This window comes from Oryza brachyantha, chromosome 2, assembly GCF_000231095.2.
Source record: "Oryza brachyantha chromosome 2, ObraRS2, whole genome shotgun sequence".
Classification (NCBI taxonomy): Eukaryota; Viridiplantae; Streptophyta; class Magnoliopsida; order Poales; family Poaceae; genus Oryza; species Oryza brachyantha.
Window position 1 is genome coordinate 7,763,242 of NC_023164.2, and position 71,045 is coordinate 7,834,286.

Genomic DNA, 71,045 nt, shown 5'->3' on the forward strand with positions numbered 1-71,045 from the left:
TACATGACTCCATCCAGCAGCAGGTTTGAACCCTGGTGCCCACGAATAATTACACACAAAGTGAATTTTCATCAGAATATAGTGATATTAGGACTGTGTCGCTAGTTTTTTGTCTGTTTGAGCATGTATTAGGGACACATTTGCAGGGCACGTGAATGGTACTGCGTGTATAGTGTTATGCGTGCACGTGTATTTGCCGTATGATAGAATAAAAAGAAGCAGACAGATGGATAGGAAATATACATGTCAATAATGCATGGCCTATTATAACCAAACAACCATTTAACATATAATAGGCTCTTTAGCATATGTCGACCTTTGAAAATGGTAACGGCAACCTCAATGTTCATATATAGTGCAGTACTACTTCTTTTTTATTTGACGTTATTGATTTTTATATCTATATTTGAAAATTCGTCTTATTCAAATAATTATATAATTATTAATTATTTTATTATAATTTGATTTTTTACTATAGAAAATTTAAATATGACTTATAATTTTGCAATATTTGGGTAAAAATTGTGAATAAGATCAACGGTCAAACATAGATATAAAAATCAACGACGGCAAATAAAAAATAAATAAAAAATAAAGAGAGTATAACATTAAGTTGGGACCCATAAACAGTGGACCATTGGTAAAGTAATTCTTGTAATGGTATGGCTAGAATTTGTTCACAAGATGGACCCACATAAGATAAAATAAATGTTTTAGCTCTTGCTTATGAGTTGAATGAGAGAGATTTTTTTACTTGTGGTAGACGTTGGTGCACTCTAAACTAATATTGCTTTCCATAGTATATATGCCTTACTTTATAAGTATAATTAATAATTGTATTAAGATTACTTTTTTTATAAAATGTGGTTGCCTTAATGCCTAGCTAAAACAATGTGAAACATACACACTCGTTACTCGTTAGTCTTACAGAGTGACGCTGAGCCATCCTATCTATTATAGTTGTTACACTACATTAACTTTACCATGTTCACACGAGCCACTTGCTTTCTTTTTTTCTTAATTTGCCACACAACCTAATTAGCCACACGTGGACTTACTCTACTAAAAATATACTACTAGTCTATCAAGCAAATTGGAATCACATAGTCTTCAAATACAATTTTCTCTTAATTTACTCATCTGATCTATGATCCGATTACACAATCGTAACAATTAAATCTTTATAACAAGATCTCACATGATTATATTTTGATGAAAAATTACAAATTACTTTTTTAATATATCCAAATTACTTTTAGATAAGTTACATTTTAGACATATAAAAATAAATTTAATACAACATAAAAGTAATGTATATATGTTATAGAAGTAACTTAAAACAAAAAACAAAGTAACTTGTCATGACATTAGAAGTAAATCCGTTGTAGGATAGTAAATCCGTTGTAGGGTAAGTATGATATATTGATTAAATCTAATTTTTTTAGATAGACTTATGTTTTTACCCTCACAATAGATTTCTTTTAATGCTGTAACAAGTTACTTTACTTTTATTTTAAGTTACTTTTTAAATTTAATACAACATAAAAGTAATATACATATATTATATAAGTAACTTAAAACAAAAAAGAGACTTATGTTTTTACCCTCACAATAGATTTCTTTTATGTCATAACAAGTTACTTTACTTTTATTTTAAGTTAATTCTATAATATATGTAAATTGCTTTCATGCTTTACTAAATTTACTTTTATGACTAACAAGTAATTTAGTGAAATCTAAAAGTAATTTAGATATATTATAAAGGTAATTTGTATTTTTTTCATAAAAACATAATCATGTGAGATCTTGTTATAAGATTTAATTGTTACGAACATAATGATGTAATCGGATCGTAAATTTGATGAGCAATTTAAGAAAAATTTCCATAAGAAGAAAAACATACACTTTTGGGTGTACTAGTAGTAACTAGATATGAGATTGAGATAGTTGTTTATAACACTACATACAACAATTCCGTTCTAGATACATCTGCGGGAAAAATCGTAGTTCTATTTTTGGTAAGCGGAGTTGTCGCCGGTTAAGCCTAACACGCTACCGTGCACTACGTAGCGGCGTCCAAAGTGAAAACCCTATGCTGTCGGGCGAAAAAGTTAGCCCCAAACATATTGGAAAACATTGCTAGGAGTAGGGTAGACAGATTCAGAAATTAGATAAAAGTGGACCGCAACCCGTAGCAAATTTCCAACGACAGATTCAGAAATTAGAATACAAGTGGAAAACATGAAAAATGTTCCTATTGTTATATATGTCAAATTTGTTCACGCACAGCTTCAACACGCTGGCTGTTCGATAAGATGGATTCTACGCCCAAAACCACCCTCGTCCCTCCGGGAAAGAAATTTCATAGGACCGCAGTCCTTCGCTCATGCAAAACACTTTAGTTCCTGCTTAAAACATGTTTAGTTATAGAAAAAATCAAAGCTTTGTCTGTACTTAAATATTATTACGTTTGCTTTTAAGATTTGTAACCTCGCATGTGTCAAGTGGAGGACAGAGTCTTACGGCTTTCATGTACAAGATCTTTTCTGAAATTTGTTGCATTTCATATCGATTGCAAGTGAGATAAAAGAATGATTCCAAAACAATATATTTATAAATAAAAATAATTTATAAATAAAACTTTTATATACATGTGTTTTTAGCGATCTAAAAATCAATATAAAAAATAAACTACGCTAAAAATGTTAAAAATAACTCTTAATTTAAAATTTTAATTTTAATAATTTATAAGCATAAGTGAAAATGAGAACGCAGGAGGGCAAATCCGACGTCATGTAGACCGGAAAAACAAAAATAAAAAAAAACCGAAATAAAAGCAAGTGTCACTTTCCGATGCGGGGAAGACCGACGCCACCGACTCACCGACGCCTCCCGAGTTTGCATCTCCCAAAATCCGTTCTTTCACGCCAGATCCACCCCGCCCCGGCCTTGCTCCTCCGCGTCCGCGCGCCGCCTCGTCCTACTCAGGGTAAGACCCCGCCAGCCTCCTCCTTTCCCCCTCCACCGCCGCTCGAGTTGGTTGCGCTTGCGCCGGACCGCCGCCCTCTTTTGATCTCATTTCCGCTACTCTAGGTGGTTTTCGATGTTTGGGGGTGGGGGAACTGCGACGGACATGGCAGATCTTGCCGGTCCACATCGACTGTTCGTCTCTCTGGACGCTACTGCTAGTTCGCAGAAGAGGCCCTTGCTGGAAATTTTTTAAGAAATGTTAGAATTTGAGGTCGGTAGGTTATCGCGCCTACGGCTCAATCCCAGTTTTGAAGTAGGAATTGGGCGTTTGTTTAGTACGCAGGTAAACCAAAGGCAACAATTCTGTCTGCATAAACTACTTTAAGATCAAATAGCATGGGCCTGTGGTTCTTGTTGGCGTGTTAGCCATGAGGTGCCATAGTTTCATTCATGCCAGCCATGCTGATGCCGCTAGGCTGCTATTTGCAAGTCAACGTAGTAACGGCCATCTGTTTTCTTTTAAGATTATTTCCTTAGTCTTAAAGGTTATATCGTAGGGTAGTTGATGTAAGCATTTTTTTTGGCAGTATGCCTCTGTTAGGCCTTGTTTAGTTCCAAAATTTTTCTTCAAAAACATCACATCGAATTTTTGGACACTTGAATAAAGCATTAAACATAGATGAACCAAAAACTAATTGCACAGTTATGAAAGAAATCTTGAGACGAATCTTTTGAGCCTAATTAGCCTATGATTAGCCATAAGTGCTATAGTAACCAACATGTGCTAATGACGGATTAATTAGGCTCAAAAGATTCGTATCGCGGTTTCTAGGCTAGCCGTGAAATTCGTTTTTTCATTCGTGTCTGAAAATCCTTTCCAACATCCGGTCAAACATTTAACGTGACACTTCTCCCAAAAATTTTCTCAATCTAAACACCACCTTAGCTTGTGAGAGTCATTGCTTGTTAGCATTACACTGGATCTGTCACCATGTCTATTTTTTTAATCAGATTCTCTCGCTAAATTCACAAAAGTAGTTTTTTTATAACCAACTTTGTGTTTCAGTGGTAGCTACAGTTGGGAGTCTGACGACCAGCTTTCAACATGTGAAAAAACCTCGTCTTTTGCCCTTCCTTTTCATCCTCATGCCCAATTAGCACTGAAATGTTGGAACACAAGTTACCTTGTCCTGGAACTGTCAACTGCTGGACTTGTTATTTAGCTTTATTCTTTTCTCTTTGCTCCTGTAAGTCTCAATGAGTCATTGACTCACTGTCATTGCTTTTTTTGCTTGATATGAAATATGCTGGCTAATGATTATAGGTGAGGTTCTCAGAGTTAGTGTTTTGTTGTGTTTCGCTCATCACATATGGAGCTTGGAAGAGTCTTGTGTTGAGAAATTACTTTCATTTGCCAACCAATCATAGGAACTCCACTGTTTTCCTGTTTCACCTTTGCGCTGAACCAACCAACATTAGATGTTTCCAAAAATTACTACCCCAAGGACTTATTTGCCTACTCTATACTCTGTCTGTGTATTATTTAACTGCTTCTCTCTTGGGCCCAAGTAGATGGTAGTTGTACATGGCTAATTTTCGTCAATATTTCAACACTTCCATTTGTTGTCTTGTTGACATCAATATCATTTTTATTCATTTTTATGTGCTAAATTTTTCTTAATGTAACAGTGTTATGTTTTTCTTCAATACCAAGTCCAATAAACCGAAAACTGGTTCTGTATAGCCAGATGGCTGTGGACAGAGATATCTTTGGTATCGCAGGTCCAACATATCTGATTCCTGTTAATTGGTATGTGCTCCTGTTGCATTACAGTGTTACATGCCTTTCGCTGGGACATTTGTGATTCTTGATTGATTGTAGGGATGCTACATTCAATCAATGTTTTCAGTTTGTATGCACTTGCACACTTAGAACTAAACTCTGTTAAATGTCAGAAGGTTTTAATTGGTTCTTATCTTTCATTTCTATGGTAGATAATATCAAAATCTACTTAGGCATTTTTATTGTTACCAAAGCTTTTAATGTTAATAAAACTTGTCACAGCCATCATTCATTTTTTTAGGGGTGATTAGCCTTAATCCGTAGGTCAATAATTAATTAAAAAAATGTCATGCCTTAAAAGATGATATGTGAAAGCATGCAGGCAATCCTTTGTTGAAGTTTCATTTGTCATTGATTGAGCTTCATTTATATGTGCGTATGTGTTGACAATGAAGCATGAATTTAGAGACTAGTAATCACCTTGATCTTCAGTGATGATCTGCAAAACCATCTGCCTGTTGGAGCAATTGTCACAGAGTGCACATATACAATTATTTTTCTAAGAGTACAGATGTGATGAAGAGTTTCCATAGTGCATTTATTTAGGAAGTAACTTTTCCCTCGTTTATGAACTCTCAAAAGGAACTGTGAGCATAATCGGAGATCTGTGGCTGCATGCTTAGTTCAGGCTGTATATGTTTTGGAGAGAGACCGGCAACTAAATCGTCAATCTGTTGAAGCCTTGGCATCTCCTTGGTGGGAATTCTTCCATTTTGAGTTGATCCGCAAGCTTGTCGATGATGCTGACTTGTCTATTTTTGGTGCAATATTTGAATTCAATCCTCCTTCAAGTAAAGAATCTTCTGCTGATAATGCACCAAGATTTGTTATTGCCTTCAGAGGCACTATAACTGAGAAGGAAACCATCTCAAGAGATGTTGCCCTTGACCTACACCTTGTTCAAAATGGTCTCCATCGGACCTCAAGATTTACAATTGCAATGCAAGCTGTTCAAAACGTAGCCTCAGTTTTCCCTGGCTCAATGATCTGGTTGACTGGGCATTCACTGGGTGCAGGTATGGCCATCCTTACTGGAAGAAACATGGTTAAAAAAGGTGTGCTATTAGAAAGCTATCTCTTTAATCCACCTTTTGTTGCTGCCCCAATCGAGAGGATCAGTGATGAGAGAGTAAAGCATGGTTTCCGAATTGCAAGAAGTGTAATTACTGCTGGATTGGCTATTGCAATGAAAGGAAAAGGCGAGGGGAGCAACGAAAGGTCTGTTGCAGAAGATTCTTTCAACATGTTGTCAGCATGGACGCCATATCTGTTTGTCAATCCAGGAGACCATATCTGTTCAGAGTACATCGGCTACTTCCAGCATCGGAAGAACATGGAGGATCTTGGTGCTGGATTTATTGAGAAGCTCGCCACCCAAAATTCTATAGGAGATCTATTTTACAAGGCATTAGGGTGGGAATCGGAACCACTGCACCTTCTTCCATCTGCAGACTTGATTGTCAACATAAGCCCTTCACCAGACTTCAAATATGCTCATGGCATCAGCCAGTGGTGGCAGCCTGAGATGAACTTGCAATGCAACAAATATCGATACTCGTAGGTGCATGACATTGGAAAAGATATCTTTGGAGATCCTTCATAACTCTTCATTCGTTCATTATGGTTTATTCAATTACTATTGTATCTGTAAAAATACTGTGATAGTTTTTTTTTTTTTTTTGGTAATAGATGTTTCTGACCTACTGATTCTGTGGACAACTTGGAAAAATATCTGCTGATGTTGTGGCTCATGGATAGACATTTTTCAACTTGATTTGGATCGTACTAACTGTTCTGAATATACTTTGTCATTTATCCGGAGCTTGACTGATCTTTCCTTAAAAGCCAAAGCTAATTTGAATTTTATAGTTGATTTTAAGAACAAGCCTAGGTAGAATTTTGTACATGGCTTGTTAACTCTTGATAGAATCATCAATAAAGGGTTAATTGGACCCATGCAATTACAAATTTTGCTATTAGAAAACTTGACAACATTGGCATGGTTAGAATTTTATAAAATTATAATATAAGTTATTTTGGGTTGGTCATAAGTCAAAACTTTTTAAATTTGATTAAATTTAAAGAGTTATGTACTAACATTCAAGACATCTAATTAATTTCATTAAATCTATAATTGAATAAATTTTTATATTGTATTTACTTTGTATTACTTCTCATTTAAGAAGGAGAATATATGGCATTTCTTTTCTCTTGTAAGTTATCTATTAAAAATCTTTAATTTTTTTTACGAAGGGAATAGTTGTTCTAATGATAAATTCAAAATTTAAAATTTCAACAACAAAAGATTTTCTGTTCTAAAAGAAGTACCACTTTCCGTATGATTAATAACATTTGTCGTTCTCCTCTCCACCCAGGTCTGGCATTGGTTCGATAAATTTGATGACCGATACTTTTCTTTATTGACAAATTATGTAAGTTGGCACACGTGAGTATATCATATGAGACTATAAGTCAACGATGGTAGGGCACGATGTCAAATAAACGAACCTTAATTTCTTAATTTCTAAAGGGCAACCAGGTAAGGCCCTCCCGGTCCTGGTCCCGGACGAGGTTTGGCTTCCGTCCTCGATTCGCATTGGCTTGTCTCCTACATAACCTTGATGCAAAAAACGAGAACCCATTGGAGATTAAGGGCTTGTCTGCAACCGAGGTTTGCCTGGGATATGGGAGATCAACACATTTCTGGCTGGATAACTAGACACCTTAAGGTGGCCTATTTATTTCGTTATCAGTGTTGGCTTTCGTTGCCTGTAATCCAGACGGCACAGCTCACCCTCAACTTGTTATAAGTAACTCGTAGATCACCCTTTAACCTAATCTTTCATTCTTCAAGTCTGAAAATTCGCTCCTATAAAGATTTAAACTATGGCTGCGTTTGGCAGCATGGCTTAAATGACTATGGCGGTGTTCGGCAGCATGGCTTAGTTATCTTAACACTCTCTTTTTCCGCGCGCACGCTTTTCGAACCAGTAAACGGTGTATCTTTTGCAAAAATTTTCTATAGGAAAAATCATATTAATCTATTTTATATTTTTTAATAATTAATATTTAATTAATCATGTACTAATCTATTACTATGATTTCCGCGCTAGATAACTAACCCACCCTACCTCCACTCCCGAACACGGCCTATGACTATTATGCTACCTACCAATTTATACTCCTTTTTCAGCTACTACTCACTACTTTCAATCACCAATGCAGGGATGGAATGGGGAGATGTGAGTGGCGGCTGCAGTGACGCTACTCGTCAAAGAAAAATGGATGGTGGCTTGGGTCACACTCTCATAGGTGCTCAGCCCATCCAGATGAAGAGGGGATAGAGGACATACCTCTGGAACTTAACGGGAGGGCCGATGGAATTGGTAAAAATCAAATAAGACTAACGAATAGGTAGTATAAATTGAAAACATATTGTCCCAAGTGATATTTTTAGGTACCAAGATAAAAAACGGTGGTACCAATAGATTTTTTCCTTAGTCTTATGTGGGGATGAGTAGAAAGGGCAAGATAGTTGTTCGGGAGGCATGGTCAGCAGGCCAACCAGGTAGGAAGTACCAACGCACAGAACAAGAAGAAGTGCAGAATGGCCATGGTTTCTCCCTCATCTATGCCTAGAACTCTGGAACTGCTACAATTTGTAGCACCTAGCAAGCATTCTTCCATTGATTATTGGAGTAATAATCCAGTGAGATATTTTTTCTCTTCTACTAGAGTACTGGTCTACTTAGGAATAGTACTAATGAAATTGATGTGAATTGTGAATGTATACAATCTGAATTGGAGGACATCAAATGTGGTATGAATTGAAGTACTGTCAGTATGAAAAATGTGAATTGTGATTGTAATGTCAGTTGGAATAAATGTCTGTTTGGGGAACAAAGAGGATATGTTCTCTTTGTTCTTAATAAAACAATACTTTGAATGTCATATGGTTAAGTATGTTTGGGGAGTACATATTCTGAATGTCAGTTGGAGTATAGGTGAGAACACTTGTGAAGATGGCAAAGTATTGCACTCGTCTGCAAGAGAACACCATATAAAGAGGACTGCTTTCCTTTTCTAATGCATTTTTTTTGCATAATGTGAGTGTCCATTATGTTATCCATTTGCTATTCTGGAACTACTCCACATAAGAACATGAGTTTTTCGTCTGAGCACAATCTTAATGTTTTGAACAATCTGTTTGTTTTTTCTCTCAGAAACAATTACATTCTATATATCAGAGGGGAAATACAACTCCTTTATCAAGAGGAGCTGCTCATTGCAGTCCAACTCTAAAATGATACAGTAACTGCTGTAATTACTCTAATGGAGACCTTCTAAGTCTAATGCAACAAGGGATAAATTACTGAGACTTACTACATCTGATGCATAAAAAAGAGTTTTTTTATCTAAAGAACACATGGATTGCCTCTTAGTGTAGAAAGGAAAGGAAAAAAGTAAAACAAACCTTCGCTTTCACTCTATCAAATGACATAAACAGTAAACTGAGACCTACAACTCATACTTTTAAGTGCTTTCATCCTTCCAGAGCAACATTTATAGAAACATGTGTAATGCTACCAGGTTCCATATTAAGCCTGAAGCAGAATTCAGAAAGAAACTGAACACCAAACATAGGAAAATTACTTGAATACAATCCAAGAATAAAGTACTCCCAAAGAAGTTGTTCAAATACATTATATTGATCACGAATAAATCACTCCCAGAGTACTAATTTTATAGATTTCTCTGTACCCCTTCTCCTGCTGGATCCTGAAGTATCTCCTGCCTTGGCTCCTCCCACTTCTTCCCTCAGCTAACTAACTGCCATTGTCCTAAAATTGATGCACAAGTAACTGATGATCTCATCCAAATGAGGGCATTTCCTATAACCTGCATAAAAGCATATTTGTTTCTTCTAAAAGTTTGAATTTTCAAAGAATATAGTTTGACATGACAATTAATGAAACATGAAGTATTTATAGAGCATATAGAAAAAAAATGAAGTGATTATAGTAACTTGCGGTACCTCCCAAACTACATCATTCATTGATTTGTATCATTGCATCATGTACCAACGAGGGATCACGGTTTAGTTGCGAAAGAAGACGACCTTGTCTTTCAATCATCCCTTTCCTAATATGTGGAAAATTATACGCATTACCACCATGGATTCTGTTGACTTCATGCAAGCATCAAGAGTCAAGAAAATTCGATTTGCCTTGCATACCGAATAATTTTGAAATGCATGTATGTACTATCAAGATGTTAGCTCATAATTAATACTCTAAGTATCGATAATACCAAGATGAGTATATGTAAATACAAGTTTCTAATCAATGGGGAAAGAAATCACACATCACCTGGTCAACGATGGCTATAAGTTATTATGTTTTTGTTGATGTTTTTTAATTGGATGGATTAGATAGAATTAAAGAAACCTAGATTAACGATATTAAAATCAAGTGAGTTTGCTGGTTGGCATTTAATCCTGATATCGAACCCATCTACCTTAGCAGCATCACAAAATAACTTATCATTAGGTGAAATATGAGGTCGTGCATTATCTTGCTGGATATATATTGGTTTCCTGGCATTGTCATGCAACCATTTAGTATGAATACTAGGTAAAACCTTTTCAATCAAGAAATTTCGAATAATATCTTTTCTGATTGAATCAATTGGTTTCCTCTCCATTGTCCCTACAGATTGATTTACACTAGATCTCTTTGCCGGTGTGTATGTTACAAAGGGAAGCAACCGATTTTACCATCAAATATGCAATTTAAACATATTTTGGGGGGATATAGTTCTTATTCTTAGATGTCCTTGTAGGTTGGTATTCATCGCCTTGATATGTATAATATCTCTCAGTTTTTCTCGTGATGTCAAACCATCTCATCGATAAATAAATAATGAAATAGTTCTTTTAAGACAAGATCATTGGGCATACTTCTTGTATTAATCATTAATAAGAACCACTTTGACCGATTCATCTTATTCATTTTATGTCACCTTCCCGCCTCATTGTTTGCACCTTGCTTTTACTGATACCAAAGTGGCAAGCCATATAACCTATCGTTGTGCGGCTCGAGAATGGAAGATCTTGAAGTGTGGACACATCAATCTGAATCTTCGTGAGGCCACACTAACAACTTTCATTGCTAACATCAATTGAAAGACCATTAAGACATGTTTTTCCTTTTTTCAAATTCGTTGTACTGTCCTAATAGGTACCAATAATTCCATAGAACATTCGTTGTCTCGTGACCCTTCAGATTTCCTCTTCTTCAATTTCTAGCAATGCATCAAATATTGCTCTTCATTTTTCATCATCAGGCACGACATACATGTATGCATTGTGTTGAACACTATACTCTAGAACATTATTCTTTGGAGCATTCTTTCCAACTGTATTGTCTAGGACATTCTCTTCAACTCTATTTTTCTTGAGCATCTTCTTGAACCATATCTTGAGAATTCTCTTGATTAAAACCATCCTCAAGAGTTGCTTCTGGTTCCACATAATTTAAATCAATACCACACATTGGTCTTTTGACCTGTTGGAGCATAAGGTAATGTCACATGTCTTGCTGAAGGAGACCTTAGCTATTTTCCAGGTGGTTGCATCGTCCGGGACAACAACATTTTGCTCAACAGAGATTTAAAGAGTGACATGGTTATGAATGGAAACTTCCTCTTTTTGCCACTTCTCCCTTATCTCTTCCTCCTCGAACATTCAACACATATTTTGTAGAATGTCACGGGGCAATGTTACCGAATCTGCGTCCCATTTTGTAACCCTGTAGTGTTAGTCAAAGTGTCAAGCAAAACACTCCAAAAAGATTTTAAATGGGTAAAAAGAGCACATTTAATTAGTTGCAGGATTTTAAATAAAAGAATATTTACAAGTAGGAGTAAACATTGCTAATGAGGAATCAGACTTCAGTGTACTTAGATGTCGTGCTTCTGCAATGCACACCAAGTATGGCAGCTAGTTCCAACTGCCTGGCATGGCTTACATATGAAATACTCCTAGCTAGTTACAAGAGCTCACTGTTACGTAACCATGCTTAAATAGTATCTAGAACACTAAGGTTGTAGACTTGTATAGTGACATGGCAATGCAATCCTCCAAACGCTATTCCAGTTGATAGCCTCTCTTGTTCTCTCACCCATGTGATGTGATATTCAGCATTGACCGCTAGTTGTTGTATATATGTTTGATATTCTTGTTCCTGTTAGTGGCCAGGAGGAGAGAACATTCCATGCTTGTTTCAGCTTTCGGATTAAAAGCATGGTGACAAAATACTCAAAGCTTAATTAACCTGACAAGAGTATATATTTTGATGTTAGCATATAGCACTCAAGTTACATAACTCCATCAATTTCTTTGTTAGTTAATTTCCAAATTTTGGGAGCTGGTTAAGATGTACTCATGTTACCTAAGCAACAATCAACCAATTTTTGAGTATCTGCAAGGCATATAACATTATAACCATGGTATCAGTAGGAGTATCAGTTATTCATTTTGTACTATACTCATTACACATGTTGTTTTACTGACAATGGCATCGACTCTATGTTTCTGAATAAAAACCTTGGTGAGGAATAATATACAAGCAACTCTCTAAATTAGGAGTTTGTGAATGAAAACATGAAGATGCACAAGTCATCCATCGTGTTGTCATATCGCAGGAAATAAAATAATCCGTTGTCCAATTGTTGAGAGATGCAATGTGTAATCATCTACCTAGTAATAGAGTGTTGAATTTGGCCTCACACCTTCTCGCTGAATTTGGTCTAAATTTTTCTATAAATTTAGTCAGAACTGATCTCGAAATTCAGCATGAACTTCTCTCTAAATTTGGTCTAAACTTGACCTATTTTTCTCTTTGAATTTAGTTCTAGCTCGATCATACATCTAGATTCACAGGCCAAGTTCAAACCAAGATTGCGCTCCTAATTTTCTAGTTCAAAACTGCAATTTCTACCAAGGTTAACATATGATAAAAAAGACATGGCCGTGTGTCTGCTTGCTCTCTAAGCCCATCTTGCTACCATTGTTGTCCCACCGTGCAGCCGCTGGGGTAGCAGCTAGGGAGGGTTGATTCCGCTGCCGATGCATGACATGGAAAAACGCAACAACACACATGTGATAGGAACGAAGGTCAAGAGTGTCCATTCACAACTCCCTTTATTTTGTCAATATCGTCTAAAACTTCAAACAAAGATAACTATAGGGAGTACAAATATTTAGCGCTACACTTTTCAAGCATATATATTATTACCAAATAATGTCTCAATTCAACTGGAACTAGCTACAAATATTTGGTCTAGTCGTCTTAATTAAGATGCAGCAAACTAAAGCAAGCAAGCTCTATAGATCATACATCCACTCATGGATCTAATTAACTAGGCAAACACATCTATCTAAACCCATGTTTAGCAAACTATAAACACCTATGACCACGTGGTTATTATTCACCTATGACCACCTGTTAAAGTAGTAACTTGTGATATCGTAGCTTTAGCACAAATCTTAATTAGCTATTTATGCTAAGATTTTGGTAACCTCCTATAGAAACTTTAACATCGTACAAACATTTTTGTGGTCAATTGTTATGATTCTAATTAGGTGCCGTATAATGTCTCTAAACACGTATAGTACACAATTGTAAAAAAAAAATCAATAACTATCTGTTTTCAATCTTGTATGCTCACAAATCAAATTGCAAATAGGTAACCATCGTTAGTAACACATATATATGCTACTTTAGTACTTCCTGTTACACAGTTTCAAGCTCCATAGAGTATGTGTTACAAACATACTGTGTAACACATATTTTGTGCTGCTATGATATTTCTCTGTGAAGCATTTTGTCATGGGTTACAAGTTTGTGTTACTTTATCCCTCTTCTGTAGTAGTGTGTTCAGCAAACTATAAACACCTACGACCACGTGGTTATTATTCACTAAACTTTAGAAAAATCTACCTAATGATTACACAAATCCGTGCTCCCCAATTCCAAGGACTTATTTGATATTAATGATTTGTTTACGGATCCCTATGTAATTTTCAAGTGTCTCGATCCCCCCAATTTAGGGTTACGGGACAGCACATATAAATAGAGAGAGTGCACAGTGTGGCCCCGACCACCTGGCCCCCAAATCGGACACCGGCGGCGGCAGAAATGGAGGGCAGCGCCGTCGAGGGTCAGCGGCGGCGGCGGCGGCTGCCGTCCAGCGTCGACAAGGTGCTCGGCAACGACGACCTCCTCGGCGTGATCCTCCTCCGCACCGGCGGCTGCCCCGTCACCCTCGTCCGCGCCGCCCTCGTCTGCAGGGGCTGGTACCGCCACGCCTCCCTCGCAGCCTTCCTCCGCCGTTTCCGCGAGCGCCACGGCCGGCCCCGCCTCCTCGGCTTCTACGTCCAGCTCGGCCACTGGACCTCGCTCCCGCGGTTCTCCCCGCTCCCTGGCCTGCCGCAGGAGCTCGCCGCCATGGTTCGCCGTGCCAGGCTCGATGTGGAGAGCTACGGCGGAGCCGAGGCCCCCTGGATCTGCACCGACCTGGGCTGCTGGAACGGCCGCCTCCACATCAGCGTGTGCTCCCTCTCCTCCAGTAGCAGCAGCGACAGCACGGTGGTGTGCCACCCTCTCCTGCCCGGGAGAGAATGGGTCGTGCTCCCACCCAGCCCAGACCGCATGAGCTTCTACTGCGATGGCGTCCGCCACAAATTCCTGCAATTCCATGGCTTCGTCCCTAACCTCGGCGGCAGCGTCGAGGACGGCCTCCCGTACATCTTCCTGACCATTGGGACCAAGCAAAACCAAACCATCGCGCACGTGTACGCAGCACGCGATGGTGGCCGTGACGATTCCTCCTGGAGCGTTCTTGCAACGGCCGTGGCTGAAAAGCCCTTCTTCCTCATGAGCAACCAGCAATCCAAGGTCGTTCTCCTCGACGGCGCGGTCTACGCGGTGGCGAAGCACGACGACGGGATCGCGATCCTCAAGCTGTGCATCTCGTCCTCGACCTTCTCGGTCACCGCCGTTCCCGATCATGTGCTGGTGGAGGGGGAATTCAAGGGAGCGTTCATGCTGTCACCGGCCGACGATGATTCTTCCTCCGGGATCTATCTGATCAACTGCATCGGGACTCAGCTGAACATCTGGCTCCACAAGACGAGCAGCAGGAGCAGCAGCAATGGCGAGACGAACGACGACTGGACGATGGTTGATACCATCATGCTGGAAACATTCTGGGGGACGGAGGAGGATGATTATCAGGTTGATCAGGAGGAGGTCGATGTTGACGAACATGTTGTCATACATGCGGTCACGGCTAATGCAGACTTCGTGTTCTTCGAGAGGTACTGTGATGGCATCATCTACCTGCTTGATGTTAGGGCCAGGGCTGCGCAGAAGGTCTATGAGCATGAGGCGAGCCTGCTGCATCATCGGGTGCTCAGGATCCGGCCCTTCACGATGCTCTGGCCGCCGACCTTCCCAGCCCTCAAGGAAGATGATCCTGATGCAACAAGCACAGTTGGGCGCTGCAAGGTATATATGATGATTGGCCATTATGTTAATTACTTGTTCATTTAATTTATCATGCTTAGCTTTTTTTCCCGATGAATTGTGTTTGTTTATTTATTAATCCGAGTCAGTGTAACGATATTCATTTTGGGGAAAAGCTAGCTACCGGTATACCGTCTCCATCATTAGGACGGTATCCCTTGTGTGCGGCTGTGCGCCACCGTACCACGTGCGCAAAAAGCTAATTAGTAGTATGGTAGTTAATGGAAGTTAGCAATTTCACGATAATTTAGGTGTACATAGAAAGTTATATATAGTCATTCTTTTATATTGTTTTAATATATACTTTTTATTGGAACTGAGATATTTTAATGTATCATTTGTATTTTAAAGTATTATGCTTATACCGATGAGTATTGTCGGTACCATCTTGTTATCAGTCGTCACTGATGGGGCATCAGCTGGTGTCACCATAATATCAGTTGGTACAAACCGAGTATCAATTGGCCAGTGCATTCTCAGATTTGATACCAGTAAGATATCATGTTTGGTACCTCGTAAGAATCATCCCATTCTAAACGAGATATCGTGCAATAGCAGCCCCTTTTGATTCTTTTGTTTTATGTCACTTAGATCTATATATACAACCGTGGGATGGTATTGGTCACTTATATTTTGTGGTTGACTTTTGCATGAAAGAATTTCAATTCATATTAGGTTGTGGAATCTTGAGTTGCACAATGGACTTGTTTGGGGGAACTTAAGATTTTGAGAAGTTGTTGGTGAGAAACCTGGTTCTCAAAATCTAAAAGAAAAAAATGGTTTTTCAACTTCTAGCTCATCTAGTTTATTTTTTAATTCTACAACTACAATTTCTCAGAATCAAGGTGAGAATCTAGACTTTTTGAGGGATCTAGTGATTTTGGGAGAGTTAACAAAAGCTCCCTTAAACAGGCCCAATATCATATTTATATCTAAAATATATGTTTTTATTTGCAAATATATTACTCAAGCAACATATTTTGTAACCATGAGATTTAGGATTGGAAAGACATGATAAGTAATTGTTCATATTGAACCATGTACAAGCAATATGAATCGTGATATTTGGATGCATGATAAGATTGTTTGTAGATTATATTATACCTTTTTCCTAAAACCAGTGAAAATGTTTCAAAGGTGATATTGTCCTATGTTCTTTTCATCATGAAAGATACTGATTCAGGTATAGTGGACGGATATCCCAGTCCTAAATACTAGATGTTTTATTAATCCCCATCTTTTATCATCTATGGTACAGAAAAAATCTGTTAAATTATGACAAAATAATTTAACGCTAGGAGTGAGGTCTCTTGTGTCATTTACAGCACATATGAGTATAGGATTGTACTTGAAAAATATCTCAACTCCACAGTAGTGATGGTTCTAGTATAGTTATTGCATATATATATATATACTTGATGATCCAAGAATCGTAACATGGTGGATATATGATAGAACATTGGCCAGTTATAATATATTTATAGAACAAAAAAAAAGGAAATTTAGTTTCTATTTGAGAATAAATATATGCTACTTGAATATATAGTCTTTGGTTTCTGTTCATATTTTCAGATAGAGTAACTTTAATTCATTTGATGCTATATCTTTGCAAGTTAAATTTTCCCAACTATTATGTGTACACATTGCCAGGAGAATGGGGCTTCGAACGGAGGGTTAAACTAAAAATCCTGGACTCTTCAGCAAGCTCTGCGGTTGGCAGTAGTAGTGACTTCGATCAGAACATGGAGGTTGATCGACTTCAGGCATGCAGCTGCTGGATGTTTCTTTCCTTTGTTCCTCTATCAATTAAAAAGTTGTTGCCAAGACAAATGCTGATCAGTTGCAGCGACTTTGTTTTTTCCTTAATTCCTCATAACTTCCTGATCGGAACTCGGATGTTGGATTATGATTTGAAATGTATTAAGGCGCTACATGGATACCGCATGTCTAAATATTGTGCCTTATTAATTTTTTGTGTTGCTTAATTTATCCTCGATATTATATATGTGCTTGCCAGGGACGGTACTAATTCAGTTTATACTGAAACCATATATCATATCATTTGCAGGATTTATTGGGGATTAATTTAGTTGTTGTCAACTAAATATATATTCACATCAAATCAAATGTTGTAACAGCCGGTATTGGTAAGGACGTTGAACTCTTTAAAGATAGATAGACATATAGTTCCTATAATCTAATACTGTAGTAGTCTAACTACCTGCCTTGCCATATATATAATAATATATATATATATACTCTTGTGTGCACACCCGACTGGCAGCATATTAAATACACAAACTCATCTCACTGCTAGATGTTCAACCACACTTTTATACGGTAACAAATAGTCCTGTGAGTACGTAGATCAAATATCAAGATCGCAGCCAATATCAATGGCGAGATCAGCTCGTCCTCCTCCACATCGATCCGCCCAGAACCCACTGTTCAGCCAGCAGATTACAAAGAGCCTTAGCAAACAGAACTGTCCCTTTGGTCTACGCAGGCAGGTTATGACAATCTTGTGGGGCGCACATGAAGAAGGTGATGGCTAAAGAAATTGAGAAGGAAGGTGATGAGATCACATGAGTCTCTCCAATACAGCCTATGAAGAGTTGTTTGCTCATGGATCAGTAGGACCTTAGGTTCCTCTTCTCTAGAAAACTTCACGCAAGTTGCTGGTGTGAAGACAGTGATGCAAGCATGGGAGATGTTCATGTCCAAGTCAAGGGCGGGTGCCATATATAAACGTGTGTCTAACCCTAACAGCTACGCAGAAGGGATAGATTAATGTCACTAAGTATGTCTCCAAGATTCGAGCGCTTGGAGATGAGATGGAAGCTGTGCATGAAAGCCACTTGACAGAGAAAGCTATATATAGTGGCTTACATCATGAATGAATTTGATTCTGACTTTGATCCTATTATAGAGGCTGTGGTGGCTATGGCACAAGTTGTGTCCGTCATTGTATCCTAGATATACTCACAACTTTTGAGTTTTAAAAACATGATTAATTTGGCTTTGACAAACATACGCTGCATCAACTTTAAACGCTAATAATCATGGAGGAAACAATGGTGGCCATGATGGAGCTAGGCAACTACAGTCATGTGGCCGAGGATCTCCAAATTGCGGTTGCAATACCGGTAGCATTACCGGCTAGGTATGGTCGCGGCGATGGCCACGTACGGCAACGCTGGTGGATGAGGACACATCAATGATCATTGGTGGATGCTTCACTACCACAGTGTCAGTTCCCTAGTACTCAACACTGATAGGCCCAAAACCAGACACCCTCGCGCCCAAATAAACACTCGGCACAAGTGACACTAGTGCCTATCTGTGTCGGGTCTTAGTAAATAACCATCACAAAATTTTTGACTGCCTATTTGTGCCGATTATACACAATAATCGGCACAAAGAGCTTCGTTACTTTGTCTTGTAATCTCGTGATTGGTTAGATCGTTGATTTGTTCATTTCAGAACCTCATCTTTAATACTCTTGCTAATTTAATACTACATCTTTATTTTGCAATCTGACTTGTTCTTCTTGTTCATGCTAGTTCTCAATTGATTGCAGAAACAAATAGTCTCACGATTGGGCTGATCGAGCACCCATCCAGACCATGACTGCCTCTAGAGTTGGTGCAATAATTACAAAGGCACAACATCCCTAGACAGTTGTACTCGGGTCACCAATGTCGCTCCACTCAATTGACTTATCATGGAAAGATCGAAACACCTTAACCAGGCTAGGTTTATACTTTTTTCAATCAACAAGGTGTGTCAATATTCTTATGCAGCCACTACAGAGCATTGGACACAATAAGTAGGATTCTCATATATCTAAACTACACGGTAAAACTAGTCTCAATATTAGTAAGTCTAACTCTTTGGTTGTTAGTGCTTTCTCTAATGCCAATTGGCAGTATATCAAGATGATCATCGATCTTCTAGAAGATTTGCAATCTTTATACGGAATAACCTTATCTCTTGGAGTGTGCATAAGCAGGCTACAATGTCAGGACGTGGTGCATAAGAAGAATACAAAGCTTTAGCGAATGCTATGGCTTAAATTATGTGGATACAACTTTACTTCAAGAACTTGGAATACAGACGCTGAAAGTTGCCAAGATGTGGTGTGATAATTGTGGTGCAAAATATTTAACTACTAATCTTGTCTTTCATGAACGACAAAAGCATATAAAAGTATATTATCTTTTGTTCAAGAAAGAGTGGCTAGAAATTTACTTGAAGTTGATTATGTTTCTTCTAAATATCAAGTGGCAAATGGTTTTACCAAGACATTGATAGTGAGACAGATGGAGATGTTGAGAAACAATTTGAACCTTGTCGGTTAGATTGAGGAGTGTTAGATATTCACATGAAATATTGTAACAACCAATATGGGTAAGAATGCTAGACTCTTTAGAGATAGATAGAGATATAGTTCCTGTGATCTAGTCGGAGTCTAACTACCTACCTTGCCACATATACACTATGTATGTGTGCTTGATTGGTGGCATAATAGAAACACGAAATCGCCTCACCGCTAGGTGTTCAACCATGCCTGTGCCATCTATAATATACAAGGTCTACATGTTGAGCATGCAATCCTACATCATTCTTGTGCTCGACCTGGTATCCATGGACACCTGCTTCATCAACCTCCCAAACAAAGTGTGCCATGAGCAGGATGAAGACCTCGACCTATTCTGGTCACATGATTTTGGTGTCAACATCATTCATTTGCCACCCTCAAATGCTATAGCTAGTGACTTTCTAATGATCAATTGGGTCTTGGTTGACGACATATCCTTATATCGGGGCATTATTTGTCACCCGCTAACAGTATCTCATTTAACAATTAATTTGATACTCTGTGTCTATAACATGTGGGCCTTGGACCTAACTGTTATAGACACATAAATTTAATGCGGCTTCTAAGAGTGACGAATCTTTTAAATATTCCCGGCGATGATTGTGAGTTCTTGTTTCTCTGCGTTGATGGCAAGGTGTTCTACGTGGATGTGAGGAGGAACATCGTGGAAGGTGTTCGAGGTGACATCGAAGGAGGTGCTCTGCCTGTGATCCATCAATTGATGATGGTTTGGCCCTGCTATCTTCCCAGTGCTGGAATAGATCAAGGATCCTGACAGTGGTTTGGGTTTTGGTGATTGGTGTGTTATATATGTTCTTGTCTGCTACTAGATCTATCATGTGTTTTTTTCTTTTGTTTTGTGGTAGGTAATGGACTAATGGTACGATCGATGAATAGAGATTATTGTTAATATATAGGTGTCCTTTAGTTACTTATATCAATCTAAGTTAGTTGTCCGCTTGAATGTTGCATTAGAAATTTAACTCTTAATACAATGCCACTAGCAGGCTTAGTTACTCCTATAATAAGAACTAGAGCGTGGCCTGCGCATATTGCGCGGCTAGCATCGTTATAAATTGTATCTATATAGCGTCTATTATCTAGATAATAATTACTTTTAATTATTTAATTCAAATTTAAATTTTCCTAAATTATATTTTTTCATAGAGCCTCATTTACCTGTATTACTTATATATATACATAAATTCCTTTCTGCATAATACTAATTTTTTAATTCAAAATTTAGATACTTCTAAATTATATTTATAAATGGACACTTTCTCTTATTTTTTCAATTTTAGATCTTTTCTAATTATATTTATAGATGGACTTTTTTCTCGATATCAATTATTTTTTTAGTTCGAGATTTGAATTTTTCTAAACTATATTTACACATGGATTCTTTTTATAATTTTTCTTTGTTTCTAATTCTGAAATTGTATTCCTAACCTGATTCTTTTTAATTGAAATTTCAGATATTTCTAAATTATATTTATGGGTGGACTTTTCCCTCAATATCAATTATTTTAAACTTTTAATCCAAGATTTATTTACACATGGGCTTATTATTATTATTATTATTATTATTATTATTATTATTATTATTATTATTATTATTATTATTACTACTACTACTACTATTCATTTTATTTTTAATTCTAAAATTGCATTTCTAATCTAATTCTTTTTAATCAGAATGCTCCTATTCCTATTACTTTGGTTGCCTAGGGTATATATATTACTAATGTGATGATACCGCCATGCATGAATTCGAAAATGACTGGGATTTTTCCTTGTTCTTTTATTTTTATTTCTCTTATAGAAATACTGAGGCCGCGTTTGGCACCATGACTTAGTTAACTAAGCCTCTCTTGTTTTTCGTGCGCACACTTCCTGAACTGCTAGATGGTGTATTTTTTACAAAAATTTTTCTATAGAAAAGTTGTTTTAAAAAATCATATTAATCTATTTTATATTTTTTTAATAATTAATAATTAATTAATCATGTACTAATATATTTTACATTTTCCATGTCAGTGCATAAGTTAACTTATGTCCACGTAACGAACGCGGCGTGAGATGTTTTTATTCTACAAAATCCAAATCTGAGACGTGCACAGAGATCGGCTGATCAGAGAGAGATCGACCAACGCCATGCACGCATGCATGTGTATGACAAAATATAGCACTTGGAGTAACGTTATATAGATAAATAATAATTAAGCTAGGGATTCTTTTGTGCGATTGTAATAATTAAGCTAGGGACGACAGATAGAATATTGCTGTCCGATTAATCTTCTTTTCTTTTCTTTTGTCCGATTGACTTTTTCTTTTTTTCTCTTATTTTTTAATTAATCTCAGAATTTATAGCCCATAAGAGACAACGTGGAGACTACTTTTTCTATTACTTTATATATATAATACATGATGAATTGACCTTGCAGTTTGTAACTGCAACCATGAACTGCAAGAAAAAAACAACTTGTTGATCCTCTGTATATCCTTCTGAGCAGTACAGTACTACTTTCAGTAACCGGGAACTAGAGAATGTGTACCTCAACCATAAGTGGTTTTAGTGTTTCTATTCCCGTACCGGTGATGGATTGATGCATCATTAATTCTGTACCTTTGTGAATTACAAGGAAACTGGAGGATTATTTATATATAGGTTGTGGATGTTCATTGTCCGCAAAGTCTGAAGCATTGTGGTTGCGATGTTAAAATCTGAAGCATTATCCATTTGGCGGTTTCTTTCGGTTGCTCATTGTCTTACTTTCAGTTGAAATCTCAAGGAGGAAGGAATATTGCCCAGAAAATGAAAACTATGTCGAGGTTGTGGCAGCCTTGTTTGGGCAACAACACTTGGTTGATATATTGTTTTAGGCCCCTGACTTAGAGTTTTGTTTTGTGTTCTTTTAGGTGTGTCTTGTTTTCGGTTTGTATGTTCTAGGTGTTTTGCTGTCTGGTATTCAAGGTGTAGTATACTCCTGTTTTTTGGGAAAATTTCGTTATTGCCTTTATTTCAGAGTCTAATATTGATTTTTTTTTAGGATTTTCGAGTTTGCCCCTACTTTTTTAAACCGAACGAAGTGAACTGGTTGCCCCTCCTGATGGAAGTTACGAAGACCATTAGTTGCCAAATATATTCAGTTAAAAAATAAAAGATTTAATTTCCGAAATTATAAATGACAATTTTACCCTGTTGCAACTAGAGAGAGAGGGCGGTATGGAGTGGCAATTTCTCAATCTAAGCACTAAAAATGGGGCTGCGTCGGTGGGTCGGTGGCGGCTGGGCGGGGGGAGTCGGCGGCGGGGCTTGCGGCGGCTAGGAGGGGGCGCGACGTCGGCGGCGGGGCTTGTGGTGGCTAGGCGTCGGCGGCGGGGCTCACGGCTGATTGGAGGGGCACGCGGCGCCGGCGGCAAGAAGGGGCTCGTGGGGCTCGACGGTGCCGGCGGCGGCTGGGAGAGGGGCGTGACGTCAACGGTGGGGCTCGTGGCGGCTGGGAGGAGGCAAGCGGCGCAGGCGGCGGGGCTCACGACGGCTGGGAGGGGCGTGAGTCCGTGCTCCTCGGCTCCCACGAGGACGACGCTGAGGAAGGGCGCGCCAGCACCAGCACCAGCAGTAGCAGCTCCTCCTCCGGCAGCGCCGACGCCGACCTCTGGACGCACAACTCCCATGGCCTCCTCCGCCCCGTCTTCGATCAGGCCCACGCTCGCTCCCGTCCGCTAGCAAAATTCGACATGAACGCCTCTGCTTTACTTGGCAATCGGGGTTGTCCCTCTGTTAGGTTCCTAGAGATTGATCCCAAGGCGTGGTACGACACAGCTCTTTCTGCCCCTCGACACTAGAATTGGCCTTGAGTTTTGGTTAGTGTTGCAGAGATCATTTGAGGTTTAGGTTTTCGCTATGATATTTTGAGTAAACTGAAGATGAATTAACAAATAATATTGTTATTTTGTTGTATATATCTTGCTATGATTTGGAGCTATGATTTGGAACGAAGGGTAACAATACAAATAACTAAAAAACAGAGATAAAAATGAAATTCCTAAGAAAGGGTAAAATAGTTCTCTAGCATTTGAGTTAACACGTTAGTCCTTCCATCCAGGGGAGCAACCTGTTCGTTCAGTTAAAAAATGTAGAGGTAAATACGAAAACCCTAAAAGAAGACGTAAAATCAGTATTAGAACCTGAAATATGGGCAAGAACGAAATTGTCCTTTTTTTACGCAATTGATTTTTGGATGTACATTCGACCTCTCATTTTATTCAAAATTATAAGTCATGATTAAAGTTCATACAGTAATAAATCAAATTATAATAAAATAATTAATAATTACATAATATTTTTTAATAAGATGGAGTCAAATATAGATCCAAAAGTCAACGGTATCAAATAAAAAATAAAAAAATGGAGAAGTAATAGTTTAGTTTGGGGCGTCTTAAGGTGTTGTCTGATGGATTGGTGTTTCGGTGTTTGCCCTTTCTTGGACTGGACTGTGTTGTTTCCCTCTCTATCAGTGAAACAATCAAAGCGTTTGCCTTTGTTTTAAAAAAAAGTTATAAGCATTATCTTGCTCCTTAACTGCTTTAACTATGAACTGGAACCAAATGTAAAACATGCGGCGAATTCTGACGTACGGGATGCTGTACCTACGATCCTTACTTGAACTTGTAATGGTGGGTACAGGTCCAAATGTTACGACAGAATCACATTATTTGTTTGGAATTGATTATAACCCGAGAAAAATATTCTAAAACAATCAGTATTTAGGACTCAAATTAGGACAGAATTGCTATGAAATCAGATGATACTGATTTCAAAACATGCGGCACGTCATACAACACAGAAGGGTATAGGATCTTCAATTTCACTAGATATGTCGTGACTTCGCGTGACTATAATCTCCATATCTATGTTTACATATTATTCATGATTAAGTATATTAAACTTGTAATAGAAATGACACTGTAAATACATGTTTGTACCAAATACTTTCCAAGAAGTGTAACGTGACATTAATAGACTTATCTTGTTTGTAACTAAAAATATTTTACAAAAGGATCATTTATTTACAAATACTAAAAATATTTACTTTACTTTCTATTATTAGAAATGTACTATTCGAACCTATAAAAATAAGACTCCTTTTAGGGTAAGAATGTTAATTTACAATAGTTAAAATTATGGGTTACAACTCTAAATAAATCTAGGAACTTAAATAGAAATAATACATTTAGTATTATTTGTTGGCCTAAAGCTACACTGAGCGTAATTTAATTAGAATATAATATATATAGCATTTTTATGATTTTTGAGTTGGTACTGAGAGGTACCAAAATTTTAGTGTAAAGTACCTAGTTTAATTTTACACTGAAATTTTGGTACCTCCTGTTATCTCTTCAAGAACTGTAAAATTGCTCTAATATATAATATACGGTTGAGATGTTATTCGTATTTATTGGTTTGAAGTAGTGCTAGCCAATTTAGAGCTCTCAGTTCTATAATATTTTTATTATCTTGTATTATAAATTTAGTATATGAGTGTTTTTTAGAGTTTTTTATCATCCTTAAAAAATCATTTTGAGGTACCATATTTTTTATGTAAGCATTTAGTATCTTGAGATATAATGCAATAAAATTAGTATCTTAAGATACTTTTTAAAAGGATAAAAATGCCTCTTTCTATAAGGGAAACAGGCTGGTGTGCCGCTGCTGTATTTCCTCTCGTTTATCCTATAGTAATATCTTTCATCATTCCATTGCCTTAGTTGACATTTAAAATTTTACCATTCCTTTGCCTTAGTTAACATTTAAATTTTACCCCTCACATGTGTGCCTCATTGAACGGCTAAGATTCTTTTTATGCCTTTTATCTATTTCTCAATAGGACGGCCAATAAATTCGAGGTGACGTGCCTCGTTCAGGTTGAGTTTTGAGATTCACCTTTCACTAGTAGAGATATGCACAAAATGAGGAATTTAGATTCAATACAAAAGCTACAAGATGTGGTAGTATGAAGTATGAGCAGAATAAAGTCTGACACGACAAAATGTTTGCAGCATATTAATTGAATCCTAAACCCGCCATAGTTCCAGGTTTCTAGCTTTTGAACTAAAATAAAAACTACAGAAGCAGTGGTTTGCAAATGATAACTTGACCTGTAACAATGACATAATTACAGCAGGCGTGAAGAGAATCTGGGCCTGGTTACCCTGAAGGCCAAAGAAGGTTATTCAAATGACCAGCTTAAAATTCCTCAAAAAGTACGACAAACTCAAACCATTAAAAAATAGAGAAAATTACTGAACCTCATACCTGAACGAGGCCTGAAAATTCTTTACCCCCTAAATATTGCTCGAGATGTCAAGCTCAACTTTTTTTTTGGAAACTCTGTCAAGCTCAACTTGTTAAGCAAAAGAATACCTTTGCAGTATAATAGATGGGGAATGAGTGGTTCACACCCAATTAGGGTTGAAAGTGATTTGAATAATTTCCGTCCGACCGGATCGTTTTCCGGATTCGGATAGTTTCGATCGAATAGTTCCGGAAATTTTTGAATTCAGAATCGAATTCAGAAATTTTTTTCTTCGGAAACGAATACGGTATGGGTGATATTTGTCGGATTCAGAAAACGGTCAGATACTATTCGGATTTCTTTTCGTATTTCCAGACCTATGCATTTTAACCATTCAATCAAATCATCTCGTCCTAAAGAAGTCCATCCCAACGTCCAAACTAGTGTTAACCTTAGCTGGTTCTGACTAACTAGCTTCAAGCAGTCCAGATATCCACGACCACACTCACGGATATTTCTTTTTATGTATTAGTAATCACTTATATTTGAAAACATTGATAACGTACTATCATATTTGTTCCGATTAATATTCATCACTGTATTCGTTTCGATTCATATTCACTATGTATGTGTATTCGATAATATTCGATTCTGTTTTCATATCCGAGTTTCCAATTTCGATTCCAAAAAACAATATGAAAACAAATACGATAGAGCTAGTATTCGATCCGTTTTCATTCCTCCACCCAACCAAAGGAAATAGATTAAGTTGTGTCATACTGAAATCCTATCTTAAAGCATAACAAAGAAACATCACATAAGATTCTCAGTTCTTAATGGACTAATAGCTGCATGCCGAATTGACAAACTCTCAGACATGCATCATCAAGCCACAAGAGAAAAAAATGCTCTAGGATCATTCATACTGATCATGATCATGTTTCAATATTTCTGGGAAGGTGGGAGGCCAGACCATCATCAAAGGGTGTATTTCGAAACGAACATCTTGCTCTGGTGCCATCTCGAACACCTTATGCGCCGTCCTGTCCGCGAGATGCACATGGAAGATCACACGGTCGACGACCAAGAACAGCTCGGCGTTGTCCTCGACCCTGCGAAGCGAAACAAACGCATCCCCAACGGAAGGATTCCCAGACTCCCAGCCGGGCCTCAGAGCTTGGCCGATCCACCGACGCAGGCACAGCGTGTCAACCAGCTCCCAATCCCCACCATTGCCATTGCTGTTGTTGCAATCCGTCACACGGTGCCAGACATGAATCTGTAATCCACTGAGATGAACAAGATGTAACCCAGAATCGCCGCGCCGTATCAGCTTGAGGTTTCCCATACGGTCCAGCTGCTCCACGCCGTCTGGAAGCTTAATCAGGAACGTGTTCGAGGATTTCAGATTGAACACGAGGATGTGCTTCTTGCCGAGCATGTAGAGATCACCGTGGAGAAGCAAACCGCCTCTCATCCTGCTTGGCCAGTGCGTTGGCAGATCGATTGATCTGGAGGTGCGGATCTCGATCGATTCGCCTCTCACGGAGACGGCTGTCGCCAGCAATTGGCAGCCCTTTCGAGTGAAGACGACGAGCGTGTATGAGGTATCGTCGCCGCCGCCGTCCTCCGGGAGGAGCATGCGAGCGTCGCCGTCGCGCGGCACCTCGACGCCCCTCTGGTGCAGCTGCGAGTGGAGGAGCGGGGGGAGGTGAGGCGGGCGCCGCGCGGGGTGGAGCGGCGCGAAGACGCCGAACCGGAGGGCGTCCGGTGGGGGCGGGAGCTCCGCCCTGAGGAGGCGGCCGTTGCGGGAGTCGAAGACGACGGCCGACCCGGACGTGCCGCCGAGCCGGAAGCAGCCGCCGCGGCGGAGCACGGGGGCCAGCTCCGGCGGCTGGTGGGGCAGCGGCACGAACTCTGGCTGCTCGTCCCTGCGCGCCGTGTGGTAGAAGCCGAGGAGGCGGGGCGGGCTGCGGGCGCGGAAGTGGCGGAGGAAGGCCGGGTCGGAGGCGTGGAGCAGCCAGCGCCTGGAGACGAGGGAGGCGCGGACGAGGGTGGTGGGGAAGTCGAGGCGGAGGAGGATCTCGCGGAGGAGGTCGCCGTCGCCGAGCACCGACGACGACGAGTCCATTGCTCGCGATTGCAGCCTTGCAGGTGGTCACTGGTAAAAATGGACATACGTATCTCGTGCTCCCTCCGTTCCTTTGCACTTATATTTTGGGGTTTTCACGGTACCTATTTACTCAAAGACACAGTAGTAGTAAAAGACGTATTAGTGTAGTAATTTTATCCACTACCGTTGATTTAATGGATATTTCTGTCATTTGCTTAAATAAAGAGAGATAAATTAGTTTTTTTATTGCTAACTGGACAGCACGGCCAAAAATAAATAAATAAATACTTAGTTGTGGGAGAAACAAGATCGCACGGGCATGAAGCAGAACGAATCGTTCCCGTCGCCTCTGCCATCCGCTGGCCCCTGCCTCACATCCGTCACCGCCGGCGGTCCTCCGCCGCCGGCCTCACTCACAGATTACAATATTACCACAATAATTTTTACCTAAATACATTGCTACATGATTTAATCACTACACTATTGATCTATTTCAACCATTAGATTATTCTTAATGGATGGCTCACATGCACTTGAGGGTACCTTAAAAGAATTATATATTTTAATACTATCTCCATTTTCGCACCGTAAAATGTTTAACTTTTTTTTTATCATTCGTCTTATTCAAAAATTTAGTATAAGTCATAGGCAAAATAAATGATATTTTCGTAACTTTTTAAATAAGATAAATGATCAAACATTGCAGGCAAAAAATCAAACATCTTACATTTTATAAAATGGTTGAAGTAGTTTTCACCGGTAATTGTTTGTGCACGTGTGTGAGACTCGACTTATTTAAATATTTAATACTAATAGAGAAATAAAGTTATAATTAAAGTATATTTAGATAACAAATTTAATCATCACAAAATAGATGGTATTTACGTAAGTTTTTTTTATAACATAATGATGAAACATGCGTAAAAAAACCGATGTTATTATGTATTCAAATACAAAGAAGGTATTTGTTGCCAAGAAGTCCTCGTAGTTAAACTAGACCATCCGTCCTTTTATTACTATCAAATTGCCCGTGCATTGCAACTAGATTTTATATTTTAAAAATATCATTAAGTGAGAGTGGTAATCCACCGTGATTTATTCTTTAAACACGGGGTACAAATAAAAAGAAGCCATTATAAACTTTGAAACTGATATATGGCCTAGTAAAATAAAAGCCCATGTGACCCTTAAAAAAAAAAGCTCATTTAAGAAATCTAACCCTAACCCTACTCTCACTCCCCTCACTCCCTCCCTCTCTCAAGTTTTAGCGGTTGTGGCGGCGTAGCAGGCGCGGGCGCACGGTGGCCCGCGGCGGGGCCACCAACTGCGTCGGGCAGGCGACAAGATGAGGCCAGCGGCGTCCGGCCTCGCCACCTCGGGTGAACCGGAGTGGGGTTCGGTGACTCGCCGTCAGGCGTTATTAGCACTCGCCGGTGAACATGAGTGGGGTTCGATGTAGGGGGCAGAGAGCGTTGGCGGGCAATGTCGGGGCTCACCACCTTGGGTGAGCCGGAGAGGCGGTCGCCACTCGGCGTCCAGGGGGCGCCGGCTCCTATCTTTCTTGCCCACGCAGGGCCATGTGTCATTGACCCACCACCACTATAATCTTTTTACTACGGTATATATTAAGAGATTTGCTCCAGTTCAATAAAAAATATCTTGAGGTGTCGTTACCTTGAGGTACCAAATTATTTCCTATCATTGAATTTAAATAAGTAGAATGTGCACCGTTAGATCCAACGACCAGAAATGAGTCGGTACCACGAGGTACCGGTACCTCGAGGTACTTTTTGTTGGACTGAAGCAAATCTCATATATTAAAGTATGTTACGTACTTAAACATAAGTATTAAATTCCGGTTTAACACAACATAATCATTTCAAAATAATTACTTGTCAAAGTTACTACTACCTCTGTTTCATATTGTAAGAATTTCTAGTCTTACCTAAATTTATCAATTGATGAATGTATATAATTTATATACATGTCTAGATTAATTAGTATTCATATGAATCTAGACAAGATTAGAAAGCAGTGAAACAGAGCGAGTAAATTATAATTGAAAATCAATGGTCACAACAAAAAATAATAGAGGAGTATTGTTTTTTTATTTATGACTTCATTTTTTATAACTCTTTCAATCCCAATACAGGTTTTTATTTTCTATATATTTTAGAATTAAAGTTATTTTGAAATGAAGAAATATTTATTTAGTAAAGTGACTCTAGAACACAATATTTTTATTTAATTGCACACTGGGTTAGGTCTATCGATTTTGGCCGGTCCAATCACACAAGTAAACGGAATAGCTAAGCCATTTTGTCGGTCTACTCCTCTGGCGACCAAAACTTTGTATCCACAAACTTTGTACTCTGCGCATCCTCAACAGTCAACCCGGACAGCCACCGCCATCACCGACGCTCCAACCTCTCCTCGTCCACAAAACTGGCACCATCGCCGTCGTGGTACCAACATCTTTGGGTTTTGAGATCCAGCCATGTCGTCGCTATTGTCGTCGATGATCTATCTCTCCACTTCTCTCTATCACCGAAACGTCGGACATCACCAAGCTCTTCTTGACATTGATCTGTTCTTCTCCCCGCGCAGAGTTGCGATCGCCTGTGAAAACAGGGCTTATGCACCCTTGCTTGCCTCCGCCATGACCTTCTTCTAGCTCTGGCTCTGTCTCCACTGGCTTCGACTCTTTGTCCCCATCCTGTACTTAGCTGAATTTTTGGTAAGGAAGCAGGCACGCACTTAACCATGGTCAGCTGCAATTTCATCTGATAGATTTGAAACATACGAACAACGTGGACGGGTTACAATCAAATAGTACCATTTCAACAATATTCACCTTTGTTTTGTCAGGGTCTAAGCCTCTGCAACACAGAACCACACATACAATTCGAATTAAGCAAAGATGGATGGCTGTCGCCGTTTAGTTCTGTTAATACCAGACAAAAGTATAACGCCTCCCTAGCAAGCTGACACTGCATGGCTTTGCTACCGGCGGCGAACTGATAAATAATAAGAGGCGAATTACAGGCAATAACCACCACCCTTTGACAATTGTAAAGCTTCATGAGGCATGCACGGGTTGTGCACAAGATCAGCAAATCCAAGGACAATCTCAAATAATTACCAGATTTTTACAGCCATCTCAACACATGGAGATGGATAAGATAACCAGATTTCTACAGCGAGTCCAAAGTAGTCTCGGCTTCAGTTTTGTCAGAGATCTGGGTGTCAGGGTGTGCTGTTCAGTTTTGTCAGATTACTGCTCGTCGTCTGAAAACAGAGCGCGAGTATTCCCGTCCAGACAGCAATTTTCTGATAGTCCAGTTCGTGATGGGCATGTGGAAGAAACACACACTCCTCCTTCGCAAAGAAAGAATCCCATGGTTCCCAACTGAGTTCTGCAACTTGATCAAATGACTGTTGCAAACAGACATTGTCAATGACAGTAGGTCCCAATAGCCTCCAATTGTTTGCCTGGAATGAAACCCCTTCAAATGCAGAACATGAGCCAGCAGCCACCAACACTTTTGCCGGAATGACCGAAGGAGGTCATTCAATATAATTAAGATAGGAAGAAAAAGGTTACAAGAAAGTTTTATATCGTCAGCTGACTGTCGAGGAAGGATGTGTACCAGAGCACACGCCCCGAACCATGTGTCAACCGCCCAAACACACACTACAAAGAGGAAAGCCAAGCACCGAACCGGCCCATCGCTATGCGAGACCGATCGCCACCAGAGCTAACGAGACCACTATGACACGAAGACTCTAAAACGACACCCTCACGAGCGTCGCGACGCCAAAAGACGCCGTCATCGTCCATCCAAAGACCAGATAAGGTTTTCACCCAGAGCTTCTTGACGAGGGAGGGATACCTCAACAGTGCCCTAAAGAGGGTTACTACGCCCGAAGGCGAAGTCACCGTTGGCCCAAAGAATTGGGCTAAGCTTTCGCTCAGAACCTCCTACCACCGTGGTACATCATCCAATCCGAAACCACCATCTGAACATCGGCAGCATATGGCTTCCGCCACCCCCGACCGACGCCCCTCCGTCAGCCGGCTTCATCGAACCACCATCCTGAGAGCTGGCCCAGGACCTCTCCGTTCCACCACCCGCCGGCCTCCTCACCAGATCTGGCCAAAGGAGAAGCCATGACTAGATGGCATTACTTCAACAGCCTGAGCTTCCCTCGCTGACAAGTTGTCGCCTCAATCCAACCTAGAAACTCCCCATAGAGAAGGGGAGGAGCTCCAGGAAGGGCGAGGGTGCTGACCAGCAATGAGAAAGACGACCCACCGCCGCCAGCCCCCTTAGCACAACCATCCGGGCCTACGCCAAACTCAAAAACGTTGCCGCTCTAGCTCCGACGCTCCCGTTGCCCGCTGCTGCTCCCCACCTGGCCACCACGGCTGTGTCCCAGTTGCCTAGCCGCTAAGGCCTGGTCGCTCGTGCCCGCACCAACGAGCCACGACCGCCACGCCCGGAACGCCAACGGAGGAGCCGAACATCGTCGCCGCCTCTGACAGGGAGAACGCCAGTCACCACCATAGTTGGGACGCTGCCGTCACACTGCTCAGCAGCCATGCGCCGCCACCATGGCCGCACGTTGCCCAACCGCCTCACGCCGCCGCCGCGCCAACTCTAGGCGGGGGATGGCCGGATCCGCCGCCTCCCGAGCTCCTCGCGCCGCCGAGCACCTCCTCGCGCTGCTGCAAGCCCCCACACGCCGCCGAGCGCCTCCTCGCGCTGCCGCTAGGCCAGCTCTAGGCGGGGATGGCCGGATCCGGCCTTGGGCGCGCCGGATCCGCCGCCTCCCGAGCGCATCGTGCCTCCTCGTGCCGCTGCAAGCCGCCTCGCGCCGCTGCTAGCCGCCGCGCGCCCGTCCGGCCTGGCTGAGAGCCCCGCCGCCACCGTCATTGCGGACGGCCGGCTTGCCGGCGGCCGCTCGGGCAGCGGCGAGGAGGGAGGGTCGGAGAGGGGCGGCGGCGCACACAGGGTGGTCGCCCCTGCCGCCTAGGGTTTGGACGGCAGGGGCGCGCGTGTTTCTTCAAAATAGCCCTCAGCCATATCCAGCAGCCACCAGCACTTGAGACTCAAGATTTCACAACTTTCTTGAGCTGCTCCACACAGTCTGGAAGCACGATCACAAACAAGCTCGTGGAACCTAATAATGATTGATGTTGCAGAGATTGGTATTAACTAGTTCCTAATTTCCATCATTTTTGCCATCTGCAGCATGAAGCTAAACTTGAATGTGACACCCCATAGGTAGAATGCCAAAATTAACTGAAGAAAATCAAGCCACTCCTCATGGATAGGCCAAACAGCAGAGGCTAAAAAAGAACCACTAACACAACATGGGAACCATGAGGAGGAAATCTGTAATTCATTGAAAACGTGGAAATGGAAACTATGCTACGACATTATTGTAAATTTGCGATAGGTAGGGTAGATGATCTTTTACAACCTTGACCAAACCCAAACCGTTTGGAAGCTAGATATCAAACTTGCAAAAAGCTCCATGATATGGAATGAAACATCACACCTCCTGGTGGCGTCATGATGATACATAATCTAAGGTACTGGCTACCCTTTTAACAATAGTAAAACTACACGATCAGTAAGTAATTCAAATGACCAGCTCAAATAAGAGAGTTTAAAAAACAAGCTAAAGAATATGGAATGAAACATCACACCTAAAATTTAAATCTGAAATATTCCACAAGGTAATGTATTTAAATCTGTAAACCAGAAGTTCTCCTGATGGTAATATCTGGCACCAAATGTTATTCCCCCTAGTATAGTCTGTTGATCGTTTAGCACAAAGAGAGCTTGTTTTGAGGCAGACAAAGATAGCATCCCATCATGACTCTAGTATATATTCTAGATACATAGTATATATATTAATGTTCAAACCCATCTTAGAATAAGTTAGCCCATAAAGTAAGTAAAAAATATACATAGTATATTCATGTTCAAACCCATCTTAGAATAAGTTAGCCCATAAACCAAGTAAAAATGACTAAACTGAATCCTTGAACTTTATTCAGAAAGTTGCTACAGGTAATGAACTTAAAACCAGATAGAATTATTGGTCGTATCTGGCATTTGAGTTCTTCATAACAGATTACAGTCAGCAGATGATGTAAATGCAAGAAAAAGCTAGTGCTGAAGCATAAAATACATAGCACCATATCCTCAACTACTTATACAGAGATGAATGGAACTATAGGAGTACAGTGCAAAATCAAAACAACGCGAAAACATTCACCAGAGATAAAAGGAAAACCTAAAAGAACACAGATCTTGATCATGACCATAGTTCAGTGCCAAAAAGGTGGGAGGCCAAACTTTTTTTATCTATGAAGAACGTCATTACGATTGCACTATACTATTGAACATAGATAGCACCAAGGCCTTGAATGATCAGAGTCTCAGAAAGAAAACATACATCTAAAAGAATAATTTAAAGCAAGGAGGCAAAAGCATCCTAAAAGGTTACATTTTAAAATGCTTTGGACTCTTCAGTGCCATCTCAAATGACCAGGGAGAGTGTAGTTTGGCGCCATTGGCATGTATAGATTAGGTACAGGGTCTGCTATTCAAATGACCAGCTCAAATAAAAAAGCAAAGGAAACATGTTAAGAATTTACGGAACATCACACGTGAACTTTAAAACTGAAATATCGCATGAGATATTAAAGTTGACCTTGTTAAGCAGAAGTACGACCTTAACGGTAATAATTGGGTGTGCAGCCCCCAATACAGTATGCTGACTAGGTTAACACAAATAGAAAGCTTATTTTGATGCAGGCAAATATAACATCATGCAATATACATTCTCAATGCATAATATACTGATCTTCAACCTGATCTTCAACTATGGAGATGCTACCTTAATCAGATGGTTACAGCAGGGGGACGACTAATACTATACATGAAAAATTCAGACCCAAAGTATACAATATATAAACTTGCGAGGTGCAAAAGAAAAATATTCCAGAATCACTCAACATCGTCTGGATCATAAATAAGTTCTGGGAAGGTGGGAGGCCAGAGCATCATCAATGGAAATATGTCAAAATATCTAGATACCTTTGGTGGCAGCTCAAACACTTTGTTTACTGTCCTGTCCACGATATGTATGTGGAAAATCACACGGTCTACCTGCAAGAACACCTCAACATTGTCTTCCACCCTATGGAGGGCGACGAAAGCATCCCCTGATTCCCAATTGGGTTCGGCAACCTGACCAAATGATTGGCGCAAGCAGATGGTATCAACAAGCTCCCAATTGCCACCACTACCGCAATCTACAGTGCCGGTGCGGAACCAAACATCAATCTGAAACCCCTTGAGATGGATAAGATATAAGCTGGAATCATCTGCCCGTAACAGCTCAAGATTTCCCATCCGTTGCAGCTGCTCCACACCATCGGGAAGCTTGATCAGGAACAACCTCATAGATGCCAAATTCAACCCAAGAATGCGTTCCTTCTGGCCTAAGAAATAGACATTGTCGTCGACAAGTAAATCACGCCTTATGTTTCTTGTCCAGCCTCCATGAATCTCCACAGATGACGACTGAGAAATATTGCTCGGATCCAAAATTCCAGGTTTTACAGAAACTGCCTTGGCTAATGCCTCCTGATCTTTGCGTAAAAATTCCACAATAGTGTATGACGGATCGTCGCCGCCGCCTCCCCCCTCAGGGAGAAGCATACATGAGGCATGCCGAGTTTCCCCCGGCTGGCGAGGGAGTTCGTGGATCAGCGGGAGAGCCGGTGGCTCGCTGGCGGGGCGCAGCGGGCTGATGATGGTGACCCGTGGCTCATCGGGAGGAAACTCCGCTGCGAGGAGGCGGCCGTTGCGGCAGTTCAGGATAACGGGCGCGTCAGGGCCGGTGGCACCAGGGGCCAGCCGGAAGGCGGCGCGGCGGAGCACGGCGCTGAGCTCCGGCGGCTGAGGAAGCGGCACGAACGACGGGATCTCGTCCCGGAAGTTCTCTCTGGCCGTGTGGTAGAAGCCGAGGAGGCGGGGCGGGTGGCACGCGCGGAAGCGGCGGAGGAAGGCCTGGTCGGAGGCGAGGCGGAGCCAGCGGCGGGAAACGAGGGCGGCGCGAACGAGGGTGGTGGGGAAGCCGAGGCGGAGCAGGATCTCGCGGAGGAGGTCGTCGTCGCCGAGCACCGAAGAGATGGCCGCCGGCGGCGAGGAGGGAGGATGCGCCCCATTACCTTGTGCCATCGCCGTCGCCGTCGCGGTCGCGGCGTCGCCGATGAGCTTCGGTAGCGTGGTCAAGTGTAGGCTCGCTGAGGTCAAAGCACGGGGTTTTCCCTTGGACTCGATTAACTGGGCCTTTTTTATTTTTTGCCACTCTCCAGAACAAGGGTTTAATTCCTGTCAGGCAACTTTATTACAAGTAAAACATATATGCCTAATCAAATACTATCAGTTTTTTGTTTTATTATTTTAAAGCTAAGTCACTATATTAACCAAAAGCTGAGGGTGATCAGCGAATTTACAAATAGAAATAATTTATTAATAAAATTTTTATATACGTGTGTTTTGCGATATAAAATCCAAGACTAGAAAATAAACCACGATGAAAAAACACATAATTAACTCCAAATCTCAATTTAAAAGTTTAAATTTTATCTTATAAACATAAAAACGAGCTAAAAGATGGGGCTGATGTTCACGTAGAATTTTTTGGTGTTGCACCCACCATTAATTTGAAACTATTTAAGACGTCAATTTGTAATGAAAACATTACTCCTGCTACACATGACACGATTGTGCTTTGAACACACATGACACGATTGTGCATTCACCACACATGACACGAACGTTTGTCAAGTTGTGATACGCGGTCCCATCAATAAAGCATGTGCACGACAATTTAAATCATAGGTTTTCGCATTTTTAATTACTTCTTAATGTGATTTTTGGCAACAATTACTATATAGTGATTTAGTTATAACTAGAAACCATGTTAAGTGCCCAAAAGTACTTGCAACGAAGATAGGGTGATGACAGCACCGACGTTCAAAATAAATAATAATTATATAAATTTTTAGAATAAAACAAACAGTTAAACATGTACTCAAAAGTTAATGATATTAAATAGAAAATGTAGAGGGACTATATAATATACTACACAAACATGTGTAAATTGGACATTAATAAGTTCTAATGAAATAAACTCTGATTACTTATACGCATATTAGAGTGATATTAAAAGAGTTTTGCCATTTATAAATAGCGTAGAATTCAATAGATAGAATGGATTTGTCCAATATATCAAGCTATAGACAACAAGAGATAAGTTTAATTGTTGCGTGTATCTACTGTAACTAAAGTTCCTAGTCATAGGGTCATAGGTTAGTTTTGCTGAAGCATGGAGTACCCAGACAGTGCATTGTGGCACTTGGCTGGTGTCTGGCGGTGGGAACGGATCTGTCTGCTGCAGCTATACACCACCATGATTTTTCAACATTTTTTAATTCACACGGTATTTAAAAAACCCACTGCAAATCTTTTATCGAGTCCTAGCGGTTTTGGTGATTATTATCATAATTATTGCGATAAGTGAAACCATAATCCTACTCCTACGTTTAATTTGTCAGACGGGCATTATCACCCCGTCGGGGTGAAGGGAAATAGTGGTTACCTTCGGAAAGGTTTGATCAAACAACTGTTGTTTGCAAATAGTCATCAATTGTTGCATGGAATAAAACCCTTTCAAATAATGGATCGAGGACATTGAGCCACCAGCCACCAGCTAGCACTTGAGCCTCAAGATTTCACAACCTCCTTGAGCTGCTCCACACAATCTGAGCACGATCATAAACAAGCTCGTGGAAACAAATCAAATCCGAACAAACAGTTTGGTACTTTTTCTCTCAACAGTTTGGGGGGTTGATTGCATATTTGCAAACGAAAAATAATTTATAAATAAACTTTTTATATACGTATTTTTAACGATTTGAAAGGCAAGGCTGAAAAACAAACTTTGATAAAAAAATCTTAAAATTAACTTCAAATTTAAGATTAAAAATTTAAATACTGGATTATAAGCATAAGCGCAAACGAAAAGATTAGGGGTGTCCACGTTGCCACGGAAATGTATCCTGTCATCACTCCTAATTTTGACCAAGTTTAGGTGACACCTGCTTGGCATCATCACCATTTACCACTACTTGCTTTGCCATGCCCTCTATCAAGCTTCCGGTCTTTGAAAGCCAAACTGTTGGCAATCCGGCATGTGTACTGTATATCCATATATTATGTCTACGAGGTAATTTTAAACCATGGATTTACTCATCACTATATACAGATAACAAAGAATATAAAATATATATAATAAACAATTTTACTCATGGATTAACTACGAATTACAATGTTATTTAAGCAATTTAAACATGGATTTAACTTAAATGTGCAAAATTTAACTTAACCATATGTTAAAACATTATGAACTAATAAAACACACGTACATTTGGATTTGGTGGGCAAATAGACAAACTGGACACGGGAAGTGGTTACCCATATCTATGTCATTTACCTATCAGAAATAGGTTTGCCAATAGCATTCCCACACGTACAAAATAAAGAACATATCTAACTCAAATAAGATATTTACCTACAGGTATTGTCATGATTGTCATCCCTCACGACGATGTCAATGAGTCGGGTTTTCAGGGAGAAGGAAGATGGAAGAAATGGTTGGCTGAATTTTGGCCAGGAAGCTGTCACGCTCTCCTATTGTAAACTACACACATGTAGTAGTATTTCGAAAGCACGCATACATTATTAGCCCCTTCAAACATCTCTTTCTTTAGTCAGAATTCTTTCTAAATATATATCAATTGGACATGTGCAATAAACATGCTAAAACTTTTCTACAAAGAAGTTTCCAACCTCTTAGCTTATGCCATCTTGTTCTCAACAGGATATCGATCTAACATTTAGAACTTTCTAAACAGGGGCGGATCCAACGTGGGGCGGCGGTGGCTCGAGCCCCCGCTACCCCCGTTAAAGCCATTGGAGCCCCATGAAGACCCCCTAGAAAGGGAAAACTGAAACTATATCTAAAGTATTCAGACCCCCCTAATCTCGTTGGCTAGATCCGTCACTGTTCCTAAACATAAAAAACTTAAAGAGGAATTATAACATTCAAAATTGCCTAAACAGCATAGGTTAAAGAAGAACTATTCACAGCAACACTGGAAATTATGAGGAAGGTACCAATTCATGATACATGAACTGTGGAAATTATGCGGAAAAAGTTCACTCTAGGTTTCTTAACTTAGCGTCGAATCTAGCTGAGGTCCCTTAACCTCAAAACCTAAAATGTATACCTCTAAAATCACATAAATCGTTCAAAAAAGGTCCCTTGACAGTATTGACTCTATTTTTGACTGGTTTCACTGACGTGGCATACTGTGGGTCCCTCATGTCAGCGGTTTGATTTTTTTTGTTCCCTTGTTTTTCTTTCTCTTCCTTCTCTCTAGTGCTCTCCTCTCTCTCTTCTTCTATTCACGGGGGTGGTGGCGGCTGGCCGGGCTGGGCTGGGGCGGTCACCGGAGCTGAGGGGGGAGGATGAGGAGGTGAGGCTCCCGTGCCTAGCATTCGTGTCGCTGGAGGGTATAGGTTCTCCCTTGCCTAGAGGTGCTTGTGCGATGACGACGATGTGCAGGTGAGGACGGCGTGCCGCCGCCACCGCGTGGCATCCCTGTACAGCAAGAAGGTGTTCGTCAAGGACCTGAACTAGCTAGCTAGCCCAATCTTGTTTGGCTCCACGACCACCATGACCGGAGCCGGCGTGTCATCCACGTACAACGTCCACCTGCTTGGCATCTCTATCGACAGAACTCGCCTCCCTATCCCTGACGGCATGTTCGTGCTCGACCCCAAGACCGGCCATGGCGATGTCACCTTCGGGACTAGCACGCCAGTCACCCTTCTAGTCGACCTGGCCTACAACCTCATCGTAGAGGTGTTCATGGCGCGTATGCTGGCGGCGGCGTCCATGACCGCGTTCAACGGGACCAGGCGGTTGTGCTTCCTTGTCGACCCGGGAGTGGAAAATATTGGATGAGAGAGAAATATATGATCTGTTGTGATTTGTTATATATTGCACGGGCCTTCGTGGGTATATTTATAAGATACATAGGAGATAAAAAATTCTAGTACAAGATAAATATTCTATCGTATCTATTTAGGATTTTATCTTTATCTCTAGAGTTTCAAATGGACTTTGTTATCTCTAACCGTATGTATCTATATCTCTAACATTCCCCCTCAGTCATAACGGGAGCGAATCGAACGTTTGTGACTGGATTTGAAATCTTATGTTTCACCATCTTATCTTCTTTGTTTCTCCATCATCAATTGCATCTCTGATGGATAATCCTCTACTTTGGTGACTGCGTTTCCTTCTGTGTCGTCTCGGTCCTCCACCTTGGTGACTGCGTCCCCTTCTGTGTCGTCCCTTATCTCTCTCCTCTATTCCCTCCCGCAGTCATAGCAGAAGTGGCATGGACGTGTTAACACCAGAATTTGGATAATTGCCGCTAGAGATTAAATCGTGATTAAAAACCGAATCGAACAGAAAATAGGACAATCGGATAGAAGACCAGGCGAAATACAGCTCGGATTCAGCCGATGGAGTCCGGATCGGATAAGAAATAGAGTCTGATTGGGCCTAGAATGTTACAGATAGATTCGGTAATAAGTGTAATTTAACTTTATCTATTAACTAGAGTTAGTTTGGATTTTTTCTTTATCTCTAAGAGAGTTAAAGTCCGATCAGGATTTGTGTGTTAGAGATAGAATCTATCTAGGAGTTTGTTATTTCTTTTTACCTATTAGGAGTTGTATGTCGTGTCCAACACGGCTTAGCATCTACCCGAGGGTATAAATATATATGCCCAGGGTCCCTGTAAAGGATCTATGCATCAATTAGATCAACTTTTTTCGGCACATCGCCACCCTCTTGTCCAAGGTTTTCAACTCCGGCAGAACTTGGCACCTGACGCAGGGCTGCATCGCTTCGATCTCTAGCGAAGGGGTAAGTCCATCGTTCCGCCGGGCCATGGTAATGGTTTAGCTAGATTAGAACTGTCTCGGTTCGATCTGATCCTCTAATCTAGTTGCGTGATTGCTAGTTATCGTATCAGTTTCAACTTAGATCACTTTCGTGTTTTGAGTTGATCTAGTGGACCACTTTGGGTGATCTATGTTGATTTGATATTTGTTGTTTGATATATTTAATCTAGTATTGTCTTGGTTCGGTCCGATCTAGTAGATTGCGTTTATTAGATGGTTTATATCAGATTGATGTATTTTGCCCATAGTTTTATCGGAGTACCAGCTGATAAATTATCAGTCATCGGCTCATTGGCTTGATAGCAATCTAGATCTGTTTAGTATCTATCCTGACATTGCTAGGTTTAATCTTGAACTGTCTCGGTTGAGTCCAATCTTCTATGATTATTCTTAGCAATCTGGGCTAGATATTTTATAGATCTTGGTTGTTTGTCCGCCGTCTATAGCCGATGATTTTTTGCCGATCTATATGCTTATCATATTTACGTCAATAAAATAGCCGATTGCCTTACTGCATTATTTTTATACCAATCGGCTTGATTTAGTTAGATCGGCAGCTATTTATGTTGCATCGGCTTGTGAGAATTACATGCAAATCGATCTTAGCCGATCGCAGCACATGATTCATTGTTTATTCCAAGTAAATCATCGGGTTTATTTATTAGTCTTATCGAACTTCATGTTTCCTATAATTATATCGTGCTCGACTATATACTGTGTCTTGGTTAAGTCCAATTGTGTACGTCTAGTTCGATCTGGTTATAGGAGCTCGTCCGATCGATTAAGATTAATAAGTAACTTGACGGATTACGTTGGTCTAATATTTAATTCAAGTCTGTTTCTAGCCGATCCAAGCTTTTATAGCCGATTGTTTATCCTATCAGCTAACCATTACAGCACCAACATCTAATCGGCTGGATTATTTGTTACCTATCGGCTCAATAGCCGATTGACTTGTTTTACTATTCATCTTATCAGTTGTAGGATCAAACTGACTGGCACGCCCGCGCACCATTCCACCATTCTAAGAATTTAGGTCCTGCACTGGAGCTGTCTAAGATTGACTCCCATGCCTTCGTGTGTGACACGTCAGATCACTTTTTTGACGTCAACAGGACAAAAGCGATGACACAGACGCTTTTGACTGGAGTTGTCGAGGATGATTTGTTGTAATGTTTGTCGAGGTAGTCGATCATGTGGTGACCGTGGTTGTTGTAGACATGGTAGTTGATGTAGCCGCATATAGCCGAAGGCGAAAAAAATTATTGACGGAGCTGCGATCATATATGAGGCACCTTGCAAATGTCAAAAGATGTTTTTGGAAGCGTCTTTGCATATGTCAGATGATGCCCTTGGGTCATCTTGCATATGTCAGAGAACGTGGTTGACGTCGAGTGTCACGCCCAGAAATTCCTCACACGAATTTCTGAACTTAATTGTGTATTAAAATCCCTGTCCAGGACCAGCCAGGGTACAAAAAAGATAATGTTGATTACATAACCATCGTTCTTAAAAACAACTGAAAATAGCACTTAATCTAATCGAGAAATGCAGCGGAAAGATAACATAGACTAGCTCCAGTGGATACAGCTCCAGTCCACAGGCAACGCTTTGACAGCGGAACAGCTCACTCCTGAGAGTCACATCCATCGGATTCAACTTCTAACTCTGAAGGAGGAAATTGAGCAAGGCTAAATACAAACCATCGTACTCAACAAGCAGAACGGAAAAAAGAGAGATAAATGATGCATAAGGGTCATCAAGGACATGCGAAGGTTAGTTGCAATAAAGCAGCATTTAATAAATAACAGAGATTAAACTGAATACAGGTAATTAAGTAAATAAAAGAAGTAAATAAATTACAGTTGTAAAATACCACAACACTGTCCAACATTACACCAAGCTGCGACAGGCCCAACCATCCCAAGTGAAAGTCAGTTTACTCAGGTCATTAAAAGGTTCAACTAATCACAGTGAAGCTGGCAGCTTGCCCTTAACCGTGGGCATAGCTATTCGAATAGATTTACTCTGATCAGAGGTGTACTACTGTACCCACAAAACATAGTCCCACTACACTTGAATGTGTGCCGACATACCACCATGGCATATCGGAAAGGGAACTATGATAGGACCCGTCGCATAACTCTCTCTATTTAATCGCACTACACTTTAGGTTTCGCCCACTCCTTTACACCAAGTCGGGCAGCTCCCTCTTGTGCCTAGGTGAATCCGGAAGCAGCATAGGCCATCGTTACACCACGACTCCCATCCATACTTCATCACGCTCACCCTTGCCTGGGTATGTCGAATAGTTCGTAATTACACTCCAAATCCCATCGTTGCCCATTCTGGCTTGTGGTTAGCACGGAAATAACTTCCAGGGTTTCCTGCGAACCGGTCCTTAGTTGTTACGGGTATGACTCTCAAAACCATGCACCCACAACCCACCATTATCAATATTTTAGTTGGCATTAACCCGCTCCGGGTATTAAATGATCATCACCAGCTATTTAGACTAATAATGATTAATGTGTGATCCCAGAAGCTACTTGTTCTAAGCACGACTAAACATTAACCTAGGTCTAACTCTACTCAAATTACCCCTGGTATAACATGAATAAAGTTGGAACGACGGCATAGTAATAGGTTACCCATAAAATAACTACAATAAATACTTTAATTAAAGCAATGCATGTTTGAATAAATAAAGCGGAGAATTTGCAATAATGGGTTCAATATGATCAAGATGAGTGCCACTTGCCTTGCTCCGGTCCCTGGGGTACTTCGGCGATGACGAAATAAACCGGCGATGATCTCGGAGGATGACACACGGGCCTGGGGGAAGAGAAGAGAGAGGAAGGGAGGGGGCGGTCGGCCGACGGGCCGGACCCACTGGTCAGCGTGAGAGGGAGAGGGGGAGATGGACGGCTGACGTGTGGGCCCCACAGGTCGGCCACACTGAACAGAGAGGCAGGGGGGAGACGGCTTTGGCCGGGAGAGGAGGGAGGCGGCGGCCGGCCGAGCGGGCAGTGGAGGGCGGCGACGTCCTGTTGAGCGGCGTCGGTGGAGGGCGGCGACGGCGAGCAGTGACTCGGCGGTGTGAACCGGCGGTCGACGACGACGGCGGTCGACGGAGAAGGCGGTCGCGCCGAGAGGAGAGCGGCGTCGGCCTGGGGAGGGCGACGGCGACGGCGCACTACGGGTGCGGCGGGGCCACGACGACGATGACGAGGTGGGGTGACGGTGAGCGGAGGGGTGCCGGCAACGTCCAGGACACGGAAGCGCACGGCGGCGGCACCGGCCTCGGCGTCCACCGGCGGAGAGGAAGAGAGAGAGGACAGCGGCGGCTTACCCGAGACGGGAACGACGACGGCGAGTCGGCGCGGTGGCGGGACAGGTGGTGACGTCCGGCGGCGCGGACGACGGCGCCCCAGTGGCGAGTTCGATCTACGGTGGCGAGGCTTGGGTGCGGCGGCGGCTCGGGAACGAGGGCGGCGGCGCGCGGCGGGGCTTTATAGCGTGGGGGTAGCGCGGCTAGGGCGGGACGGCCGTTCTAGACCGAGCCGGCCATGGCGCGGACTAGGCGGCGACGATTGCGGGCGGCGGTTGCGGCGGCGAGGCGAAGTCCGGCTCGGCCGGGGCGGCGGCTCGGAGGGAGGCGGCACGGACCTGGCGTGGCGCGGGCGGGCCGGCAGCTGGGCTAGGGAGGCGGGAGGCGGGAAGGGTAGGAGGAGGTGGGCCGCGCAGGGAGGTGAGGCTCGGCTGGGCCGGGCCATGGGGGTGAAGGAAGGGAGAAGGAGGGAAGGAAAAAGAAGAATAAAAAGGAGGAAAATTGGACTTCGGCACAATTTGAGAAGGGAAGGAAAAAGAAAGAAAAAGGGAGGAAAAAAGAGAAAAAGAAAAGCTCCAGTTTTGCCAAATTTTAAATTAAATTTTGGGCAAAATTTTATACTCTTCAACTTGAGTTTAAATCCTGTTAATAATTTACGAACTTTGATTTAATTAAATTAATTCCTTTAGAGGAGTTTTTCATGAGTTAATTAAGTGAATTATTGTTTACGAATTCCTTTTACGAATTGGGCTTACGATTAAACTCCGGGTGTGACATCGGGCCACCAATTTTTGGTTGTACTCCGTACGTCATGTAGGAGGTCACTACCGTAGTGATGCCAGGTTGATATAGTCTTTGTCCATCGTAGATGATGCGGTCGATGCCGTCGTCGATGAAGCGTCTTGCAGAGATTCCTGTCAGAGGACGCGAGATGAATGTCCATCGTTGTGGACGAAGCGGCGGCGTGTTGTTCCTATGTTGATGTAGACCATCGGCAGTGTTACTTTAATGCATGTTGATGGTGGACGTGGAGACTCGGTGAAAACGTCGACAGCTTGATGTAGTGCTTGCTTATTGGTAGATTGGTGTCACCGCACCTCTGCTTCTGCCGCTAGAAATTGAGAGATTTTGTAGCGAGAAGAAACTAATCTAATCTATATATGATATATGGTGGCTAAAAAGAAATTTATCTAATACTAATTATTGGAGAGGCTAGGTAGCTACATGAAAAAGAAAATGCATACACTGTATCCGAGTTTCTGTGCTGAAAATTGAAGATGCATGGTGTCGTCCTCGCCGCCTTGCCGTTGATAGTTTTGGTGACGTGGTATGATGTGACGGTGCTGATATAGTCTTAGTCCCACGTGGCGCTTATGTTGCAATATAATTTAAAAAATATCAGTGGGACCTATCGGTCATTAAAAAAACAATATATTGTGGGACCCACTGATATGTGGATGGCTTACGTACGCTTTTGTTTTTGTTCGCCACGTCGCTGGCGCCGTCGAGGGCGGACGGCCGGTTCGCGCAGCGATTCGACGGGCTGCGCTTCATCGAGACCCTCGTCAGCGCGCACCGTTGAGCCTCCTGCGCCCTGCGTGCCGCTGTGGAGGAGACGATCGATGGCATGGCAGATCAGAGCAGGATTCATGGGCTAGGATTGGTGTATGCCGAGTGTTTAATTAGTTAATTAGCAATTTGTTGCTGGATTATTATTTATTAACTTGTGGCTTTTGGCTAATCTAATCACTCCTTTTATGCAACGAATAAGTGGATCAATTACCATCATTAACTCGTGCCGCCGCATCTTCACCCGCAGGCCGCAGCCGAAGCCGCAACCGGAGCCGGACATCGGGGAGGCAGTGCACCCGCCCGAGGTCCGCAAGACGCGGATGGCATCGAGCACGGAGCGCGTCCGCGTCGAGCGACACCTCAGTGGGGGATTGGAGCCGGAGTACAACGCCACCTCGCCACGCGTCATCTCCGGCCGGTTCGTGTCCACCGGCGACGCCGTCGAGCCGGCGCAGTCTTCGTACGACCTGGTGGAGCCGATGCTCGTCCGCGTCGTCAGGGTGCGCGGCGGCATTCGCGCCTGCGAGGGCCCTACGCCCCTACGGCATCTCGGCCAGATGAGAAGGGAAGAAGTGAAGAATGGTTGGAGAGTGGAAGGGGTGGGTCCCACAGTATATTTTGTGTGAATGACATATGGGTCCTATAGATATTTTTTAAAATTCTAGTGTCACATAAGAGTCACGCGGGACTAAGACTAGATCAACTCATCAACACAAGACTATGTCAATACCGCCACATCAGCTCTACGTCAGCAAAACCACACTCCAAAACCACTGGGGGAGTCAAATTACACTTGTCTCAATAGTTTAGGAGTCTCATATTCGGTTTCTGGTTAAGTGTTACTTTCTCCGTTTCATAATATAAGATATGTCAATTTTTTGTTACGACCATTTGTCTTATTCAAAAAATTATACAAATATCATTTATTTTGCTTGTGACTTACTTTCTTCTCAAAAGAATTTTAAGCATGACTTATCATTTTTATATTTGTACTTTTGAAATAAGACGAATAATCAAACATTACAACAAAAAAGTCAAACATCTTATGTTATTGTTAACGCCAGATTTTAGCAAATCGCCGCTATGGATTAATTTGAGATTAAAGAACGAATCAAACAGAAATCATGACAATCGGATAGAAGACCAGGCGGAATACGACTTGAACTCAGCCAATGGAGTCTGGATCGGATAAGAAATTGAGTCCGATTAGGCCTAGATTGTTACAGATAGATTTGGGAATAATCAGAGTCCGTGTAATTTAATTTATCTGTTAATTAGAGTTAGTGAAGATTTTATCTCTAAGAGATTAGAGTCCGATCGGGACTTGTGTGTTAGAGATAGAATATACATAGGAGTTTGTTATTTCTTTTTATCTCTTGGGAGTTGTATGTCGTGTCCAACACGGCCTAGCCTCAACCCGAGGGTATAAATATGTATGCACGGGGTCCTTGTTTGGCATCTACATCATAATTAGATCCAATATTTTTGGCGCATCGCCACCCTCTTGTCCGAGGTTTTTAATTTCGGCGGAACTTGGCACCTGACGCGGGGCTGCATCGCTTCGATCTCTAGCGGAGGGGTAAGTCCATCGTTCCGCTGGGCCACAGTAATCGCATCGGCTAGATTAGAACTGTCTCGGTTCGGTCTGATTTTCTAATCTAGTTGTGTGATTGCTAGTTTTCGTATCAGTTTTAACTTAGATCACTTTCGTGTTTTGAGTTGATCTGGTCGACCACTTTGGGCGATCTACGTGGGTTTGATATTTGCTGTTTGACATATACAATCTAGCACTGTCTCGGTTAGGTCCGATCTAGTAGATTGCATTTGTCAGATGGTTTATATCAGATCGATGTATTTTGTTCATTGTTTTATCGGAATACCAGCCAATAAGCTACCAATCATTGGCTCATTGGCTTAATAACAATCTAGATCTGTTTAGTATCTATCCTGACATTGCTAGAATTAATCTTGAACTGTCTTGGTTGGGTCCGATCTTCTATGATTATTCTTAGCAATCCGGGCTAGGTATTTTATAGATCTTGGTTGTTTGTCCGCCGTCTATAGCCGATATTTTTGTCGATCTACATATTCATTATTCATTATATTTACATCAATAGAGTGGCCGATCGCGTTACTGTATTATTTTTAGAACGGCGGTTATTTATGTCACATCGGCTTATGAGAATCACATGCCAATTAGTTTTAGCGGATCACAACACATGATTCATTGTTTATTCCGAGTAATTCGTTGGTTTATTTATTAGTCTTATCGATCTCCGTGTTTCCTATAATTATATTGTGCTCCATTGCTGTTAACACCAGATTTTGGCAAATGAGCGTTATTGATTGTAACATGATTAAAGACCGAATCGGACAAGGAGGCTTGAATCAGCTGGAAACATGAAGCTGGACGCACGGGGGTTGCAGACAATAGAGTCCAAATCGGACAAGGATGGAAGTGCGATTGGGCCCAAAGCCTGGAGATAAGTTCGGTATTTAACCGTGAGTCCGTGTAGATTAATTAGGATTTATCTCAGAGTTCGGTTAGGATTTTGAGTCCGGATACTGTAAGATTAGTTATTAGCCCGTCATAACCCGTCGATCAATTAAGACAGAACTATCTCGGTTGTATCTGATCTTCTGTTTAGTTGATCGGTGGGTTGAGTTCTATCATTATTTTAATCTGTTTTGGCTTGAGGTAATGGTAGTTCTCGATCAAGTCCTCGTAAGTTCTTCTGTCTGATCTGTCCGCGTGAGTTTTGTTGATCTAATTCTGTCTCGGTTTGATCCGATCAATTAGGTTTGCTTGGTTCAGGTTATCAGATTGGGTTGGGGGCTTGCGAGGGCTTATCGCTGGAGTTTTAGCCAGCAGTATCTTGAGTAATTCATTGATTGGCTGGTTAAACCTGTTGATCTTCATGTTTCTATGGTTATATCATGCGAAACTACTTACTGTCTCGGTTAAGTCTGATCTATGTATGATTGGTATGATCTGTTCGTAGAAGTCTGTCCGATCGGTTGGGTTTAATAGATTGATGGATGGATTATGCTGCTTTGCTATCTCGTTATTCACATGCCATAATATTCCTCTGATGTTATGCATGGTTATACTTAGGTCTGTACTGTCTCGATTAGGTTCGATCCTCTAGATCTGATATGAGCATACATGTCATTGGTTGTTATTGTTTCGTGCTGATAATTAGTATAGCATTCTAATTTACGTGTAATTCCACACTTAGTTTCGTATCGGCTGATAATTGTACGTGCGATAAATACTAAAGCTGTCTGATCGGCTGATTAATCTGAGGACCGTCTCAGTTAGGTCCGATCTTTTAAGATTAATTGGTTGCTTGGCTCATCTAGTATTTATCCTGCTTCTGACTTAACCGATTCAGTATATTTATAATTGTTATCACGAAATTCCTGTAAAGCCGATCGTTTAGTCTATCGGCTATGGTCCTGGAACGGTATCGGCTATCCGGCTGATAGCGATTTCAGGGTTAACTGTTTCATGTTATATCTTGTCAGTTACAGGATCAAACTGACTGGCACGTCCGGTATATCTATGAATTAGGTCTTGCACTGGAATGGTCTAAGATTGATTCCCAAGCCTACATGTGTGACCGTTGATTGTTATTTTCAGCGTCAAGAAGTGCATACTGTCTTGGTTAAGTCCAATCTTTACACGTCTAGCTCGATCTGGTTATAGGGGCTCATCCGATCGACTAAGATTAATAAGTAACTTGGCAGATTACATTGGTCTAATATTTAATTCGAATCTATTTCTATTGAGTTTCTGGCCGATCCAAGCTTTTTATAGTCGATCGTTTATCCTATCGGCTAACCGTTGCAGCAACAACATCCGATCGGCTAGATATTTAGTTACCTATCGACTCGATAGCCGATTGGCTTGTTTTACTATTTATGTTATCAGTTGTAGGATCAAACTGATTGGCTCGCCCACGCATCATTCTAAGAATTTAGGTTCTGCACTAGAGTTGTCTAAGATTGACTTCCAGGCCTTTGTGTGTGACGCGTCAACAGTTATGAAACGGAGTTAGTATGTACTACCTCCGTCCCTAAATATTTGAGGCCGTTAACTATTTTATACGTGTTTGACTATTTATCTTATTTAATTTTTTTCAAATGTAAAGCTATATATATATGCATAAAAGTATATTTAACAATAAATAAAATAATATAAAAATAATTAATAAATAGGTAAAATTTTAATAAGATAAATACTCAAACGTGTATAAAAAATCAACAACGTCAAAATGTAAAGACGGAGGGAGTATTAGATTTGACGTAAGGAACTTAAAGTGGGCTTTTTCCTGGAGTAAATACGAAAGCCCACCCCCATCGTTGGGCCGCATCACGCCATGAGGCCCAGGACGATCTCGGCCCAGTAGGCTACGAACGATCGAATGAATAGCACCGGGGCTTTTTGCTCACGAATCGCGAGGTGATTAACACAAACCAGCCACGCCTCTTCGCCGTCTCCGCCCTTCCGCTCTCCCTCTCCTCCCTCCTCCCTCCTCCCTCCCTCCAACTTCTCGGCCTCGTCGCGAGCTGGAGAGCTCGAGCAGCCGAGCAGGAGGGTAGATTCCGAGCCCTCGTTTGCGCGTGCTCCGGTAAGTTTCTCCTCCCGCCGGCTGCTGCTGCTCGTCGCCGACGCGGGGTTTGATCGCGTGCTTGGTGGGGTGGGTGGGTTCCCGAATCCGCGGCGCGGCGGCGGAAAGGGTATTGGTCGTCGGCGCCGGAACGTTCGATTGCGCCCGCCGGCCCTGTGTTTCATTCTCCGATTTTGTTTGGTTTCTCGGTTCGTTGATTTGCTCCTGTTTGGTGTTTGCTTAGACGCGAGTTGGCTACGTCGTTACTGGTTCGTTGGGGTTTATGGATTGCGAGCTCTCCTCGCTGCTCTGGTTTGTTTTGCATTTCATCTCTAGTCCTGCTACTCGTCGCCAACGCGGGGTTTGTTTGCACGCTTGGTGTTGGTGGTGTGGGTGGATCATTGATGGGTGGGTGGGCTTATAATTGGTTCCCGAATCCGCGGCGCGGCGGCGGAGAGGGTATTGGTCGTCGGCGCCGGAACGTTCGACTGCGCCCGCTGGCCCTGTGTTGGTTCACCCATTTTGTTTGGTTTCTCGGTTCGTTGATTTGCTCCTGTTTGGTGTTTGCTTAGTCCCGAGTTGGCTATGTCATTACTGGTTCGTTGGGGTTTATGGATTGCGAGCTCTCCTCGCTACTCTGGTTTGTTTTGCATTTCGTCTCCTAGTCCTGCTGCTCGTCGCCGACGCGGGGTTTGATTGCGCGCTTGGTGGGCTGGGTGGATCATGGATAGGTGGGTGGGCTTATAACTGGTTCCGAATCTGCGGCACGGCGGCGGAAAGGGTATTGGTGGTCGGCGCTGGAACGTTCGACTGCGCCCGCCGGCCCTGTGTTTCATTCTCCGATTTTGTTTGGTTTCTCGGTTCGTTGATTTGCTCCTGTTTGGTGTTTGCTTAGTCCCGAGTTGGCTATGTCGTTACTGGTTCGTTGGGTTTATGGATTGCGAGCTCTCCTCGCTACTCTGGTTTGTTTTGCATTTCGTCTTCTCGTCCTGCTGCTCGTCTCCGACGCGGGGTTTGGTTGCGCGCTTGGTGGGCTGGGTTGATCATGGATGGGTGGGTGGGCTTATAATTGGTCGCGGATCTGCGGCGCGGCGGCGGAAAGGGTATTGGTCGTCGGCGCCGGAACGTTCGATTGCGCCCGCCGGCCCTGTGTTTCATTCTCCGATTTTGTTTGGTTTCTCGGTTCGTTGATTTGCTCCTGTTTGGTGTTTGCTTAGACGCGAGTTGGCTACGCCGTTACTGGTTCATTGGGGTTTATGGATTGCGAGCTCTCCTCGCTACTCTGGTTTGTTTTGCAGTTCGTCTCGTGTCCTGCTGTTCGTATCCGACGATGGGTTTTATCGAGCTCTTGATGGGCTCGATTCCTGAAATCCGTCGCGCCGAGACGCCGTTCATGGACCGGGATTTTCGATTTCTCCCTTTTCCTGTTGGTGGAGTTCTCTCGTGTTCTTCGGTTTCATGGTTCGCTGTTTCCTGTTTCATGGTTCTTTCTTGGTGAACCCGCTGTTCTCATGCTGCGTGTTTTCTTGGTTCGCGCAGGTTCGTTGGGGTTTATGGAATGACGGAGTTTTTGGCTTATGTTGTTCCAGTTCCTGACGTGATGGACGAGGAGAAGAGGGCGAGGAAGGGGGATATCTCGCCCGCGGGGTCCCCGCGGAAATCTCCGCGCCTGGGGCGGCCAGCTGCGCCGACGGTGGCCGGGTCTGGAGGCGGTGGCGCAGCGCCGCACGAGGGGGCCAATCCGTACGAGGACCTTAATGACCCAAATGGTGCCTTCATAGCCGGCGAGGAGCCACACCCGCAAGAATTTCTCGACGCCGCCGAGGAGGAGGAGGCCGTCATGCCCCTGCAGGCCCTGCTGGGTGAGGTTGCCATGAATGCTGATGGAGGGCCTCATTGGGATGAGCTTGATAATCGAGCAGAACATCGGGAAGAAAAGGAGAAGGTGACCGTATCTGCCGCCAAGACACAGCAGGAAGACCGTCTATTCTCGTACTTTTGGAAGTGTGAGCTCCAAGGCAAAGGAGAGATGCCTTGCACCCAGTGCTTCGAAGAGAAGAGGTCTACTCCAAGGTGTTTCAGAAAAGGTTCTATGATGAACCATTACTTTGACTGCCATCGTCAATTGATGCGCGTCAAGACAAGGGTTAGGTGTTCCTGTTGCGGTAACTTCTTTAAGAACCCTCAAGAATACTACCGCCATAACAAGCAAATTCACGATAACTAAGCTGCCTGCTATAGAGAAAGTTAAACATTAGTCTCTATATGTAGGAAACTCTAGCCAAAGTACAGTCAGTAATGCTTCGTATTGACCACAAGAGGAAAGTAAGTGTGCATGTCTATGAGGGCAGTGAATTTTGAAAAAGGAGAAACTAAAGGAATCAGCAATGCAATTTCGATAACCTGTTCTCTTTAAGACTCTGCTATCCTTTGGGCCGACAAATTTGTGGCTACAACACTGGAACATAGGCCTATCCTCTGAAGTCGACTGTTTCAATCCTCTGTAATGCAACATTGGAACTGTAAGTAACAAGTAACCTTCATCTGTCCTCTCCAGTCTAGGGCATTAATAACTAAAGCCTGTGAAATGCCCTTTTGTGCTTGCCAGTCCAAACTGTGAGTGATTGGGTAAAGCTAGCGCAACGAAGTGGTTAAGCTCAACAAGTCATAAAAATGAGAGCTTTCAGCGGTGATCAAATTAAACCCACAAAACGTAATAATTACTCCTGTAGGTAGAAACTACTAAAATAGAAGGATCGATCCATTATATATTGTCCGCTGTAAAGTGAGGCAAAAAGAAAACACGACAGCACACACCAATCTTCGTAAGCGAAGGTTCACTCATCGAATGACTGGCAGGCGAAAACCCGTAGGACATAGGAAGATGCAATCTTCGAAACCGGCGCACAATGAAAATACAATATATCTATGTAGTCATGAAACATGTAGAAACACAACAGCAATAAGTGGGCATGAGACATGAAAATAGCAATATAGTGTGTTGCAGTACCTGCGGCAGGCAGCAATAGAATTTATTGAGGTCTTTTTCAGTTCCTAAGGCTGAATTGTACCGACGCTGATGCATTTCTGTGAGAAGTAGTGAACTATAACCCAAGTGATCTACTAATGCAGCTCTAGTCAATTTGCGATGGCTGAACCTACCCGCAGGCCGCAACTGTAAGTGAAAGGTGCAATATGCTGATCTTTAGAAAAGATATATGTTGTAATATATGGCACCACATAGCAGTAATGCAGCATATCTCACAAAAATTCAATTCATTAACTAAGAAGTATTTAGAGGAGACCATACCATGGAGAACAGAAGCCAAGCTAACATGAGGTGAGAACTGAAGAACCAAATGCAAGCCTCCTTCCACACTGAACCCCAAGAGCTGTGCTGCGTTTGGATGTTTTACATGGGCTATTATTCCAAGGTCAGATAAGAAACCGCTAATCCTGTCCTCTTTGTTACCACCTTTTGTTACTCTCTTCACTGGCACAAACTGTCCATCAGCAAGAATGTCCTTTGTACACCTCAGCATGTTCGCCCTTCCCAATGAAAGGAAAGTATAAACAGTAAAGCAAGTTCATTTCCAATAATTATTTCAATTAGTTTGCACAGGATAGCTATTGAGTGTTTCTGCAGGAAATAGAGGTGATACATGGATAATATTCATTTAATATCAGCACATATATACCATCACGTCGTACACAGATCTCTGGTATATTTTTCGGTTAGATCATTAATTCTGTCATTGTAAACTCTGGTCTCAATGTCACCCTCCACATAAACTACAGAACTGAAATAAGGCATGATGATAGTGTATCCTTAGTATTATTAAGAGCCTGAAGCAAAGTTTAAATACCATATCATACATGAGCAAATATAAGCCTTATGCTATAAGCCTTACTTCTTGACCAATTTCCGAACAGCATAAGCACCAAGCTGCTCATTGTGAACAGATATCTGATGCCAATGAGCTGGCATTGGCAGGTTTTCAGCACCTATTATTCTCTGGTGAAACATGCCACCAGTCCCGACAGTAGACACTCATGAAGTAAAACCTGGTGAAAACATCAAAATTTATGCCACCATTTTTAATGTCCTTTGTCTTACGTCGCTGGCCTATCAGAAACTGTGCTAGATATGAAGAGATTTAGGCGCTTGACCATGAACATCTCATGCTTATTAACATTTCAGGTATACGATGTTACTTCTTTTATGGATGAGCATCCTGGTGGCGACGAAGTGTTGCTAGCAGTAACAGGTGAGACATTTTTTCTGTGGTTTCATAAGTAATGATACTGACCATCAACCTTCGGCCATGCCATTTCAATTATTCAAAGCTGACACCTGCCCTCCAATGCACATAGGCAAAGATGCAACCAATGATTTTGAAGATATTGGCCACAGTGAATCAGCAAGGGAGATGATGGAGAAGTATCTCATTGGGGAGATCGATGCTTCAACCATCCCAGTAAAGCGTACTCATGTATCTCCCCAGTAAAGCCCAATTGAACGGGGAATGAAAACATTTTATTTGGAAAATGAGGATATGCCTTCGTTTCTAAATAGTACGAAAACGATGTCAAGTCTATTTGCGAAAAAGAAATGATGTCAAGTTATGGTGTAAACCAGGATATATTCAGTTATTCACTTTGCTTTTATTTTCACAGATTAGGTATCCTTCTACTGAAACGACTATATATCTTTTTCTTTTGGTGGTTTTACAGGACAAAGATATGCCCTGCACTTAAAAGTTAGAACTTCAACACAGCTAGTTGTAGACATCATTAGTGCTGAGTACACCTATATGCATAATCTGAACCATCAAATCTAGTAATTTTTTTAATTGAGTTGATTTCAGTTCAGAGTCAATTCATGGTTACTAAGGATTACATGCAAGTAAGTACCACTAATGAATTTCTGACTGGAAATGTCAACTCTAACCTGAAACTGATGCATTAATACAACAAAAAGAGGCCCAAGGGAACAACTTTCATGTTCATGTGAAAAATACCTGCATAGCTCTCTCCTGAAATGTACAATTCACGGTCCTTATACTGTGGAAATCTGTCTAACCAATTTACAGGAAATTATATGCGTCATCGGCTACAAGGAAGAAAGATGCCAAAAACATCTCAAACGCTGCAGACAATTCTGAATAAAAATATACTTTACCAATAATAATACTCAATTACCTACAAAACCTCGAAGCAGTCGATAAACTTAGAAGGGCCTTCCTATGGAAAGGAGAGAAAACAATCAAAGGGGGACAGTGCTTGATATCGTGGAAGACTGTTTTACTATCCAAGGCGCAAGGGGGATTAGGAATAAAAGACCTGAAAGCACATAACATGGCACTACTAATGAAGACTGGGAACAAAATACTTACAGAAAGTGATCAACCAATAGGAAAATGGTTCAAGGATAAATATATGCTGACCAGCATACCATCCCAACCAAAGGCCAATGACACCCATGTGGAAACTGATGAGTACAAACATAAACAGAATGATCCCTATAACAAGAACCAAACTTGGCAAGGGCAGCACAATACTATTTTGGAAGGATAATTGGACAAATGACAGATTTATGAACACCTTCCCCACCCTGTTTTCATACGCCGTGGATAAAGACTGCACAATACATTCACGATTCCAGAATGGGACATGGACCATCAAGCTGCACCAAAACCTCTCTGCCCAGGCACAATCAGAACTAGAAGAATTGCAAATGATTATCAACAACCATTCCCCTGATGAAGCAATTCCAGACGAAAGACAAATGCTATATCTAACTACACAGATTGCAACCTCAAGCCTATATCAGATGATGACTAACCATGGAACACTCTGGCCCTCAGCTGAGTATATCTGGATACGCGAGATACCCAACACCTGCAAAATATTCCTATGGCTGGCATTCCGAGATAGGCTAAATACCAAAGCAAACATGACAAGAAAGAAATGGAGTAATAACCCAATTTTGTGACATCTGTCCGGCACAAGAAATAGCAGACCATATCATACTAAGATGCAAAGCAGCTACAGAATTATGGGCAAGACTTAATCTGTCAAGACAGGCCAACATATCCAAGTCAATACACCATTTTTTGGAAGCAATAATTGAACAAAACAGCAGGTTCAAGGGCATAGAGCCAATCTGGTTTGCGGCGTGTGCATACACACTCTGGAAAGCAAGGAACAACAGGATTTTTGACCAACACATACAGCTATTGCCAGAAATACTGACTCAAGCAAAAGAGCTCATCAACTTACAACCAGAAGAAAAATGAATCAATGGTCCAATCAACACCTATAAGCTAGGCTCATCTCCTGTTTTACTTTCCTTCATTTGGCTGTGGTTAGCCTGAGAAGCTTCAAGCTCCTCTCTCTGTACAGTTTTCTTCTTCTTCCTTTTTCTCCTTGTAACCTGTATAATCCTGTAACGCCAACCCATTTTATCATTGAAATGGATATAAGGTAGAGTCTCCTCTACCTTCTTAGCCTAAAAAAAAATTACCTACAAAACCATCATTCAGTTTGGTGAGGTCAGAGGATGTGTTGGCGTAGGAGAAGCCAACCCCAACAGGAGATTCCAGGAACAGCAAATTCTGGCAAGATCAATGCAAAAATGAAAGAATCAGCATACTATTCATTTGGCCAAACCTGGAATAATTATAATGAACTAAAGTGTAGAGTTTTTGAATCACCTTTGTTCCAAGCAAATTTGTTGAACTCAAGCCCAGGTCCATTCCTGCTAACTCTGAGTGCTCCTAGTTCAGATGCAGCTCCATATCCAATTGATGAGCAAACTGGCCCTGCATGTATATCTCCATTCATGTCACCATATATACCGAAAGGTTCACATCTTTATTGAAGTAGGGACAGTTGGCACAAATGAAACTGAAAGGAACAAACTGAAATGAGAAGTAAATGATCGAGCCGTAGCAACCTCCATTGAGCCAGAGCAGGAGAGGCTTCTGAGATGGCAGTGCCTGGGCCTCAAAGAACCAGTAGAAGAGTGGCCTGCCATTCTGGCTGTTCACAGTGATGTACCCTGAGAACTGAGAGACCTGTGGGCTCGTTGGCTGCCCAGGGAGGAAGGCGACCCTATCAGCTTCCTGCTCACTGTAACCACCACCAGCAGCAGGGTAGCAGTCCAAGCTCTACAGGGAGGTGAAGAAGGGGAGGAGGAGGAGATGAAGAGCAAAGATGAGCTGCTTCCTGTGTCGAGATTGGGGAAGAAGAAGAAGAAGCCATATTGCTGCTGCTTCTTCTGTTGCCAAGTGAAATGTGCAACTGTGACCTCCTTCTACAATACTCCGTAAGCCGCGACCGCCTCCGGCGCCCCAGGCGGTCGTGTCGGCCGCCAGCTACCGCACCAGTGGACCGGCGCCGTCGTTAGGGCCGCCGCCGCCGCCCACACCGGCCTCGTCCATCGGTGCAGGAGCGTTTCGGCGGAGATGCGGAGCCTCCTCTCCTCCTCGTCGGTGAGCACGAGCTCGGCGGCGACGCTCAGCACGCCGGCGCGGCCGAGGCGAGCGGGCAGGCTGAGGAAGAGCTCGCGGTCGGCGGGGATGCCGCGGACAAGGCCCTTGGCGAGCACGGAGACGGGGTGGATGCGGTGCTGGTCGCGGAGGAGCGACCAGGCGATGCTGGCGACGGAGTAGCCGATGGCCCAGGAGGTGTATCCCTTGAGCTTGATGACCTCGTAGGCGCTGCCCACCACCGCCCGCCGGATCCCCTCCAGCGCCGCCTCGTCGAACTTCGTCTTGCTCGCCGCCGACCTGTGGTTCTTCTGCAGGTGCGCCAGCACCGGCATGCCTGGCACGCTGAGGCGGACGCTGGCGACAGCACAGCGAGATGGTGCCGCTCCCGCCGGCCGCCGGGCGGGGGCCCGCCGCGCCTGCCGTCCGCCGCTGCCGTTAGGAGCGCCGCCTACCGAGAACACAGCTGCCGCCCGCCGCCGGAGGCCGTCGAGGAGGTGGAGGGAGCGGGCTAGGGTTTTGGGGGGCGACGAAGAAAAGCGGCAAAACAGCGATGGATGCGGAGCGGTGGAGAGAGGCGCGGGTGGCGCGGCCGCGGCGCACAGCGCACAGCGACAAGTGCCGACGGGCAGCTCCTCTCACCCATCCATCCGTCGACGGCGGATCCGACGGCCGAGAAAATGAAGGCGATGTGTGGCCCACGCCCCCGGCCGCCCCTCCCTCCAGCTTTACGTGGCACACCCCAGCGGGCTCCCAATCTGGCCGCTTTTAGTATTTACTCCGTCAGTTTCACTTTTAGCCTTGTCTATATTCATTTATTAATAAATGTATATATTTTATATATTTGTCTAGATTTATTAATACCTAGATAAATCTAGGCAATGCTAGAAAGACTTACATTGCAAAACGGAGAGAGTATTATTTAGTACTTACTAGAAACAACACGTAACTTTGCCGCGCGTAATTAGTAATTACGAAGAAATAAGTTTTTTATTATAACCATTAATACCTACTAATATGAATTACTTTAAATGAAGAAATAGCGCGGGGAAAGTCTATTTTGTCCATAACTTTTTTTATTATAAATAGATGTAGTAAAATAATCTTTATTTTCTTTGACACGTTGGATAAAAATGATATTGGTGAAAACGCATTGTTAAATTGTTAAGTCAGTGATATTTTAACATTGATGACATTGGCGAGTCATTTTGAACCGGTGTAATCATTTGTTTACCTCCCTTATTTTGAAAAGCAGCACGGGGACTTCATCTGCCCATGATTGATTCCCTCACGAGGGATTGTTTAATGTTTTTACAATGTTTTTTAAAATACTATTGTTTTTAGCCATTTGTGGCCATTCTGTAGCAAATATATGGCATGTCTATTTTTTTTTGCAACAACTGAATTATTTAGGACCATGCTATAATTTGTAAGAGCGAAGAACAAAAGAATAGAGGAAAAACTATAATGCCTCTCAAATGATTGATGTGATGGTGTCCGGAAGGTTGAGTACAAGATGGTAAGAAACTAAGTATTGTAGAAAAGATTTATATCTATATAGATGGATAAGTTTTGAATATTAAAAAATATTATAATGGTATATTTGGATTTTTGTTGGACGTTTTTTTAAAATTTGTAAGTGACCTGTTTAGGTAAAAAGCATTCTATATTAATGGCATCTAACCTACTTAAGTAATATTTTTTACTTTGAACATATATATATAAATTTTACCTATAAATTATTTTCTGTTTCCAAATATATTGTTTGTTTTATTTTCTTTTAAAGACCCCAAAGATCTATTACAAATATGTCGTGGCAGTGGCATCGGCGTTGGAGGGGCGACGGCGCCAGAGCTCGGGCCGGGGCAATGTAGATTGGGCCGCCACACGGCTTTGCCACATGTAATTATAGATTTGCAAGTTTAGTTTTTTTAAGCGACTGTAATTATAAAATGTACAATTCGTAGAATAATAAATAAAAACAAATATATATATATATATATATTTAATTTCAGTGAATTGAGAAAGTAAGAAAATGCATTTTATTTATTTAGCTATTTATTGGAATGTGGAAAATGAGACATTAAAACTGAAATAATAGTCTCCGAAGATTATTTCATGATTGGTTAAAAATATAGAAATTGTTTGCAAAATAACCACCAAATGTTTTCCTTCTTATTTTTTTAAGTTCCTTCGGTGTCACCTCTCTCTTTTATCTTTTCCCTCTCTCTCTCTTCCGGCTATTGGGCGGCAGCGGCGGGCGAGCCTCGGCGGCAACGGGTCAGGAGCGGTGACCGCCGCGCCCCCGCGGAGATCTCGGCACCGGCGCGTCCCTCTCTCTCTTTCGGCTGTCGGGCGGCGGCGGCGGGCGGACCTTGGCGGTGACAGGTCAGGAGCGGTGGCGGCCGCCGTGTCTCAGCGGAGATCTCGGCTGTAGCGTGTACAGGGCGTTGGCTGAGGCGGCGTCGGTGGCGCCAGATCTCAGGGTTGGGTCAGCTGATGAAACTAGACTCGCTGGCGCTGGCGCCACATCAGTAACAGGAGCTGGATCGGCGGCGATAGTCAGCACAAGGGGGAGTATCGGCCGATGGTTTGACAGGAGACTGTAGGGAAAAGAGTTACAAAAACAATCGGCTAAACGGAGTCGTAAGTTTCAAGAGGCAATTACCTACTGAGAAGGGAAGAGATGGGTGATCACCTTTTGCCGTATTTCAGTGTCAGAAGCCTCCTCAGCCGCGGCGTCGATGGCAGCGTCCATGTGTTAACGCCAGAATTTGGTAATTTGCTGTTGGAGATTAAACTGTGATTAAAGACCGAATCAAACAGGAAAACAGGGCAATCGGATAGAAGACCAGGCAGAATACGACTCGAATTTAGCCGATGGAGTCCGGATCGGATAAGAGATAGAGTCCGATTAGGCCTAGAATGTTACAGATAGGTTCGAGAATAATCAGAGTCCGTGTAATTTAATTTTATCTAGAGTTAGTTTAGATTTTTTCTTTATCTCTAAGGTTGTTAGAGTCCGATCGGGACTTGTGTATTAGAGATAGAATTTATCTAGAAGTTTGTTCATTCTTTTATCTCTTAGGAGTTGTATGTCCTGTCCAACACGACCTAGCCTCCACCCGTGGGTATAAATATGTATGCTCCGGGTCATTGTTTTTCATCTACAGCATAATTAGATCAACTTCTTTTGGCGCATCGCCACCCTCTCCCGAGGTTTCAACTCCGGCGGAACTTGGCACCTAACGCAGGGCGACATCGCTTCGATCTCCAACGGAGGGGTAAGTCCATCGTTTCGCCGGGCCACGGTAATCGTTCGGCCAGATTAGAACTGTCTCGGTTCAGTCTGATCTTCTAATCTAGTTGTGTGATTGCTAGTTATCGTATCAGTTTCAACTTAGATCACTTTCGTGTTTTGAGTTGATCTGATCGACCACTTTGGACGATCTATCTTGGTTTGATATTCGCTATTTAACATATTCAATCTAGTACTGTCTCGGTTAGGTACGATCTAGTAGATAGTTTATATTAGATCGATATATTTTATTCACTGTTTTATCGGAGGACCAGTCGATAAGTTACCAATCATCAGCTCATTGGCTTATAGCAATCTAGATCTGTTTAGTATCTATCCTAACATTGCTAGGTTTAATTTTGAGCTGTCTCGGTTGGGTCCGATCTTCTATGATTATTCTTAGAAATTTAGGCTAGATATTTTATAGATCTTGGTTGTTCATCCGCCGTCTATAGCCGATGATATTTGCCGATCTACATGTTCATCGTATTTACATCAATAAAGTAGCTGATTGTCTTACTGCATTATTTTTATACCAATCGACTTGATTCTGTTAGATCGGTAGTTGTTGCATTGGCTTATGAGAATTACATGTAAATTGGATTTAGTCGATCGCAGCACATGATTCATTGTTTATTCCAAGTAATTCATCGGTTTATTTATTAGCTTTATCGACCTTCGTGTTTCCTATAATTATATCGTGCTCGACTGCATACTGTCTTGGTTAAGTCCAATCTCTGTACGTTGGGTTCGATTTGGTTGTAGGGGCTCGTCCGATCGACTGAGAGTAATAAGTAACTTGGCAGATTATGTTGGTCTAATATTTAGTTTAATTCAAGTCTAGCCGATTCAAGCTTTATACAGCTGATCGTTTATCCTATCGGCTAACCGTTGCAGCATTAACATCTGATCGGCTAGATATTTATTCACCTATCGGCTTGATAGCCGATCGGCTTGTTTTACTATTTATATCTTGTCAGTTGCAGGATCAAACTGACTGACATGTCCACGCATCATTCTAAGAATTTAGGTCCTGCACTGGAGCTGTCTAAGATTGACTCTCAGGCCTTCGTGTGTGACGCGTCAACGTTCACATTTTGATGTCAACACCATGTCAGCCGATGTAGCTTCCATGGGGGTTGCCTCCGCTGTTATCCTCAACATCTTCTTCGGCGCTCGTTCGACCTTGCTGCGCTTGGGTCTTCTCAATGGACTCGGCGGCCCCGAGAACTTTTTGACAAACTTGCTCGGAGAAGGAGCACCATGGCCCAGAGCTGGTAGCATTGTTGTTGAGTATTTGATCGGCTTGCCACTCCGGCTAACAACAGGAACTGCGAGAGTGGGCTGCAAAGCAAAAGGGTTAATGTCGCATGATAACTAGAGACGCCCAAAGAGTAAACTGGCAGGTTTAATAGTCACCTCGGAGTCAGAATACTCATAATCGGAGTCGATCCGATTGCAGAAGAAGCCCACTGATGTCGAGAATAGGTGTTGATGCAGCTCACTCCACCAGGCGGTGTAGACGTCCAGCACGACATTTCCAAAGGAAAAAGAGGTCGTGGACCCGCACACCTAGAGAAAACCCCCTTTAGCAATACATATATATATATGGCTAAAAGTTCAAATAAGCATTGTTAGGGTCTGCACCAACACATTAAACATACGTTGCCTTTGCTGCCGTTGCTAACATCAATTACAACACATGTACAACTGTTGGTAATATGTGACAATAAGTGTGGCTAGTTAGCAATAAAGAAGATAAGTTGTAGCAATATATTTATGCGCTGTTAATTTCAATAATGGACAGTTTTATGTTCCTCCAGTTTTATTATTTTATTATTATATTTATAATTATATTATATTATTATTTAAATATAAATAAAGAAAGACCGGAGGCGAGGATCGAACCTTGGACCTCCTGTTTGTGGAGGGACGCCCTACCCATTGGACTATGATCTCGATTTGTAGTCAGCCTAAGCGTGAGAATGATATAAAATATCTCGATTAGGTTCATGAGCTCATGACATATTTTGATATTATTCTAGTTTAGATTATTGACATGTACCTGAGTACGTACATGTACAATAATTTAATATTTTAACTTATAATCAAACATACTATTTTGTCGATTTTCTTACCCCTGAATACGTACATGTACAATAATTTAATATTTTAACTTATAATAAAACATATTCTTTTGTCAAATGAACGTGAATGACTAATCCACTTCTGGTATATACTCTTTATTAGAAAATATATTCACACATTGATTACTTGTTTAGTGACTCAATGCTTCAACCTACAGGTAGTGTGCTCAAGCCTGGACTTGTGCACTTTTACGATGCTATTTTTCCTATGAATGATTATTTTTTGCTATGGATGAGATTGAAATATGTTATTTTTCCCATGAATAAGATTTTTTTTGGTACCTACAGATAAGATTAAAATATATTATTTTTTATATATATGAGAATTTTTTAAAATATGTAATTTTTTCGTGAATAAGATTTTTTTTGGCTAACTATGGATGAGATTAAAATATGTTATTTTACTCATGAATGAGATTTTTTGGCTAACTACGGATAAGATTGATATATGTTATTTTTTCTATATATGAGAATTTTTTCTGGTTAACTACGGATCAGATTGACATATCTAGTCCTAAAAGTTTTACCAACGCAGCTCATCCTTTGCAACACATAACTAGCAATATATACTATTATTTATTGCCAATTGTGTATGATGTCGCAACGCATGTGCTGCAACGCGAATTATCCATTGTAAACTCACCTCACCTACTAGTGTTGCTAAATTTGTTTGTTTTACAATAGATGGTCAATGCGTTGGTAAGGATGTATTGCTAGAGAGGGGTTCTTGTTGTAGTGCCGAACGGGATAACTTTGGCCATTTTGTTAATCCTATCAAATTCTAAGGTCGAAGATACCTGGCCCCTCATTTCAATCCGGCCAAGGAAGAAGAGATCAGCCGGCAGTTGGTCACAGCCGAGCTGACGTGCTGCGAGAGCTGGATGATGGAACTCATATGAAGGCCAAGCCAATCGTCCAGCGTGAAAACTCACTGGCAGCAGACATGGGGTAAGGGCAAAAGCAAGGTTCTCCGATGAGCACTTATCTGTCAATACTTCTTCCAGCCTAAGTATGCTTGGGGCTTCGTACTCTCGAGAATCCAGGTAAGCAAACCAAGTCTGAGCGTTGGGCTTAGCTCCTAAGTAGCAGAGCTTGAAGATATGTGCTAATCGGACAGTTGACATCCGGTGACCCGAGAAGGACGAGACTACCTCTCCGTATGACATGCATCTCCGGGTTGCGGCTGGCTCCGACTCCAGGTATGACAGAGAGGGAAAGCTACGCTTGTTGAAGGCTGATAGCTCTAGGGCCTTGGAGAGATATAGTCGCAACCACAGCTAGAGGAACCACCATGGTCCGGCTACATGGCCAACTGGTTGGCTGACAGAGAGCTTTGAGGATACTTGGTGCAGCATATGGTAGACCGCTCCGAGCAGATACTGGCCTAGAGGCACGGGATTTCCATCGGCTAAGCATTCAGCGATGTTCTCGAAATTGGTGGTGGGACCTAGAGTTTGTCCGCAGAATACAAATCTCTCTAGCCAGAGGTTCAGGAAAGCACTGTGCTCTCTGTGATCGGCTGTCCCAAAGTCCTTTGCAATGTGAGGCGATATACCCTGACCAACCTCCCATATTTTTGGTTTGCAGCCGATGCTGAAAGTTTCTTCTCAAACCCAGAGAGTTGACTGGGGCCATGATGTTCAGTCCGGTCAGCATCACTACGTCCATAAGCGTGGGGGTGAGTATCCCGTGGCCAAATATAAATGCATTTAGGGCATCGGACCAAAAGTAGGAAGCGGCTGTAAGGAGGGGTTCGTCTCTTTCCATTCTTGACAGGCTCATAGCTGATGTCTAGTTCTTCCCATTGGGTGTTATAAGTTCTGTACATCCAATTGTACCAGTCTCTCCAACCGGTCAGAGAGGTAGGGAAGGATCTAAAAGATTGGGTCCAATCGGATATGTTCAATCTGACGTTTTTGAATGGTATCCTATTGGCCTCTGAATGGGCAAGTCTAATGAGCGATCGGTGCGATCGGATCGGATATACCCCCCACCCCTCTCCTCACACATACATACACACACACACATATATATATATATACACATACACACACAAACTTTATACATGTAAACTTTATGCACATAAACTTTATACATGTAAACTTTATACACGTAAACTTTATACACATAAACTTTGTACATGCAAACTTTTTATATATACCCACATACATACATATAAAAATTACATATACACAAAAAATAATTGATATAAACTTAATATATAAAAATCTTTATACATATAAATTTATACATGTAAACTTTATACACATAAAGAAAACAATATTTTACACATATAAAATAGAGAAAAAACGTTGTTTTTGGAAGAACGCGCGCGCGAAATAGACATATATAAACTTTATATAAGTTTGCATTTATAAAGTTTACATATCTAAAGTTTACATGTATAAAGTTATATATGTCTAAAATGTGCGTATGTATGTGTGTGTATATATATATATATATATATATATACAAAGAGAGAGGGGGGAGTATACGTACGTACAGAGACTGGAGAGGGGAAGTGATCGCGCGCGCGCATTAGACTTTTCCCCTGTCAACAGGTGATTTCCGTGGGATCACGATTTCCTATGGGTCCAACGAAATAAAATATAGGTTTGGACTTGGAATCATGATCTGGGTTTTAAGTTGTTAAAGGAAAACAGTGCAGGGGAAGGAATCAACTGGTAGGCCGATTAATAGCATGATGCGTGGAGAATTAACGGAGAGCATCACTCTCAGCCGATGAATTTGATAACAGGTTGAATTGGTGTATACCACCTTTATGACTTTTAAGTCGATTTGATTTATACTTGGATTAACGTTCGAGTAGTGGCTTACTGGACCTAAAAGGAAAGGGGAGGAAAGAGATAGACCATCCGGTTACGGATTCGTGTAGATTCCACCTCACCGCGAGAGAACATGTTTTAATAAAATAAACCTTTTTAGTAAATAATTTTATTACTAAATCACTAACTGGACAAAATATTTTCAGAAGTGAATCTTTTGACCATGTTAATGTAATTGGCATAGCCAAGTGATGCAGCCATGCCATCTTTGTTGGCACTACAATCGTGCCACCGTGGCGTCCAATGCCCGTGGAATCGTCGGTGGGCGCTGACGTGGAGCCGCCCTGCCACGGCCGGCTTACTGGCGTGGAAGGTATTGTTGCCACGCCCGGGTTGTTACTTGTTAGCATGGCAGTGTGAATGTAACACTGAAATGAAAGACCCTTCTTATTAATTTTTTTACCGTCCATAAAAATGTTACTAAATACTTGAGGTACAAAACCCATAAATATGTCCATATACTTGTGAGTGACTATAAAATTCCTCCATTGGTCTATATAATAGGGATTAATTATTCCACGCTTCATTCGCAACCTCCTCATCTCTTAGGGGCTGTTTGGATTCAAAGATTTTTTTTAAGTTCTTATCACATCGAATGTTTGGACGTTAATTAGGAGTATTAAATATAGACTAATAACAAATCTAATTGTATAAATAAATATTATTTTATTAGACAAATTTTAAGCCTAATTAATCCACAATTAGCAAACATTTACTGTAGCGTTAATCAAGGACTAATTAGGCTCAATAGATTCGTTTCGCGAAATAAACCAAAGTATAGGGCGAGTTTTATTAATAGCCTATTTAATACTTCTAGTTAGTGTCTATGACATGCAATACGGCTAGAAACATAGGGTCTTAGTCAAAGCACGCTAGCTACGTGTTACGGAGATGATGGGCGCCGTTGGGTTCGACAGTATTGTCCTCGCTGCTGCTGAAGACGATCGAGGTGGCCACCGTTCCTGCTCCGCCAGTTGGTGAGCTGGGTGGCTTCTGGATGGCAGAGCCCTCCTTCCGGCCGTCGAGGCCCTCCGCGCCGGCTTCATGTGAGGCCAAACGACGTGCTGCTCTCCAGCTTCCCCAAGTCCTGCACCAGCTTTAAACATACAAGGTAAAAAATTATCTAGAGAAATCCTACTCAGAATATATATGGAAAAGATACTAGACAAAAAAAACTAGAATCCTAATCAGACTCCTTCTTGGACACCCAATCGGACAAGTTTTTTTGTTTAATACTGTATTATTATACATATGTAGCAGTAACATATACCTTAGATTAATATTAAACATATAGTATCATACATACATACATACATACATACATACATACATACATACATACATACATATATATATATATATATATATATATATATTCATACAGTTAGGTCATGGAAAATCTATATTACAATGGTTTAGATTAATCAAAATTTGTATTGAAACTTTTACTTGGTCTCCTTCTTTCCAATTAGGAGTATTTTCTCTTGAATTGGATACAAAGGTGATAGAACGTGACAAATAAGCACTCGAGTCTAACGTGTGCCATCACGACAATATATGTCCATAGCCTTGGAATAAAAACACAATTTTCATTGGCCACATGAGAGAAAGGGGAAATTAATCTATGTATATGTCCGCATAGTTGTCGAAATTGGATACAAAATAAAGAGCTCAACTAATACATGTCTCCAAAATAAACAATTATGCAATTAACATAAACATATATACACATTTTGCTCCCAACTACTTCTCCATTGAACATATTTATAACAAAGCAACTCGATAGCTTAATTAATCGCATTCGGATTCGTGCCACAATAGCTTAATCGGATTCGGATGCACCGCCACTCTTTTATTAGGGCCTGTGTTACGTCCCGCCAGAGAGAATCTGATAGTTGAGACAAGACGAGCAAATTACTCCCGCCACCCGCCGCCGCCGCCGCCGCCGGCGAGGACCATGGAATCACCTGTTAGATCGAGTGCCACTGCCGCCGCCGCAGGAGGAGGAGGAGGTAGCTCCGATTGGGCGGAGTTGTTGGAGGACATTCTCCTGACCGTCATGGAGCAGCTGGACGTCCCGGACCTTGTACGCTCCGGCGCCGTCTGCGGCTGGTGGCGCGCCGCGTCCGCCGCCGTTCGCCGCGCCCGCTTCCCCCTCCCGTCCTCGGCGAAGCAGCTCCCGTGCCTGTTCTACGCCTGCGAAGCCTACTCCCCGGCCGCCGCCGCCGTCCACTGCCCCTTCACCGGCGAGTCCGTCCGTGTCCCGTTCCCGCTCGCACCTGTCGCCGGCCACCACGTGGTCGGCGCCGGCCACGGCTGGGTCGTCACCGCCGACGAAAACTCCAACCTCCGACTCTTGAACCCCATCACCGGCGCCCAGGCCTCTCTCCCGCCCATCACCGGCATCCACCACGTGGAGACCGTCCCCGGTGGCGCGCTCAGGTACAACGTCTACCTGAATGGGGGGCCGGGGCTCGACCGGGTGCCCCGCCTGCTCACCGCCGGTAAGGCGCAGAAGCGCATGTACCACCGGGTGGTCCTCTCCCGCAGCCCGTCCTCCGCCGGCCCCGGCGCCTGTGTCGCGCTGATGGCGCACATGAGCTACGGCGAACTCTCGTTCGCCAGGCTCGGCGACGAGCGCTGGACGTGGATCTCGCCGGACGAACACCCCCACCTCGGCCCAAGTGCGTGTGGCTTCCGCGACTTCTTCCACGACGACGACGACGGCATGTTCTACGCGCTCCGCTTGGATGGATCCATCTACACCCTGGATCTCAACGGCGACTCTCCCGTCGTGAAGCAGATCACCGGCGGAGTCCCACAGCAGTGGTTCCCTTCCACCTACATCCTCCGCGCGCCATGGGGTGACATCCTTCAAGTACGGAGATGGCGGCGTTTCTTCGCCTTGATGGAAACTGAAACACCGTCATCATCACAGCATACACTTAATAGTCTCAAGGTAGACGACGACGACCTAGAATCTGTCACGGGTTCCGACAACGACCTAGAATCTGTCATCACGGGCTCCGACGACGACCTAGAATCTATCACGGGCCTCGACGACGACAACGACCTAGAATCTGTCATGGGCCTCGACGACGACGACCGCGTAACTTCGTATCTGCAGCTCAGGACGACCCACATCGAAGTGCTCAAGGTCGATTTCGATCGACGACGGCTGGTCAAGATGGGGAGCTTGGATGATCACGCTCTCTTCCTCGGTGCCAACACCACGATGTGCCTCTCGACCAAAGATTATCCGATGCTGAAGCCAAACTGCGCATACATCGCCGACAACTCGTCCGAGTATATCGGTGACCACGTGAAAGGCTTGCCAGAGATCGGCATCTGGGACATGGAAGCCGAGAGCTTGCAGAGGTTCAAGTGCGCCGAGGACTCGCCGCCATGGCTCAATTGGCCCACCCCTGTTTGGATAAAACCTTCGCTTTTGTAATTAAGTTACGGTAGAATTAATATCTCAAGTCATGCAGTCCGGCCATTGAAGGTAATAAAAGTAAACATGGTGCCTTTTTTTCTATTACTTTATATATAATTATTTTCCTTCGATTAACGTGAGATTTTCTAGCCCATAAAAGTAACCATGGTGCCTTCTTTTCTATTATTTTATATATATAATAGATGTCAAGTGAGAAAATTTTTAATTACAACTCAAGATCTAGCCATGTTCTACGATTTCAAAATTCGTTTTTCAAAATAGATTTACTATTTTGTAACACATATTTGAGCATGTAAACAATCCTAAATAAAAACAATTTGAATAACAAAGTTATAGATCTTATCGAAATCTGTAACTTTCCTATTTGGTATATCTCCATCCAAAACAATTTTAAAAATAAAAGTATCATTTTTTTTAAATGGGTATTTTCTCATTTGTAATGGGCTATAACTTCCGACCATTACCGATAACTACTTTCTGCAACAGGCCATAATTATGACCCGTTACGGATAAGGTTAGTTATCTATAACGGTTCGTCTACAACACTCATTGCCGATATGTTTTCATTCGTAATGAGTCATAATTATCAACCGTTATGGATAACTCTTATACGTAATGGGCCATAGTTAAGAACCGTTATAGATTAGGTCAGTTATCCGTAACGTTTTCTCATACGACACTCGTTATCGATATGTTTTCATCCGTGATGGGTCGTGGTTCTATCTCATTACAGATCATCCGCAACGGCCCATAATTACGAACCGTTATAGATAATCTTATATCCGTAACGGGTCATTCCTAGTGGCATATCTAAAACAGGCTACATTTTTAGCCGTTGCGAATGAGTTATCCACAACGGACCGTATTTTCTCAGAAAAATGAGCCATTGCCGATGGGGAGTTCTATACAACTGTATGTGTGGTAAGTTGATTTTGTAAGATGCCACAACAGTATACCATCAGA

General features: G+C 42.2%; 7 protein-coding genes and 1 long non-coding RNA gene across 9 annotated transcripts; 5 read left to right on the plus strand and 3 right to left on the minus strand.

Moving 5' to 3' along the window:
- Positions 1 to 2,843: 2,843 nt before the first annotated feature.
- On the plus strand, positions 2,844 to 6,628 carry LOC102704211 (GDSL esterase/lipase At4g10955-like). Of its 2 annotated transcripts, none has more exons than XM_006647110.2 (3): positions 2,844 to 2,989; positions 4,660 to 4,780; positions 5,396 to 6,628. In XM_006647110.2, the coding sequence occupies exons 1-3, from the start codon at positions 2,854 to 2,856 to the stop codon at positions 6,372 to 6,374; spliced, it is 1,236 nt and encodes a 411-aa protein (XP_006647173.2). In that variant the 5' UTR covers positions 2,844 to 2,853; the 3' UTR covers positions 6,375 to 6,628. The 2 variants fall into 2 exon arrangements, with proteins under 2 accessions (XP_006647173.2, XP_040376899.1); XM_040520965.1 differs by lacking the exon at positions 2,844 to 2,989 and adding an exon at positions 3,094 to 3,313.
- A 7,385-nt stretch (positions 6,629 to 14,013) lies between these two features.
- Positions 14,014 to 20,558, plus strand: LOC102714810. Its single transcript, XM_006648484.1, has 2 exons — positions 14,014 to 15,384; positions 20,418 to 20,558. Exons 1-2 carry the CDS (start codon positions 14,014 to 14,016, stop codon positions 20,556 to 20,558), a joined length of 1,512 nt encoding a protein of 503 aa, XP_006648547.1.
- A 6,246-nt stretch (positions 20,559 to 26,804) lies between these two features.
- Positions 26,805 to 28,218, minus strand: LOC102715092. Its single transcript, XM_040521408.1, has one exon. The coding sequence runs from the start codon at positions 28,211 to 28,213 to the stop codon at positions 26,999 to 27,001; it is 1,215 nt and encodes a 404-aa protein (XP_040377342.1). The 5' UTR covers positions 28,214 to 28,218; the 3' UTR covers positions 26,805 to 26,998.
- A 6,710-nt stretch (positions 28,219 to 34,928) lies between these two features.
- On the minus strand, positions 34,929 to 36,534 carry LOC102715371. Its single transcript, XM_006648486.3, has one exon. The coding sequence runs from the start codon at positions 36,457 to 36,459 to the stop codon at positions 35,221 to 35,223; it is 1,239 nt and encodes a 412-aa protein (XP_006648549.1). The 5' UTR covers positions 36,460 to 36,534; the 3' UTR covers positions 34,929 to 35,220.
- Positions 36,535 to 46,138: 9,604 nt separating this feature from the next.
- On the plus strand, positions 46,139 to 47,038 carry LOC107303650. Its single transcript, XM_015833712.1, has 2 exons — positions 46,139 to 46,321; positions 46,476 to 47,038. The coding sequence occupies exons 1-2, from the start codon at positions 46,284 to 46,286 to the stop codon at positions 46,852 to 46,854; spliced, it is 417 nt and encodes a 138-aa protein (XP_015689198.1). The 5' UTR covers positions 46,139 to 46,283; the 3' UTR covers positions 46,855 to 47,038.
- Positions 47,039 to 52,171: 5,133 nt separating this feature from the next.
- On the plus strand, positions 52,172 to 53,441 carry LOC107303508. The gene is made up of 2 exons (XM_015833071.1): positions 52,172 to 52,302; positions 52,381 to 53,441. The coding sequence occupies exons 1-2, from the start codon at positions 52,172 to 52,174 to the stop codon at positions 53,066 to 53,068; spliced, it is 819 nt and encodes a 272-aa protein (XP_015688557.1). The 3' UTR covers positions 53,069 to 53,441.
- A 3,456-nt stretch (positions 53,442 to 56,897) lies between these two features.
- On the minus strand, positions 56,898 to 58,164 carry LOC107303647. The gene is made up of 4 exons (XR_001549596.2): positions 57,800 to 58,164; positions 57,558 to 57,665; positions 57,368 to 57,458; positions 56,898 to 57,287 (listed from the first exon to the last, which is right to left on the minus strand). It is a non-coding gene; the product is annotated as an uncharacterized LOC107303647 (long non-coding RNA).
- Positions 58,165 to 68,433: 10,269 nt separating this feature from the next.
- LOC102715645 lies at positions 68,434 to 70,146 on the plus strand. The gene has a single exon (XM_040520428.1). The coding sequence runs from the start codon at positions 68,583 to 68,585 to the stop codon at positions 70,077 to 70,079; it is 1,497 nt and encodes a 498-aa protein (XP_040376362.1). The 5' UTR covers positions 68,434 to 68,582; the 3' UTR covers positions 70,080 to 70,146.
- The last annotated feature ends 899 nt before the right edge of the window (positions 70,147 to 71,045 follow it).

Bases quoted from the DNA above. Each gene is read 5' to 3' on its own strand.
- LOC102704211 (XM_006647110.2), top strand. From the start codon at position 2,854: ATGCGGGGAAGACCGACGCCACCGACTCACCGACGCCTCCCGAGTTTG. The intron at 2,990-4,659 runs GTAAGACCCCGC...TTAATGTAACAG, and splicing joins GCCGCCTCGTCCTACTCAGG to TGTTATGTTTTTCTTCAATA. The intron at 4,781-5,395 runs GTATGTGCTCCT...AACTCTCAAAAG, and splicing joins TATCTGATTCCTGTTAATTG to GAACTGTGAGCATAATCGGA.
- LOC102714810 (XM_006648484.1), top strand. From the start codon at position 14,014: ATGGAGGGCAGCGCCGTCGAGGGTCAGCGGCGGCGGCGGCGGCTGCCG. The intron at 15,385-20,417 runs GTATATATGATG...GTTGATGGCAAG, and splicing joins GCACAGTTGGGCGCTGCAAG to GTGTTCTACGTGGATGTGAG.
- LOC102715092 (XM_040521408.1), bottom strand. From the start codon at position 28,213: ATGGACTCGTCGTCGTCGGTGCTCGGCGACGGCGACCTCCTCCGCGAG.
- LOC102715371 (XM_006648486.3), bottom strand. From the start codon at position 36,459: ATGGCACAAGGTAATGGGGCGCATCCTCCCTCCTCGCCGCCGGCGGCC.
- LOC107303650 (XM_015833712.1), top strand. From the start codon at position 46,284: ATGGCAGATCAGAGCAGGATTCATGGGCTAGGATTGGT. The intron at 46,322-46,475 runs GTATGCCGAGTG...CTTCACCCGCAG, and splicing joins ATTCATGGGCTAGGATTGGT to GCCGCAGCCGAAGCCGCAAC.
- LOC107303508 (XM_015833071.1), top strand. From the start codon at position 52,172: ATGGGTTTTATCGAGCTCTTGATGGGCTCGATTCCTGAAATCCGTCGC. The intron at 52,303-52,380 runs GTTCGCTGTTTC...TGGTTCGCGCAG, and splicing joins TCGTGTTCTTCGGTTTCATG to GTTCGTTGGGGTTTATGGAA.
- LOC102715645 (XM_040520428.1), top strand. From the start codon at position 68,583: ATGGAATCACCTGTTAGATCGAGTGCCACTGCCGCCGCCGCAGGAGGA.